At 34.3% G+C, this 69,577-nt stretch overlaps 8 protein-coding genes, 2 long non-coding RNA genes and 1 other non-coding gene across 23 annotated transcripts; 9 read left to right on the forward strand and 2 right to left on the reverse strand.

Annotated features, from left to right (window-relative positions):
* Positions 1–382: 382 nt before the first annotated feature.
* LOC107906295 (UDP-glycosyltransferase 87A1) lies at positions 383–2,832 on the forward strand. The gene is made up of 2 exons (XM_016833254.2): positions 383–1,194; positions 1,847–2,832. The coding sequence occupies exons 1-2, from the start codon at positions 681–683 to the stop codon at positions 2,740–2,742; spliced, it is 1,410 nt and encodes a 469-aa protein (XP_016688743.2). The 5' UTR covers positions 383–680; the 3' UTR covers positions 2,743–2,832.
* A 74-nt stretch (positions 2,833–2,906) lies between these two features.
* On the forward strand, positions 2,907–5,746 carry LOC107906296 (mitoferrin). The gene is made up of 2 exons (XM_016833255.2): positions 2,907–4,518; positions 5,167–5,746. Exons 1-2 carry the CDS (start codon positions 3,739–3,741, stop codon positions 5,380–5,382), a joined length of 996 nt encoding a protein of 331 aa, XP_016688744.1. The 5' UTR covers positions 2,907–3,738; the 3' UTR covers positions 5,383–5,746.
* A 222-nt stretch (positions 5,747–5,968) lies between these two features.
* Positions 5,969–9,813, reverse strand: LOC107906297 (probable protein phosphatase 2C 26). Of its 6 annotated transcripts, none has more exons than XM_016833256.2 (12): positions 9,638–9,812; positions 8,252–8,414; positions 8,109–8,160; positions 7,939–8,018; positions 7,587–7,668; positions 7,349–7,419; positions 7,175–7,254; positions 7,013–7,110; positions 6,749–6,872; positions 6,538–6,653; positions 6,382–6,430; positions 5,969–6,288 (listed from the first exon to the last, which is right to left on the reverse strand). In XM_016833256.2, exons 2-12 carry the CDS (start codon positions 8,389–8,391, stop codon positions 6,215–6,217), a joined length of 966 nt encoding a protein of 321 aa, XP_016688745.2. In that variant the 5' UTR covers positions 8,392–8,414; positions 9,638–9,812; the 3' UTR covers positions 5,969–6,214. The 6 variants fall into 6 exon arrangements, 5 of the variants coding, with proteins under 5 accessions (XP_016688745.2, XP_016688746.2, XP_040949506.1 ...); XM_016833257.2 differs by having other exon boundaries at positions 6,538–6,620; positions 9,638–9,810; XM_016833258.2 differs by having other exon boundaries at positions 6,258–6,288; positions 6,575–6,653; positions 9,638–9,813.
* TRNAG-GCC (transfer RNA glycine (anticodon GCC)) lies at positions 8,535–8,605 on the forward strand. Its single transcript has one exon. It is a non-coding gene; the product is annotated as a tRNA-Gly (tRNA).
* Positions 9,814–9,996: 183 nt separating the features above from the next.
* Positions 9,997–15,610, forward strand: LOC107906293 (cation/H(+) antiporter 24). 2 transcript variants are annotated; one of them, XM_016833252.2, is made up of 4 exons: positions 9,997–10,731; positions 10,807–11,811; positions 11,927–13,040; positions 15,136–15,610. In XM_016833252.2, exons 1-4 carry the CDS (start codon positions 10,435–10,437, stop codon positions 15,294–15,296), a joined length of 2,577 nt encoding a protein of 858 aa, XP_016688741.2. In that variant the 5' UTR covers positions 9,997–10,434; the 3' UTR covers positions 15,297–15,610. The 2 variants fall into 2 exon arrangements, with proteins under 2 accessions (XP_016688741.2, XP_040949505.1); XM_041093571.1 differs by having other exon boundaries at positions 9,999–10,557.
* A 1,176-nt stretch (positions 15,611–16,786) lies between these two features.
* Positions 16,787–25,987, reverse strand: LOC107906299 (N-terminal acetyltransferase B complex auxiliary subunit NAA25). 2 transcript variants are annotated; one of them, XM_016833260.2, is made up of 19 exons: positions 25,647–25,987; positions 25,394–25,550; positions 25,154–25,272; positions 24,951–25,025; positions 23,825–23,918; positions 23,611–23,729; positions 23,351–23,421; positions 23,063–23,204; positions 22,777–22,952; positions 22,171–22,373; positions 21,903–22,033; positions 20,229–20,305; positions 19,928–20,002; positions 19,590–19,782; positions 18,945–19,064; positions 18,717–18,855; positions 18,534–18,574; positions 18,169–18,423; positions 16,787–17,732 (listed from the first exon to the last, which is right to left on the reverse strand). In XM_016833260.2, the coding sequence occupies exons 1-19, from the start codon at positions 25,791–25,793 to the stop codon at positions 17,040–17,042; spliced, it is 3,027 nt and encodes a 1,008-aa protein (XP_016688749.2). In that variant the 5' UTR covers positions 25,794–25,987; the 3' UTR covers positions 16,787–17,039. The 2 variants fall into 2 exon arrangements, with proteins under 2 accessions (XP_016688749.2, XP_040949508.1); XM_041093574.1 differs by lacking the exons at positions 25,394–25,550; positions 25,647–25,987 and having other exon boundaries at positions 24,951–25,021.
* A 63-nt stretch (positions 25,988–26,050) lies between these two features.
* LOC107906300 (uncharacterized) lies at positions 26,051–29,234 on the forward strand. Of its 5 annotated transcripts, none has more exons than XR_005913855.1 (4): positions 26,051–26,562; positions 27,215–27,477; positions 28,023–28,415; positions 28,497–29,234. It is a non-coding gene; the product is annotated as an uncharacterized lncRNA (long non-coding RNA). The 5 variants fall into 5 exon arrangements; XR_005913858.1 differs by having other exon boundaries at positions 28,547–29,234; XR_005913857.1 differs by having other exon boundaries at positions 28,028–28,415.
* Positions 29,235–30,043: 809 nt separating this feature from the next.
* Positions 30,044–31,632, forward strand: LOC107902742 (uncharacterized). The gene is made up of 2 exons (XR_005913859.1): positions 30,044–31,215; positions 31,306–31,632. It is a non-coding gene; the product is annotated as an uncharacterized lncRNA (long non-coding RNA).
* A 12,735-nt stretch (positions 31,633–44,367) lies between these two features.
* On the forward strand, positions 44,368–45,160 carry LOC107903226 (uncharacterized). Its single transcript, XM_016829267.2, has one exon. It carries the CDS (start codon positions 44,467–44,469, stop codon positions 44,911–44,913), a length of 447 nt encoding a protein of 148 aa, XP_016684756.1. The 5' UTR covers positions 44,368–44,466; the 3' UTR covers positions 44,914–45,160.
* A 4,408-nt stretch (positions 45,161–49,568) lies between these two features.
* On the forward strand, positions 49,569–51,093 carry LOC107906301 (short-chain dehydrogenase reductase 2a). Of its 2 annotated transcripts, XM_016833263.2 has the most exons (3): positions 49,569–49,978; positions 50,145–50,584; positions 50,630–51,093. In XM_016833263.2, exons 1-3 carry the CDS (start codon positions 49,890–49,892, stop codon positions 50,953–50,955), a joined length of 855 nt encoding a protein of 284 aa, XP_016688752.2. In that variant the 5' UTR covers positions 49,569–49,889; the 3' UTR covers positions 50,956–51,093. The 2 variants fall into 2 exon arrangements, with proteins under 2 accessions (XP_016688752.2, XP_016688751.2); XM_016833262.2 differs by having other exon boundaries at positions 49,571–49,978; positions 50,145–51,093.
* A 4,823-nt stretch (positions 51,094–55,916) lies between these two features.
* On the forward strand, positions 55,917–58,102 carry LOC107906302 (protein NUCLEAR FUSION DEFECTIVE 4). The gene is made up of 2 exons (XM_016833264.2): positions 55,917–57,301; positions 57,465–58,102. Exons 1-2 carry the CDS (start codon positions 56,067–56,069, stop codon positions 57,907–57,909), a joined length of 1,680 nt encoding a protein of 559 aa, XP_016688753.1. The 5' UTR covers positions 55,917–56,066; the 3' UTR covers positions 57,910–58,102.
* Positions 58,103–69,577: the final 11,475 nt, after the last annotated feature.

Below are 69,577 nucleotides of genomic sequence, written 5' to 3' on the forward strand. Positions count from 1 at the left end.
TTTTCTTTTGGATTTATATTTTCAAGTATCCTATTCTTTTGAATTGATAGCACGAATATGGAGAAGCAATGCCGTATACGACTGTTATCAAGTCTAGTAATTAACAAAGAGATGCATGTTTAATTTTCATATCATGAGATTGGCATGTATTGTTTGTTATTTCAATTTCTTCTCTTTCCGTCACTCTCTCTCGTAGTGGGATCATCACATTATGATAAGCCTTTTTTGGGGATGTGGTTAAAAAAAAAAGTTGAAAATATCAGAGATATTGGATTTGGTATTTGGCAATGATAATAAAAGTAATCAATAATATGAATATTAATTTTCGGTTAATTATAAAAATGAAATTCTATCTTGAAACCAATCTATCATGCGACGCTTAACAAACACTTCATTTTTATAAGTAATTAATTTTTATAAAAAAAGAGTAAAATACTCAATAAACAAAAAAAAATTGTTTTTCCAACATTCACATCTCCTTTCACAGTTACCGAAGCAAAAGTACAGTTGCTACTAGACTCAAGCACAGCCTATTCGACGTGGTGAAAATGAAAGGAGCCAAATTGAATTTGTGGCTAATTTCGTAATTAAACATTGTTTCTACTGACATAAATGAAGCGGAAAGTCCCCGGGGATGGCACCAGCTACAGTTGTCGAGAAGTTTTCAATCTCCTTAATAGATGTCACTCAATCAACCAGAAAAATTGCAGGCAATGGAATCACCGAGAAGCATATGTCACGTTGTGGCCGTACCTTATCCTGGTAGGGGCCATGTCAATCCGATGATGAACCTCTGCAAGCTACTTTGCTCTAAAACCCCCAACATTGTCATATCATTTGTAGTCACCGAAGAGTGGTTGGGTTTCATCTCTTCCGACGACAAGCCCGTCAACGTCCGATTTAGGACGATCCCCAACGTAATCCCATCTGAACTTGATAGAGCTAACAACTTCCCTGCTTTCATAGCAGCTGTGCTCACCAAGATGGAAGCTCCATTTGAGGATCTCCTTGATCGGCTTGAACTCCCAGTCGCCGCCATTATAGCTGACACGTATGTGGCTTGGACGGTACGAGTGGGGCAACGAAGGAATATTCCGGTGGCTTCCCTTTGGACCATGTCCGCATCCGTGTTCTCCATTTTTGACCATTTCAACCTCCTCGTGCAAAACCACCATTTCCCAGCTGATTTATCAGGTTTGTCTTGTCTTTTTTACTTACTATTGTTTACGCCAGTTTTCTGTTCATTAACTTTTAAGTAAAACTCGTTCTTTAACAACTTTTAGCATCTGTAATTGGGAAATATTAACCAATTTAGTTGTTAAAGTGATATGTAAAAGTAAAATTTATATACTATTAAATGTAAAAAGCTTTTTTAAATAAATAATATTTAATCAGTGCTTAAGATAACCCATTTTTTAATTTACGCCAGATTCCAGGCTTTATGTTGGCTCGTGTTCCTAATAGATTTGTCTTGAGATTCGCACAGTGTCCAGCAATTTAAAATTGAATTATGTCTTAAAGAACAAAAAGAAAAAAAAAACTGGTTGAAGTTTGAAGCCTTGGAAAAACTTTAGTCTGTGAGAAGATAAGGGAAAACTAGCACTGCATCGTATCCTTTGAAATCTGAATCACCTGACATTTTCCTTTATCTGATTATGTTCTCATGGGCATCTCCGCAGGATGACATTTTGGATGATGTTTAGATGAGAATGATAATTTAAATTAATATAAAATCATAAGGTAGATAACTAGATTCATGTTTGCCTGAGGTTCTGCGTCTTTCAGTTTAAAGTTTAAACTCTGGATATGGTAATGGGTGTAGTTTGATGTTTCTTGTGCATAGCAGAGCAAGGAAATGACCGTGTGGATTACATCCCTGGACTTACTCCCATATGTTTAGCTGATTTGCCAACAATTTTATATGGGAGTGACCGCCAAGTCTTGCACATTGCTCTGGATTGTGTTTCATCAGTGCCTAAAGCACAGTATCTTCTCTTCACCACTGTCTACGAACTTGAATTCCAAGTCATTGATGTTCTTAAAGCAAACTTACCTTTTCCTGTCTACGCAATCGGCCCCAGCATACCTTACCTTGACCTCAAACAACCTTGTTCAACGACTACTCTTAATGGTCCTGACTACCTCCAATGGCTGGATTTGCAGCCTAGAGGTTCAGTATTGTATGTATCATTGGGAAGTTTTCTATCAGTTTCAGCTGCCCAAATGGATGAAATCGTTGCTGGGGTGCAGGATAGTGGTGTTCGCTACTTGTGGGTGTCCCGCGGGGACTCTTCAAGATTCAAAGACTGCTGTGGCAGTCAGGGAGTCGTGGTTCCTTGGTGTGATCAGCTGAGGGTGCTATGCCATTCTTCTGTTGGAGGGTTTTGGACGCATTGTGGGTTTAATTCCACTCTGGAGGCCGTGTATGCTGGTGTTCCGATGCTGACTTTTCCTATATTTATGGATCAAAATCCGAACAGTAAGCAAATAGTTGAAGATTGGAAGGTTGGATGGAGAGTGAAGAAGAACAAGGTAGGTGAAGGTGAACATTTGGTGAGCAGAGAAGAAATTGCAGAGCTAGTGCGCAGGTTTTTGGATTTTGAGAGCATGGAGCAGATGGAAATGAGACAAAGGGCTTGGAAAATTGGAGAAACATGTCAAACAGCAATTGCAAAAGGCGGATCCACAGATATTAACCTAGATGCTTTCATCAAGGACATCTCCGAAAGACACCATCATTAGCTTGTCTTAGTTGTTTCCTTATTTGTAGTTCCAATTATGTCAACTGCATCCGGATTCAATTTGTTGCCAATAAAACATTGAATTGAGCAAGCATGGAATTGCTCTATTTTTTCTGGCGTGACGAACTGATCTTAATTTTGGGTCCGCAAAAAGTGAAGTGAATGCAGTGAAACCAATGCAATAACTAAATGATGGTTTAACATTCAATGAAAATCTGGATCCATTTGTAATATTTATCGGAGAGATCGGCTTGAGATAAAATTAGTAGGGTAGGCACCTCTATAAGGATATTTTTTTGCGCATCCTCTAAGTGGATTAATCTTCTCTTGAAAGTGCATTGATACATCTTTGAAGATGTCCGTAAACAAAAGCCGACGCCATTCTTTGAAGATGATTATGACCCAACCCACGAAAAGATGTAAAATTGCAAGGCCCGAGAAGAGAAGTAAAATAACAAACGGAACATTGTTAAACAAAACCCATTTATGAGACAATGGGTTCCGACTTCCAATCCAAAGCTTCCGACATTGGTCCATAGCAAGTTGTCCGTCCGGTCGAACTTATTACACGACACTGAAGATCTGATTGATTGCAACGGCTTCCAACTTCCAAATTTACAATCCTCCCCCAAAACAAATCAAAGAGGAAGAACGATTCTTTGTTGAAAAGAAAAAGTAGTCCCTGATTCTTGGAACCCTAATCTTGATGTAATCTATGCAACTTCATCTCTGACTTTTCAAAATCTATTACCAGCAAAGCAAACAAAAGTGGCAGCAGAGAAAAGCACGAATAGGAATAACAATAAACTGACGAAAACCATTCCTTTTCGATTCTCTTCTATCTTCAAATATGCAATTCGGTCTTAATCTTCCTGTTTTCAAGAATATAACTTCGTTTGTATGGCAGTAACTCCACCGCGAATACCTTTACCAAGCCCTCATTGTACGAATTCCTTGTTCCAACAAAAAAACCCATCTCCCCAATTCTTTATTCTTCATGGCAACAGAAGCTACCACGACCAAGTTCCACAATTCAGACTTCCGAGCGGTTCCGCCGCCACCGGATTACCTCCCGGAAATAACGGTGGCTCCCCACGACGGGCTTCACTTTTGGCAGTTCATGATTGCTGGCTCAATCGCCGGCTGCGTTGAGCATATGGCAATGTTCCCTGTTGATACTGTCAAGACCCATATGCAAGCCCTAGGCTCTTGCCCCATCAAATCGGTGGGTGTACGCCACGCGCTCCGTTCCGTCCTCAAATCCGAAGGACTCCCGGGCTTATACCGGGGAATCGGGGCCATGGGACTGGGGGCTGGTCCGGCCCATGCCGTCTACTTCTCTGTTTACGAAGTTTGCAAGAAGTACTTTTCGGGTGGGGATCCGAATAACTCGGCGGCCCATGCGGTTTCCGGTGTTTTCGCGACGGTAGCAAGCGACGCCGTTTTTACGCCTATGGATATGGTGAAGCAGAGGTTACAGTTGGGCAATGGTACTGCTTATAGAGGGGTATTGGATTGTGTTAAGAAAGTTCTCAAAGAGGAAGGTTTTGGGGCGTTTTATGCTTCCTACAGGACGACGGTGCTCATGAATGCACCGTTTACGGCTGTTCATTTTGCAACTTATGAGGCAGCGAAAAGGGGTTTGATTGAGATTTCACCTGAGAGTGCCAGTGATGAGCGGGTGATGGTCCATGCTACGGCTGGTGCTCTTGCTGGAGCATCTGCTGCTGTCGTCACTACACCGCTTGATGTAGTTAAAACTCAGTTGCAGTGCCAGGTAAAAGCATTCATTGCCTCTTTTCTTGTTTGTTGGATGAATTTTGCTATATTAGGAAATTTTGTCAGTGGCATGTCGTGATTGAAAACTTCCATGCACTCATAGTAAATTAAGGGACCCTCATATCCTATTCTTTTCCATGTTGAAACCAACATCTTGAATATACTGTTTTGAGTCAGTAGATACAGCATCCAACCTTTAATTTCAATGCCTTGAGATCAACAACATGTTGAAAATAAATCTGTTTCATCCGTATTTGCTTTCTTGCCTTTATAATCTAGTTTCTGTCTGTTGCAAGTGTTTTTTTGTTATTTTCTCTTGTTACAGCTACTCCATAACACTACCCCAGATAGTTGAAATCGTCCTTTTCTCTTCAACTGAGTGTTTGCCTTTTTTACTAAGCAAGTTTTAATAATCAACGGCAGGGCATACTTCCCTTTATATGATCATAATCCTTTTGTATTCAAGTGATTAATACTCTATTTCTTGGTTCAATGTACTTTGGTTTTTTATTTCACATTGTTGGTTTTGACAATAACTGGTATGACGTATAGTCGTGTCCATAAAGACTTACTTTTGTATAATTGGGTTAATTATGTATCTAGCTTCTCTGATTAATTATTTTTGCTGTTAAAAATTGCATCACAGGGTGTGTGTGGATGTGATAGATTTAAGAGTACTGCTATTAGGGATGTGACTAAAACAATAGTGCAAAAAGATGGGTACAAGGGCCTCATGAGGGGATGGATTCCTCGGATACTCTTCCATGCTCCTGCTGCTGCAATCTGCTGGTCCACCTATGAAGCTGCAAAATCTTTCTTCCAAGAACTCAATGCCTGCACTGAAAGTGGCACTATCACCTGAAGTACCATAAGGAATTGTGCCAATGTATACAGCCGCTGCAAAACCGACACCTCAAGTGATGGTGGAAAGCTTTGCTTCACACAATGGAATGGTAAGCAAGACATGTACTTGCAGGCAACAGCATATCTATGGTCTATTTTAACTGATATCCATAGAGTGTATATGGTGCTATTTAATATTATCAAATAAATATGAAGTCATTTCTTGCCAGGAACCAATATGGTTTTTGTATTTGGTTTCATGAAGAAGGGAAAGTCGCATAAAAAAGTTGGGAGTTTTTACCCCAAAAGATTGAAGTGCTGAAAATGTTATTTCCTTGACGCATTGTTGATATGTGCAACTATTTGACTATCTTTTTCCTTAATTGTTAGTTATTGTTTGGATTGTAGATGGGTAACAAGTTTAGAGTAGTTTCCTGGCTATATCTCATGCAATGACTTTTAGTTGTAGTCATTACGTGCACGGTTCTGTTGTGATTTTTCTTCTCTTAGCTGTGTTTGACGATGTGGTGAGCTTGACGGACAAGGTTTTAGTGTTTTCTGTGGGTCTGTTTTGAAAACCATTAGGGATATTTTAGATTAATGCATCCTTCAATGTAGTTCTTTCTTATATTAAGTGCAATATGTTCAACGTATAAGATTTTTGTACAAAAACAATCATGGGCAGGAAAAGAGGAAGCAGAGTGATTTCCCAATAATATATAACCATAATCCAATAATGGGAGGCAGGAAGGTAAGGTTTGTGGAAGTTAATTGTGTCCTCTAGTCTCTACTCGGAAGTAAACCCCCTGTGGAGTTACCTGACCCGGCCTCCTCCTCCATCTGAACCTCGTTCAAGTTGGCTGTGGACTGGCAGCTGAGCTTACAACCTGACCCACAATCACGGTGATATCATCAAGCTTTCCACCTGCTCCCAAAAAAATAAATAAAGGTCAAAAGACAACTGTGGACGAACGCAAATGGAATCATTATCACAGGAAAAAACAAAAGAAACCCACACCTGTTAGCTTCATCCCCAGAATTTTCTTCCAAAAAGGAACATCTAAACCCTGTGTGTAAGCGAATACCAATAAGACTAGTTAAATAAATTCATTACGGGTTTTAACATCAAAATATTCTGACAAATAGGTGGGGTTTTTTTTTTTTTTTTTTAAACCTTGGATCTGGCCTCTATTGTGTAGGGAGAGTCGAACCTTGAATCCAGGGAGTGATTGCTTGCCAGCTTAGCCAATGCCTTCGCTACCATTACATATTGATCATGCAATTTAGCCACTGCTACTCTTTACTCTCGAGTCCGAGGGGTGATACTATACTATAATATACTAGTCCTTTAACAGACACAAGGGTAAGTAGAAAGAAACACATACCAGCCTCCACAACATCACTATGAGCCGCCAACGTAGAAACGATCTCTCCATCAAAAACATTGTCAAACAACCCATCCGAGCCCATTACTATGGTGTCTCCTTCCACTAATTCCACACTGCTAACCTGTTTTTACAGGCAATATAAATAACAAGCAAGGCGTTCAAGTTCCTAGCAAATTGGAATTGTTTTGACATGGTTAGTCGATTTTGGTTGGTTCTAAACAGCAGTGACTGATAGGATAACTGATAAACATATGGCATTACCACAGCATCAAGATACGTTTGGCCAACTAACTCCGAGCTCAATTGATATGGGCAGTCGAAGTAATGTTCTTGTGGGGTCGTTGAAAATATTATCTGCCCTGTTGTAAACTTGATAACATCAATCAACAAACAAACAAACAAACACAAAATTTGACATTTTACCTTTGCGGATAACTCTTAATCCACAATCACCTACACTGGCAACCTTCATGGTTCCATTCCTCTCTAGCATGGCAACGATACTACAGTATCGATTGAAAAATGAAGGTTAATGACAGTGTAGAAATGGAAAATGTTGGCAGGGAAGACTTCTTCTTCAGAATATTATGGACTTACGCAGTAGCCGAACCTTTAGAGCAAGTGGCGGCATGTGCTTTTCTTATCAGGATCTGGGGATCGTAATTAACCTGGTAAAAGATGAATTCAGATATAGCCCCAAAAAGAAAAAACAAAACAAAAACCACCCTAATAGACGCGTAAAAACAACCTTTGTTAATTTGGAAGATTAACGAACACTCAAATTTTATATTTTAAGCAATCATTCAAAAAAAAAGAAAAGAAAAGAAATTACTACCTCCAAATTCCCTACAAGAGATGAAGCATTAGCCATTAGCTCCTTAGAAAATAATGAAGGATCCACATTTTGTTCAGCCCAACTGGCAAACAATAGGCAAATAAAATTGTCAAAAACGTCAGGGGAGAAAACCTAGTTCCACAGCATGCATAATGATTTTTCTGTTCACACAATGGCACAGTTTACCTACTTGTTTAAGAAACCAAAGGCATGCTTTAATTTTATTTAAACTAGTCCACTTCATTTATAGGCAAATAAAAATATCAAGGACTGTCAAATAGATTAATAGAGAAAGTGTTGAAACTTGTTAATTTAGAAAAACAGATGGCGGATTCATTAGACAGTAGTATACCCAGAAACACCGTCAGCAACAGCAATAACTCCCCCCTTGAAGTTGCTAACAAAGAAAGCATCTTCTCCTCCTCTCTCCACCTAGTAGAATCAGAAAATCAAACTTGTATTAGTATCGGATAAAAATTGAAATCAAACATGTGAGGTACAAAATTTTAAAGCTTGGAATACCTTGTTTGGATGAGGAATGAGGTGAGTTCCAATACAAAAACTCACTTCTGACCTAAAACCAAACCAAAAGTACATCACCACACTGGTGCTCAAGAATAAAAATAAATGAAGAGAAGATGAAAAGGTGATGTTAATGTGCTAACCGAGCAGGGTTGAGTTGTGATGAAGCAAAACAGAGCAAGTTAGTCTTCTTGGGAACACAATGTTTATTCGATAAACAAGGTTGAAAAAGCAGCTGAGAATAAGATTGAAGAATCGAAGCTCTGTAGATAGAATTCGCCATTTCCCGCTTCAATCCTCTCCCTCCTGCAGTCACACTCCCACATTACTAAGCTGCTAAGATCCTTCTTGAATGTGTGGTTCAAGTCTCCCGACCAATGATATGATACATACTATTAAAACAATTTTAGTTTCTAGAAACAATTAGCACCAGTGGTCTAATGGTAGAATAGTACCCTGCCACGGTACAGACCCGGGTTCGATTCCCGGCTGGTGCAATTGTTATTTCAGTTTTACGATATTTTGTCAATGAAACTCTCTTACAGTTTCTGACATGGATTTTGTTTTATCAAATGCTGGCTCTTGTTTTCCTGATCTGATTCTGTAGATTTTATACCATACTGCATTTTCGCTAGCATTTATTTTATCCTCCTTCACCTTTGGGTTTTTCACGTTATTGAGTTTGACATTAGAGTTGATATTGGGCCGGGCCGGGTTGGGTCGGGTCTAAGTAAAAGTTTAGGTCAATTTGTTAAGTTTAGTCTAAAAAATGAGCTTAAAAATTTGTTCAAGTCCGACTCAGATAAAAATGCTAAAATTTCGGCTTGACTCGACCCGCTCATATTAATTTTTTCAAATTAGAAAATGTCTCTAAACTAATAATAAAATTAACAATAAAACTAATGTTATACAATATCCAAAAAATAACAACAAAATAGTAGCAACATAATAGTGAAATTGTAGCAAAATCAAGATAAAACAACAAGAAAATATCATTAAAATAACAAAAAAAATAGCAGATTTTTTTTATCATTTAGTGAATTCGGGCCGAGCTCGAGCTAAAAATGTCTTACCAAAGGCTTGGCCCGTTTTTAAAACGGGCCTTATTTTTTTTGTCCAAACCTATTTTCGAGCCTATCTTTTTATTCAAACTCTTTCACTTTTCGGGTGGACCTTTGGGCTAGGTGGCCCGGCGCAAGACTAGTTGACATGTACTTTTAATATTTTGCATTTCATAATTTTTTAATCCTTTCTTGGTGAATTTCTTTCACTTATGATAACTTTCTTATGTTTTTTCTCGGTTACTTTAACCATTATATCTTGGGGTAAGAATTTATGCAATACATTTGCCAAGTACAGGTAGTTGATATATATTGTTAATATATAATAAGTTTTTGTGAAAGATAAAACTAGGATTAATCAATTGCAACTATATAGTAGCGAAGTAATTAATGAATAATGATGGGAAGATGATTTGTTTATATTAATTTGGCATGCATTAGACAAAAGAGATTCAGGACTTTCCTTACATTTTGCAGCTCATATTCATCTCCAGGAAAAAGTCCAGTGTAGGTAGCTATAGTCTCAGGAAAAAGACCCGACCCATCCCCTGCTGCCGCACACCGCACATCCATTAATATTTATTCCATTGCATTATTAACGCAAGGTAAAGATGGAGGTATGCCATTTTCTTCTTCTTAATTCGGGCATTGCGCTCTCTCTCTCTCTCTCTCTCTCTATATATATATATATATACACGTTGAAGACTGTGGTGGATAATAATTAATCCTGTTAATTGACAAAACAGCATAACAGACGCCTTATTACTAGCTGCTCTGCTTTACGGCCTTTAATTTCTCAATTCCAAGTGAGAGGCAAGGCCCAACTGTCTCAGTTCTCATTGCTTCCTCTTGTCTTGTGGTATCCACAGCATAGCACCTCCACCCCATCCTCCACAAAGTTGCCAAAAATATCACTTCTCTCTCAGAATTTATAATTAGTATAATATATTTGTACTATTTTACGTACATTTTCTTTTGTAACATTAATTATGCCAAAGAAAACAAATTTTGCTTTATTCATAGCAAACAGAAGAAGCTCATGTCATGCATGCAGGAATTAATATATAGGAAAATCCTGTATGTAGTACAAATTCTGTGAAACTAAATAAAACAAAGACACAGAAAAGTTAAGACTTGCTTGTTTGATTTTGTACAGAAGATACAAAATAGAATAGAAAATAGAAGAAGAAGAAAGTAGTAAAAGAACATTTGCATGGTTAGGTACCTGCAGTGCAGAAAAAGGGGAGCATATACCACCGGCAGTCATGGGATTTAAAGGAGGCACAAAGTTCCGCACCTCCCACCGTGGAACTGCAGCATATCAACTGGGATTTAAAGGAGGCACAAAGTTCCGCACCTCCCACCGTGGAACTGCAGCATATCAACTGGTGTGTTTTAGATCACAAATATCTAATCCCGTAGGCCTTGTCTATAGAGAAAACCCAATCATGTTATCTTTCAATGTCATCCTTTTTGCTTTAATCTTGAACATTTTGCTCTCTCGGACCATTCAATTACTTCTCAAGCCTCTCAGACAGCCTAGGTTGGTGTGTCAGTTAATTGTGAGTATCTTTATTTATTTATTTATTTATTTATATCCGAGTGTGATTGGTGATGATTAAAATGGTTTCTTCAAGGGCGGCGTCATGATGGGACCCTCTCTCCTGGCGCGGCACAAGAGCTTTACCAGTCTGGTGTTTCCCTTTACTTCTGATTTCGTTCTGGAAAACCTGGGAAGAATGGGGCTCACGTTATTTCTTTTTGTAATAGGAGTGAAAATGGATTTAGGGTTGCTAAAGCGATCGGGAAAAAAACACTTGTATATTGCCTTGGCCAGCGTCTTCGGACCTCTCTTAATAGTGAGCATTGTAGCAGTTCTAACCAGAGAATCAATGGACGAAGAGCTTGCCAGAGTTTCTTCAATCGGAGAAATTGCCTTGTCATTGTCGGTCACAACATTTCCGGTTCACTATACCATACTCGAAGAATTAAACCTCCTTTGCTCCGAGGTTGGGAATATGGCATTGTCCATAGCTTTAATTAGTGATGCAATTGGGATAAATTTCATGGTGGTTTTTGAGGCAATGAAACAAGGGGACGGTTCGGCTCAAAGTATAATTTGGTATTCAATTTCCTGTGTGGTGATGGCAGCATTCACGCCTGTCATCCGACGAGCAATGGTGTGGATTATCGAACAAACCCAAGAGGGAGAAGCAGTAGATCAGTTCTACGTGATTGCCATCTTGTTGGGATCGTTTGTGGCAGCGTTTGTGACGGACATGTTCGGTTTAGGCATCGCTAACGGCTCATTCTGGCTAGGACTGATGATGCCAGACGGCCGGCCGCTAGGGTCAACCTTGGTGCAGAAAAGCGAGACAATTATAACGGAAGTATTTATGCCTTGTTCATTTGTCTTTATGGGACTCTACACCGACTTTTATGCGATGAACGAAGCTGGGTGGTCTGCTTTGCGCCCGCTATTTGGCTTGGTTATTTCTGGTTACTTGTCGAAATTCTTCTGCACTATGCTGGCTGCCAAGGTGGTAGGTGTGTCATGGAGAGATAGCCTTGCTATCAGCCTTATTTTGAGCTTGAGGGGTTACGTGGAGCTTGTTCTATACGTCCATTGGGTGGACAGAAATGTGCGTTGCTTGCTTGCTGCTTTGCTTTCATTTATTTATTACTAATGTAATTAGTTTCTTTCATTCGATCTTCTCCCTTTAGTTAGTTTACTTTTCTTGTTGTTTACAAGCACAGGTAATAGGTTTACCAGGTTACTCTTTGATGATATTGGGAACGATAGTTGTAGTGGGGATTCTGACACCTTTGATCAGCATTTTGTACGACCCCTCAAAGCCTTACATGCTAAAGCAGAGGAGGACCATTCAACATACCGCTCAGGGTGACCGCCTTAGGATACTAGTGTGCATCAGGGGCAAAACCAATTTGCCATCCCTTGTTAACCTGCTTCAACTCTTTCATCCTACTGTTCAGAACCCTTTCTCCCTTCACGCTTTTTACCTTGTGGAGCTCATCGGCCCTGCCAACCCTGTGTTCGTAGAGCACCAAAACCAGGAGCTTGAAGACCTCTCCGGTAGGTTCCCTGACTTGGAAATCATCCACCATGCTCTAAAGCAGTATCAAGAAGGGAGAGAAGAATGCGTAGAGCTCCATCTTTTCTCTGCCGCTACCGTTAAACCAACCATGTATCAGGATGTGTGCAAGCTTGCTTTGATAAGCAAGGCTGTTTTCATCATTTTGCCTTTGGAGAAGAAACTGGACGGCGAGATGGAGACAACGGAACAGTGGGGTGGTGAGTCTGGCTCGATTGTCACCCAAATCTTGGACAATGCACCTTGCTCCGTTGGACTTCTGGTTGAAAAGGCGGAGCGATGGCAGCTCCCCCAGATTGCTTCCTACAACTTTATTGTGCTATTCCTAGGAGGACCAGATTCTCGAGAGGCTTTGGCCTTTTCAGATAGGCTGAGTGGGAACCCCTGTGTGTCCCTAACAGTAGTAAGGTTTCTTGCTTCAAATGCAGAAGGAGATGATGAAATGCAACGGAAGCTGGACGATGGGGTGGTGACTTCCTTCTGGGTCAAGAACGAAGCAAACGAGAGGGTGAATTACAGAGAGGTGGTGATAAGAAATGGAGCAGATACAGCTTCAGCAATAGTGGGAATGGCGGCGGAGAAATATTATCATATGTGGATCGTGGGAAGGAAACAAGGGATAAATCCCAGTCTGTTGGAGGGGTTGTCAACCTGGTCTGACCACAAAGAAGATATGGGGATTCTTGGGGATTATCTCTCCTTTTCTGAAAGTGTTAACTCCGATTCGGTGTTGGTGGTGCAGAAGCAAGTTTTGACAGGCAAAGGCCCCAACTTTTTTACTCCTCCTGGTTCTATAGTGAGTTTTATGCGGCGGGGGCGCTTGTTTTGGTGACCACACCTACATACATTTATTTCTTTGCCTTTTAGTTGCTTATTGTTAACCTCCCAACACGAGCCTTCCTCCTTGTGGAAACAAGCCTTGAAACTTCACATTCAAGTTTCATCGCCTGTGATTTTTTATTTATGTTGGAATAAAATTTATTTTGATATACTCATGCTTTTTTAGTAGTAGTAGTTGACTCATCGTTCACTCTCCCACAACAAAGTCATAGCATGCATCAGTAATCTAATCTTGTAACACAAGAAAGAAACATGGATCGGAGGAGGTGCAGCGTTTGTTCATTTACTTCCTAAATATCTAGGTAACAAGTCAGGAGACCAACCTAGTGGCTAGATGTTGACGAGTATACGGCCATGCTCATGATTATCACATGAATTCTATTTCAAATAATAGGTAGCTAGTGGGTTTTGTTTTTATTGCAATTTTGTGGTGTTTTGGCTCCGTATTTTAATATTATCTGAAAATCAATTGAAGAGGAAGTATTCTTTTTCTCAGATAATATGTGGTAGAATCACACATCTTACATTTTTCTTCTCTGATGGAAAATTAAGTCTTCATTAGCTTAGTCTCTTGAATTCCCTCACCAAGATTTCTAGCCTGATAAATTGCTTAACCTTTATTGCATCTTTGTTCTTTATTATTATTAGTGTTTTTTTTTTGGCAGCATCATTATGAGATGTCTCTTGAGAAATTGATGCCATCTAGTTTATGTTCTGGATTGGAGTATAGATTTAAACTGTTATTGATTGCGCTTCTAGGCTCTCTTCCCCCCCTTCCCATTCAAAGTTTGCATTATGGAGAAGGCATATGATTCTCTAGTTGTAATGGTAAAGGATGATTGTTTTTTTAAATAATGATATAACGAATCATGGTTCCTTCCTGATAACTTTCTGTTGCTGAACTTGTGTTGTCATGTCCGAACTTGTGTTGTAATTCTTTCAGAATTAGTGTTCCTTTTTTTTGTTATGCCTCTTTTGCTTTACTGATTTGCTCTGCTTTGTGCCTCTGCTGCTTTGCTCTGCTTTGCTTTAGCGATTGCTAGAGTTTGAAGCTGTTGATTTAAGCTGGTATTTCTTGAGACAAATGATTTCAACTATGGCTTCTTTTCTTGTTTCAATCTTCCTTTCTTGCTTTCTTGTTTCAATCTTCCTTTCTCTCATTGTCTTATTTTGCTCTCATTCTATTTGTTGATGAGATCCGAAGTGATCATTTCTTCTTGTATTTGGACTGGGCTTGAAAATGTTTGTTTTGTTCTTGAATTTGTTAGTACGGGATGGATTAGTTCATTCATGTAGTAGATATTTGATACAATGGTTAACACAATTGAATCAATGCACTTCACAAGATATTGATTAAAATTTTAAACCCCATTTTAATGGTAAAATATCATGGTGTCATGGAGTTGCAAATGCTGGTCCTCATCCATTGTTCAAAGTTCATAAGTTAGAAACGTCTAATGTAAATTTCTTGACCAATCAGTTCCATTGGCTAGATGGTTAGACCCATATTATTAGATCTGTTTGTTTTTAGCCTATTGTTTGTAATGTCTGTTAATGAGTTTCTTCTTATAAACTTCTTTTGATTCTTAGGCTCAGATGTGAACGACTAAAACATTTGCTTCTCCCATTTTCTTTTTCGTTTTATATGATTATTTTTAACACTTAACTTAGGTTGGAAACTTCTCTTATCACATTACTTGTTAAGGCTAGAGGCCAAAGTTTACTTCTTGCTAATATCAACAATCTTTTACAATAAGATTTTGATGTGCTGCAACAATCTGTTAATCAATATTTTCATGTTTGGCTTTTGCAAACACTGCAGCTTGTACACTGCAACAATCTGTTTACTTCTATTCTTGGAAACATGTTTTGCTTTACCATTTACTCATGCGTGGTGTATGCAGGAAGTAGGATATTGGATTTTGGGTTTCAGCTTGAATCATACAAGCTTGGTGAAAATGATGATTTCTTGATTGTAACTATTACTTGCTGATAACTTTTCTGGTTTTGCAGGCAAGAAGGTCAGTAAAGCTCCAAAAATCCAGAGGTTGGCAACTCCATTGACACTCCAGAGGAAGCTAACTAGAATTGCAGAGAAGAAGAAAAGAATTACAAAGGCCAAGGCTGAGGCAGCTGAGTACCAGAAATTGCTTGCCAAGAGGTTGAAGGAGTAGAGGGAGCGCGGTTGTGAGAGTTTAGCAAAGAGGAGGTCTAAGCTCTCTGCTGCTTCTAAGCCTTCTGTTGTGGCTTAGACTGCCTTTTAAGTTTTGGTAAACAGGTTTTGCCTAGTATTAGATATTTTGAATAGTGAAGACCCAGAGTTAGCTTAGGCTTTTTTTTGTGAATGCTGAGTTTGGTATCCTATCTATTATGTTATTTTATGTGGTCTACACTTACTGCCTTGTGGATGTGCTCCTTTGGCATGGCAGACCTATTTATTGTGTTTAAATTGTAGCATTATAGTATAAATATATGTTATTATGCGTCGCACGCATGTCGTCCCCAATATTGAGTTTTCCTTCATCAAAACTCTACTCCTGATACCTGAGTGATTCTTTTTGTCCATTATTTGAGTACTTTCACTTCTGACCTCTTTTTGAGTAGGGCGAGAAAAGATAAATGATTTTTTAATCTCCTGATTGCTTCAGAGTACACAGGTTCCAGGTGGCAAAAAGCTCCTAATGTCCAGCCTTGTTAGAGTTGAATGCAACCAAAACTACTTATGTGAGGAGTGATGTGAGGAAAAACTGAATTGGAAGCTGTGAACATATCATTTAACAAGTATCCTAGCTAAGACCAACCCTGCAGTCCTTGCAGCTCCAAATAAAGCATGCAACCTCACACAATAATATTTTGCCATGAAGATCATCCTTTTGTCAAGTAAGAAAGAATTTCAATCAGAATTTTCGGTTGGTTAATATTTTATATTTGGTATATAAATATTATCCCTTTTTAAAACTTTAATTCAAATATATGTAATATTTTAATTTGTTAGGTTTATATTTTCTATGTTATGTTAATATATAATATGAGTTATATATTCAAATACATTTTAAAATAAAATAATACAAATGTTTTAAAAGCATTAATTAAAAATAAAAAATAATTTTTATAATAATACAATTGTGCCAATATCTAATTACAAATATTTAATTTTATATATTCTAATTAAATTTAATAAATAATTAATATTAATTACTCAAAAATATTTAAAATTAATATTATATAGTAAAATATTAACAATAAGTTATAATAAATTATTTTTTATATTTTTACTAAAATATCATAATATTAACTAATTTAAACATTATTTAAATATATATTTGTTACTTTATCATATCATGTCTAAAATGGACATTTTATTTTTCAAAAGTATTTTTTGACAGAAATATCAAACACTCAAATTTTTCAAAAGCACTTTTCCATAGTACTCTTAAAAGCAATGAATGAAGAACTGGCCTTAAATTATACACATCACATTCATGTCTAAGTAGAAAATCAAAGCCAAATAATATCTGTTGTGAATTTTGTCAAATATCACGGGAGATGAGATCATCCAGCTCATTGTTTGCCTGAATTAGACGTAGACACGATACCAGCTATCATGTGCGTGTGCGTTAATACAAAACACTACCTTACACCCTCTAACACCGAATTGCAAAACTGTGGAAAAGGCAACTTATATTTAATATTATACGTCAATCACAAACTAACATTCATAGGACCATCAAAACCTGCTGATGAAAAGAAAATAAAAAATAATAATAATTCAAGAACAACAGACAGGCAAACAGGAATCAAATGTCGAAACCTCAATTCCTTCAACCTCTACTCCTCCAGTAGGATCTCTCCTAACAATCCCAAGGATTTTAAAAAGAAAAAATTTAAAGAAAAAAGTTGGCTTTATCCCTCCCTCTTCACACCTGAGCTATCTGCTGCTTCAATGTTTTCAGTGACTTTATTTTTGATTCACAAATACGCCAAAATTCAGACAGTACCCTACACTGTCCGGTTACTATTTTTCTTCCCACATCAACTGGACTCCAAGACCTTAAAGCCTGGGATATTCGATCCCCAAGCTGTGTCTCATTTGGGGAAGATGCCAAAGTTTCCAAAATATTGAAAACCTTTCCAGCTCCTCCATTTCTCTTAAGAGACGACACCAAAAGGTCTATCTTATTGTCCTCTGGGATCTTAATTTGATCTTGTGACCATTTTGCAACCTCTTCTAATACGCTGCATAAACCCTGTATAGCATCCCTAACTGCATTAGATAACAATGAGATCGACTGATCTGTAGATCCACTCTTCTTCTTCTTCTTTCCCGATGGCAGGAACGTCCGGACACAAGCCTGAATTACAAGGCCATGCCACGCCAATGGTTCTGTAACCAGTTTGACCAATATAGGTAAATCACCCTGTGGAGACTGAATCAGAGGACCTATGGATCTCAACTTCCCCAAAATGTAGTTTTCCAGCAGAGAATTCACAACATGCCAACTACCAGGAGTACGTTCACCTCCTTGCTGTCCAGAATCATGAGAATTCAAGCTCCATGCATTAAAGAATACGGCAAAATTCAACCAGTCAATCACATCTGAACCAAAAACCTGTATAACTCCAAATTAATTTTGCTCAAGGTAATTAACATTATATGATACTTAAGCAGCATAGGCTAGCAAATCTAGGAAAGCTGCAAACAACAACCTTTTGGTAACATCAATAAAGGCAGATAAGCATCTGCTGTACGGGTAAGAGAAAATGTTGACCATAATGTGCCCCAGATTGTGATACTTCAAGCAACATGCAAACTAGAGACAATGTAAATAAAAATTTTAAATTACCTAACATTACCTACTTCCTAAAATGTATAGACTTCAGTGGAAGAATATCTACATCTTTACATCTGTAAGACTGAAGCATTGCTTGACAAGCACAAGAATATTCACTACATGATCTCATCAATAATTAAACATATGAACCTATCAATAATTAGAATGTATGAGCATATATTAACTGAGGATACGCATACGGTCAAACAGATACCTCATAAGGCTTTAGCCCACGGGAAACTCCCACAACTACATCTATCGCATCATTTAAGGAAAATCCCATCATTTTTGCATAGCGTTCAAGCAAAGCCTTCAGTTCTGTTGAGATTTTGGGATCAGCTAGAGAACCGTTTATTTCACTGTTATCCTTGTATAAGACTGATGCACTTTGAATGGACAAATATATCATCCGAGGAAGAAGAGACTTCCTCTCAATGAATCCCCGTACATTTTCTTCCCTTTCCTTTGTCTAAATGTGATCAACAAAAAGGACACTAAAGATTAGATAACCAATCAGAAAGGCAGAAGAAGCAAGGCATAAAGCTAGGAGTTGAGGGAATTGCAGGCAGAGTTCAGTACCAAATTTTCTTTAGGACAGTAGGAAATTCCTTCAAATGGACCTGCAGCAAAAGTTTCAAAATGATTCAAGGAATATAACTGGAGGAATAGTTCCGGGGTTAAAAGGGAAGACCCAAAAAATATCAACAAGATAATGGACAATAAACCAATCAGGTATTACCATGCGGCATTGCATATACAGACCTAAAAGATAGTTTTTCTCTGTAGTTGGTGTCCACCAAGGTCGTGACTGGAAATCTTCATTGAAGGTCAGCGATTTCGACCCAATCTCATTAGAAAGCTCTATGAAGTCAGCCCCGCATTTCAAGCTCTCAAGAATGCTCTAGATGAAGAAATCTTAATGTCATATGCATACTCCAATACAGCAAAACCTCTTACATGTTTACCACTCAAGAATTTCAGATACACTACCTCTTCTTGTTCAATGTTGTCAGCACTCTGCTTTAGTTGCAGAATTGGTGCTTCAACCCTCGCCACCAAATATTGATTGGAATGTTGCAACCGCTCTTTGAACTGAACAAATTCTATTACCTGGAGTAAAAGGATAAATATTCCCTCAGCTATATTTCCTACAAAATGTAGTAAAAGAGAAATTTTTGTCTATACTCATTGTGTAAAAGTTCATTAACTAGTTTGCAGGCATGAAGGTAGCTACAGAAGGACTTGATCAGCAGATTAAAAAGCTGAGCAGAAAGTTAGATTTACACAGAATATGTACAGAACCTGATGTTTTCTTTTAGAGAACGCAAGTAAATTGAATTTTCTACATCCTGCAGGCATAAAGTTTTTCTTTATTTTACCATGTTACTTGGCAACAAACATGTTAAATTTTTTTGTATGTCCTTTTTCCTCTGTTTATCATTTTAAATATAAAATCAATTATTAATATTTAGTATTTGCACAAGAAAAGCACAAGCAAACAATTAGCATCAACTTGAACTATTCTCAGCGAGATTATTGAAAACCGAAACATTTCTATTTCCGTTTTTTGGTGGATAAAAGTCAAGGGGAAAAATGTAGATTTGAAAGCAGTACCAAAGAAGGCAAAATACATACTTTAAAGTAATTTCTATGGCGATAAGCAAGAAATGTAAGATCTGCAGATTCTCTGAAGTGATCATCCATAAACTTGAGATAATCTTTCAGCAGATTGCTTAAGTCTGCCCACAGAGGTGATGCCAACATCTGGGGCAAAATGTGATGTGAAGCAGTTTCCATCAAGATATTCTTCACATCCAATGATTTATACCTAAAAAGGAGAGAAAGGAGTAAATTTAATTACCTAGAGAAGAGGATGAGGTGCTTATAGAGCATCTAGAAACATGTTAATAAATTGAATATGTTGTTAATTACCAAGACAAAGTAATGTTTTCAGAAATAATCACACAATTTACCTTTCATATGCCAAGGGAAGAGCACCAAAGTATGAATACAAGTGCAACAATAAGATTTTGTACTGAAATGTGTATCTGCCAAAAAGAGCAGACTGAGGTTATCTCCAAGAGTAAGAACCTCTGTAGTGAAAAATTCTAGCCAAAAGTTATTTTAATATTATTAACACCCACCACAGAACATCGTCATCTCACTAACCAAGAACCAATCGGTCAAATTAAACAAACAACCAGTGATATACAATTCAAAGTAATTATTCAATAGATTCTGCAATGCCAAGGAAGAATATAAACATTTCCTGACCTTCTGATGGTTAACCCAAACTCCAAAACCATAATCGCCTCAATGAAGTAGCCAAGGTCTCTTGTGCGCCAAAATAACTAAATCCAAAATTAAATGTCTTATGTGAATATCAACCTTAGAGATATAATAACAGGAAACATGCACCCACAAAATAACGTACTTCCTTGTATCAATTCAGATGATAGCAAGAAGATGAAACATAAAAGGGAAGATATACATCTTGCTTTCTGATTAGCTTTGATACTGAGGTAATTCTAAATCTGAGAGAATATACCTCTTCAGCCTTTGAGAAATGATGTAACCATGATAATATTCTGGTACTGGGGGTATAAATTAACATAGCTGAGCAGAACTGAGCTGAGCTTAGTTTTGTCTTGCTCAAGTTCAGTCGGTTAAATTTTAACAAACTCGAGTAATTATCAAGCTTTTGTTGTCGAAACTTGTACCGAAACTCAACTAGGCCAAGTTAACCGAGTTCCAAGCTGAACACGAACTTTGTTTAAGCTTCAAACACGAGTGTTGAAAATGGACCAAAAAGCAACCTTTAAAAGCCAAAAACCTCTTACATGCCAATGGAAAAGAGGCCACACCATAGCTCAAATCCCACATTGGCATAGGTTCTGCAAGGGTAAGCCAGACAAAGCTATTTATACGGAAATTTTCCTCCTAGCCTTTAGTGTCCAAATTTCTTTAACTTGTTTACCGTCAGTTTCTTCAATTCGTTTACCATCAGTTTTTTAAGCACAAAAGAAGTACAGCTAAAACAATAGTTTCTCAAACATTATGAAAGAACCCCGAGTTGTGGCCTATTGGCCGGGCGTTGACCTTCCCCGGGAATAGTTTGGGTTTGAATCACAGTTGTACCAAAAAAAATTATGAAAAATCTTCAGTTGTTAAATCTACTTTCAATGATTTTAAATTTAATTGTGATTAAAATCTTGTTAATAGTCATCTTCAAAGGAATAAACAAACACTAAATGAGCTTGTTAGTGAATAAAGACAACTTAAAACACATCTGTCCACATTCATCTAGTTTAACAAATGAGCCTCACACTCATTTCTTTAACTTACTAAACAAACATACAGAGGAAACCCAGCCTATTCATGAACAGCTCTCTAAAAGGCCCAAACTAAAATTGAGCTCCACCTCAAAGACCCATGAACTTCAAGAACAGACACTTATACCTCTCTCTTTGAAGAATGAAAGCATTACCACGAGATGAGACATTATTCTCCACCCCTTACATCTTACATAATATGTAAGTTTTAAATTCAGAACCCTATTTATTTTAACTTTCACGGTAAACATATCAAAACATATTTCAATTATTTGTTTAACTCCACATTGTAATGTAGATCAAATGAGTTAAAACTGCACACTGGAACAAATCTGATAACAAGCAACCAAATAGTCTTTTCCTGCTCCATTAAAACATGTCCTAACATAACCTACACAATGCACTTCTAATCACTCAGACTTTTCTTTGGTGGAAAATATGGATGCACCACAAGAAGAACCAAAAGAAGAACAATTGACTGCCTACATAAGGAAAAACACAAATAGTACAAACAAAAATGGAATGAATACAAACTGTAATCTAGCAAAACAGTTTGAAAAAGAAAAGCAACAGATTGAATGGTGAGAAAAAGGGGGGGGGGAATCAGTGAGTGCACCTGAACCAACACATTGCAGACAATAGATAACAATTCTTCACCATGCATACTTTCTTGTGGATCCAAATCCTTGGAAAGTGGAAGGTTTTTACAGTACAACTCAGCCATTTGTACAGCAGAGCCTTCAAGTTCTGGGAATGAAGAGCTGAGTTATATAATAGATCTATAATTGAATACAATCCAATAGTAGAACAAACTACAGATAAAGCAATGTAATACACCATTGCAAAATCCTCATAGAAGCTAGTAAATTAGTGATTGAACTCACCAGCCACCGGAAGGTTGAACATGTTTCCAATCAGTTCTTGTGTTTTCAAGAGTGTTATTGACTGCCCCAGGGCTCTAGTTGGCACTACTGAAAGGGAATTAGAGTTTTTCATTAACTTATCCAGAAACTCCATCTTCTTTTCAGGTGGTAACACTTGAAGAAAGGCCTCAACATCAGAAGTGAAGCAAGCAAGGTGACCAAACCTGTATCCAGTAAACAAAGGCTCTGTATAATATTAATAAAAAGTTACCATGTGTATTTACGTTACTAAGAACTGAAGGTGCAAATAACATGGAATTCACAGCATCATTATTGCAGATAATTTTTGCAACATCTAAATTCACCAAATAAACATCAGGAATAGAAAGGCACCAAAAGAGGAGCATTATCAGGTGAGCAAATCTGCAACTCTATCAAAATTGATAAACATTAAAAACCAATTAAAAGAAAACCATCAGCTGGAAAAATGTCACATTAACAGACCACAATAGGATAAAGCCAAAGTTCAGGTAAAGAATTCACCAGGTACGTAAAAGACATAAAAGACCAGCAAGTACACAATAATTAGGGAAGTTCAGTGAGTAATAATTGAAGGCCAAGGCATACCTTGAATAATATTGCAAAAGAGCTTCTACAAGATTATCATCATTGTTCTTTCTAAACAGGCATTTCCTCCTCTCAATTTCAAGATGTGACAAGTATGGATTTCTTAAAGAATCATTACTAGCTTCTGCTTGTAACTTTTGTACAAATGCTGATGCATTTTCCACACAAGAATCGAACTGCAGATTGACCAGATTGAATTTTAAATAAATTACTGTTGTGTAAAATTACATGAGATCTACCAAGGTATAAAATCTAGCAAGTAATATTCAAAAGTTTATTAATATACCACTTCATCTGTCAAGTGTGTAAGCTTGCATTCCACATATTTCGGGGGATTAATTGGCGTATTGATGGTTTCACTGGCCCAACTGCTCTCGTCCTCAAATAAACAGCCTAGATAATGTAGGAAAGCCTCCCAATCATCCCCACTGTCAGTTCACAACAAAAAGAAAGAAAAACCAGACCGTTAAAGATGGTATGTTCAGGATTAAAATTCAACTTGGAACCCAACTGCATGCTAGTAAACTGCCATAGTTACACATGCAAAGTTTTTCTGTAACATCCATAAGCATACCATAGTTCTAAGATTTTCTGATATACATTGGCAGCAGCAGCATAGTCACCTGCCCGAGCAAGAAGCTTCCCCTGTCAACTTAAAGTCAAAGAACATAATTTGATAAGAAAAGAAAAGCAGAAAGACAACTCATGAAAATAATGTTCAATATTACACATCAGAATGAATTTTGCATAGACGACATCCATGTCCAAAAGATATTTCCAATATCAACATTTATATACTCTTAACAAGTGAGGAATATAAGCTTCAGAAAATACCTGTATCCGTAGCTTATCAACTTCAATCATCAGGAGGGATCCTAGTTTCCCCCCAAGAATATCCAAAGCATCACCATATTTAGCTTGTTGCTCCAATATTGAAAAGTAGACTATAAGAGCTGCATAGATGTAGGATAGGATATATGTAAATGAGAACCAATGAGTGAATCTGTGGGTTGCCTACAAAGGCAAAGAGATAGAATCAAAATTGTACCTTCAGGCTCGTGCAAACCATGGGAAGCAACATGCTTCTTGAGTAAACCCTCAGCTAAGAGTAACAACTTCTCTCCACCATTGCCACAAAGGACCTGACAGAAGTTCAGACCCCAAAAAGTAAGCAGGTAAAGTAGACATATTCTACATTATAATTAGCACTGAAGCATCTATATCACTCTTGTAGAGAGCATCCCAGCATAAGGTTCCATGGAACAATCAAGTGTACTATAAATTCCATCTAAAATGAGGATAAACCAAGCAAGTCTTATTGCAGTTTGACACCTATTAGCCATGCACATGTCTGGCTTTATTTTTATGAATGATAAAAGAAAATTAATATCTTACAATCTTCATATTTCTTTGGAATAAATGTTAATCAATAGTCTTCCATTGTTCTACAAACAAGTGGAACAAAAACATAGATCTTTTTTGATGCACCAAAACAACCTTATCAAACTGATTTGGAATTTGAATTGAAACTGAAGAAATAGAATTTCGTAAAGCTTTTGAAAACATATAAATAAAATCAGTAGCACCTTGATGCTCAACACCAACTTAGAACTTTCAGCACATATTTATATTTCCCAAAAGCCCGGACAAAGCTATGTATTTTGTAGCAATTGGCAACTCGAGAGGTAAATTCATTGCCATAAACTGACATCATTCTTAAAACCTCTTTACAGAAAGGCTGCAGCATTTTCAAACCTGAAACCAGATCGGACTGTTGAGCCAGTGCAACCATCAACAGGTTCGATCCGATCTTGGGTATGGTGACAGCAAGTTTTTGGAGTAACCCAACTGCATATAAAATATTCTTTCAAGATGGTTTTTGAATTGAATAGATTATTTTTCACACTGTTCAGTCATGGCCACCTCTAGCAAAAACACAGAAAATCTTCAGTCAAGACCAACCGAGAAGAGATGGCAGTTTGTATTCAATTCTAAACATGGAAAATGTTCATATTCCATGGTAGATTGTTAGTTCCGAAGCGCCTGCTTGTTACAACCTTTTTGTTCTATTTATGAAAATTGCACTTTTTTTTTTTTGCTATAACCAATACCAATTGGTAACATGCTTGACAAATTAGAGGGGAAAAATAAGCAGCTAAGGGAACGAGCATAACCTGCAACTGGATGCTACAAACAGCCCAGAGCAAAAACCTTTCTTCACCAACGAGCTTGTACATTTTGATGGCTGTCTGGCAGAAAATAAAACCGGAATAAGTAACACCAGTAATAGTTCATCGTTCATAACGAGAAATGTCCGTCAAAAATCCCTACAGTTATTTTCTTTTATAGAAAAGAAGGGGGGAGGGGGGGCACGAACCTGTTGCTGCTTTACAAACGAATATTCCCGAACATAACAGTTGAAAAGCCCCATCATCAGCTCTAAATTGTTTGGGAATTTCCCGCAAGCATGCTCGTAACAGCTAGTAGCCAACTCCACTGATAATTATAAGAAATATCATAAGACAAGATACCTATCGACAATTAAAAAACTACGGAGAAAAGGGAAAATAATGAATCAATCAGCTTAGTAAAAAAAAGAAAGAAAAGAGAAACTAACGGTGGTCGAGTCGTTGAAAAACAATTTGCAGAGTACTAAGAGTAAGATCATCCATTAACAAGGACTCATTCTTATATAAAAGCTCTTTCGCATTTAAACAAACAGATAATGCTTCGTCGGGTTTTCCCATCCTTTCCAAAATCAAAGCCTTGAGAGCCTGCAAATAACCAAATCCGAAAAACAAGAATGGTCATATAAGCATAAAAAATATCATACTTGGAAACAAAATGCTTAAGTCGAAAAAAGGACATACAAGAGCGTACGGAGAATGGGGATGTTTGGAAAGGAGAGTGGTGGTGAGTTTGAGAGCATTTTTGAACTGTCGAGAATCTATGGCGTCCCAAATGGGTCGAACCCGACGCTCCGGAATTCCACCAGCTAAACCTAACTTGGAAGCCATTTTCTGCTTAATTTCTGGTTTGGAGTCTCAGGATTGCAACCAAATATTGGATACCTGGCTTTGTACTGTTGCCAGCAAGCAAGCAACCATATAACGAAGGATATTGAAGCGAGAATGTAAGATATGGAAACCTAATCAGCGTGTTTGGATGCAAGTTTAACAGGTTTGGTTTTTACCTTTTACCAGATCTGATCGACTCAAGTCTCTTACACCATGTTTGGTTGGCTGTATTGGCTATCCAATAAACCCCTAATCGGTGGGCCCCATTTAATCCCACTTCAATCCTCTGTTTGGTTCAGGGTATTGGCTAATACCCGTCTATTACATTACACCCCTAATCTCCAAAATTCACCGATTTCTATTACGTTCCTCTCTCTCAGATTAGGTGTTGCTTGAGTTTTAGACCCTGTTTTACCCTCCTGCTTCCCCTTTCCGTCTTCTGTTTCTTCCTTCTGTCTTTCTTTTGCTGAAGATTATAATAGAATCGACGCTTGGCCTTCTCAACCTTCGATTAATTCTTCGATTTCTTCAAAGCTCTGGGCTCTTTTAATGTTCTCAATTTACTTCAAAGCCCGTTTCTTAATTCCCAGGTTTTCATAAATAAAATGGAATCTACCATGAAAATTTCGTCTTCAATAACGTTTCCTATAAATTCAACACCAAAATTACATGAATATAACAAAGTTTTGTATTGGTCCGCTGTATCCAATGGAAGCTACTCCATATCCAAAATCAGCGACATTTCTCAAATGGCTCTGCTTCTCATGGGGTTAGTTCCATTTCTTCCTCTTTTTTCATATTTTGTATGTATATTCCTATTCAACTCTTTAGAAATTTCTTAATCGACAAATTATAGAATGAAAAAGAAGCTCATTTTATTCTAATTTCAGTCAGTTTGTTGTTTGTTGAATTAAATATGATATTTCCTCCTGTAGAAAATGCTACTATATGTTAATTTATGTGAAATTCATATTTCCTTTTTTGGGTTTCTTTTGATTTGCCTGAAATTCAACTTTGATGAATTGTTGAATTTCAAGTTTGTACATTTATATGCATTAAGCTTTAAATGTTAATTGGTGCTCTGTTTCGTATTTAATCTTCAGTCACCTTAGAGAACACTTATTTTGGCAATTTTAGTATAACTAGCAGCTAAACTTTACACTTTGGATCTTGCATTCAATTCACTTCTATTTTTTCAAATTGGATTCAAAAGCAAATAAAGTTTTTAAGCAGTTAAGAATTTCGAGAAACATACAATTTTGGTGATGCATTTAAGGTGTATGTTAGAATCGGTGTTAGATTTTACTTTTGAGGATGTTCACTTTGAAAACTTTTGGAATTTCTGTTTGTGATGCTAATACGCCTTGGAAACAAGTCGGTTATCGTTGAGTTTAACTGAAATGGTAAATTCTGATGTACAGGCTGAGTCAAGGGCACTGGGAGATGCGTAGGGACGAAGAAGTCGTCTAGAATCTCTATTTTGTTATGATAAGCCTATCCCCGAGGAATGAATTGAAGAATCAGTTGGGGTATCTTTGGCTGAAAAAAATAGTTGGAGATAATCCCCAGTGTAGTGCTTGTCAGGCCAAAGGTGTCGTCCTTTGTACCACTTGTGCTGGTTCTGGATTATATGTGGACTCGATATTGGAGAGCCAGGGTATCATTGTCAAAGTCCGCTGCCTAGGTGTGAAAATTTTCTCTTCTTTAATTTGTAAATAGGTGTCATGGATGTTTATGCAGTCATGCTCTACATTTGTTATGTTTCTATTTCATATTGTTATAGAAGGCAAACTATATTCGATTCCAAAAGTCTGGTTCTGCGTAACAGATGGATAAAATTCTAACTAGTATCCTTAAAACGGGTCTGTTCTGTGGAGAAGTCTTGAAGTGATTAAAGTAAGGTTTTACATTGATGCGTCAAACGTCATTATAGGGTATTTTTTGCTGTAAGGCTTGTGCATCCTTTGCTTTAAACATTGTGAAATAGGAATCGACTTTGCTGCATTGTGTGCTTTCATTGCCAAAATGACCTTGATTTTAGTTGATACACGTGGATTGACTTGACTACTCTACCCATAAACATTAAGGCCCTTGTCATTTTGTCTGATCACCATGGACATTCATAGAATTTTAAGGTTTTGTCATTGCTACTATATTTTCTGCCATTGAGGGCCTCGTAAGTTTTCTTAACTTAAAAGATTTGTGTGTTCTAAGTTTTTGTTTATACAGTTCAGGTTGTGGAGGAACCGGCAATGTCATGTGCTCAGAATGTGGTGGCCGTGGTCATCGAGGACCCAAGTAACTTGTGGTTGGCAGCCTTCTATATGTAGCATTTACACATTGTAATTTCATTTTGTTTCTAGCTGTGTAATTCTTTTACATTAAATTGATGTATTTGACTCCTGCAATTTCTAATGGCATTTGCCTTCATTTTAAAATCCCTCTGGTTTGTTGATTGTTTTGGAACTGTATTGAAAATGATCTTTTGCTGAAGCAAACAAACGAGAAAGATATTTTATTTGAAATTTAGTTCATCTTAAATGATGCTACAAATATACAACAGTAATGCGTATAATTTGCAGAGAAGCGGAATTCTCAAAACCAGACAGGCTCGCCAAAATTGTAAGTTTTCTCATATGTTGGTATTTTCAGCAGTGTACTTTCTGTATTCTGAACAATGAATTCCTTTGATTAATTTCTCAGCTGCTCTTTCTATGGCTTCCAATTAACCACTAAACATTATATCTTTGAAGAAGCTCTTGAATGCGAACTGGGATCGTTGCATCGAACTGGAGGCTTTGAGGGTTCTCAGCATAAGCGACATAATAAGCTGAAACACATGCTTGTTGCCAGGCCTGAATCAGTGCTCTTTCTTGTACAGCAGACCATACATCTTGTTCTGAACTTGATGAAACACCATTGCCAGAAACCACATCAACAGGATTACTTTAATAATTCTTCCTTAATTCAAATCAAGGCTGATTTCCTTCTCAACCTTGTTTGCATGCCATTATGTGTGGTTTCGAGAGTTCAATTCTATAAGATGCGCTGATTTTGTTGCAGAGTATTTCATCACCACTACTAGCTATAGGATACCTTGTTTGCATGTTCCTCAAATGTTTCACCAACATTTTTTTAATTCCTTTTCTACTTTCTTTTTTCTCCAAAAGTTTTCCCTGAGAAAGAAAAACACATAAGATGCATGTACTTCATTAACTCAATCCAACTGTTTTCTTCTCATGTATGCTTCATATTGAGTCTTGTGTTTTGTGCTGATGTGAGGGAGCATATATACAAATGACATTGGATGTATGACATAGGACTAAATAGATTTTGAGCTTTGACAAGCTGCTTATAAGCATTGTTTCTTATAGAAGAAACACATTATTGGAGAAAGCTTTTGAATCTCCCAACTATTGGATTTGGGTTTCTTTTTGACAATTTGTTTATTGTGCTTTTGTTTAGATGATGAGAAAGGAAAGTCAAGAATTATATTTACTCGTTAAGTTAAATGAAGATATTTGTAATTTAAAAAAAATAAAAATTCAATATAAATTTAAAATAAGAGTTTAACTAAAAAATAAGAGTTAGTGGCAAAAATTAATAAAATTTAAATTTTAGTGGTAAAATTCAATAACATAAAAATTAAGTTACAAATTTACTCATTTTTTAAAAAATAACGGCAAATATAAATAAAAATAAAGTACAGTGACAAATTTCAATATTTATCTATAGTATGATGATAAATTATATATTTTTATTAACTTATATTTAATAATAATTATGTTAAATTATATTTTATAGTATTATATATTATGATTTTAGAAAATTCATATAAGAATATTTAATATTAAGAATTTTATTAAATCATATATTTTAATTAAAATATATTTAATATTAATTATTTCAAATTATATTTTATAGTATCATATATTATGATTTGAGTAAATTCATATAAGAATATTGATTATTAAGAATTTTATTATAAATTATATATTTTAATTAAAATATATTTAATAATAATTATGTTAAAATATGATTAAATTATTTATTACTGATAATAATAATCTTATTAAAATTTAAATAACAATAACAATAATCATTTACCAAAACAATTTTATGCTAAGGGTATTCTAGTTATTTTAGTTTTTTCCATTATGCTATTACACCTCTATTCCATTCAACCAAACACAAGATTACTATTACGCCTCTATTCCATTACATTCAACCAAACAGTGGATTAGCTATTACACCTCTAATCCAATACACCTCTAATCCCAATACACCTTTAATCCAATACACCTCTAATCCAATACAGCGAACCAAACGCACCCTTAGTCTTTGCCTTTTTGGAGTTTGGACTCCGCATTTTACGTTTCTTTTAGCCGTCTAGGCTCAGAGTTAAACCCAGTAGCCCCACTCATACCTAACCCAACCCGACCCAAAACAGTTTTACCTTTTTTGGGCCACATGTACCCTTTCTCTCTATCTTCTCCCCGCGCCGAGAAGGAGCCTCCCACCACCGCAATAATAACTTCCACCCCAGCTATCAGAGGGCCACCTCATCAATCTCCGGTAAGCCGCACCACCCGTTGTCCCTGTCGACTCGGATCCTTTACTCTTCCGTCCACTCAATTGTAACCCTAACGCATCTGATAACAACTACATCGATTGCGTTGATGTCATCTTCACTCCCTTCAATGGGAACTCTGTCAACGACATCAATGGCCTTGATACGCCTTCTCAGAATCCAGAATCTTCATTGACATTCTGGACATCTCCATCGTCCGGCTCAGATTACATCAAAATCACGGTTTCCCACCCCACAAGTGAGCAAGAGACCGCGCATACACTCGTGCCTGGAGGTAAAACTTATTACACTTATTTAATTACGGCGAGAACGGATATATCCAGAATTCGGTTCCTCTGAATTTAGTGTCAGAAGAAGGTTTAGGGATGTAGTTTCGTTATCCGATTGGTTAGTGTGGATATTTTATTCCTTCAAGGCCGGATAATAATGTGGTGGAATCTCGGGTGATGCAGAAGCAACAATTCGTGGAGCAAAGAAGGGTTGCATTGGGAAAATATTTTAGGTTTCTGGCGGAGCATCCGGTGATTAGATTAAGCAATTGTTGGTGGAAGGGAAGCTTCCAATTCCAACGATCACTGATGTGGCTTCACGTTTGCTTGATGGTGCTGTCAAATTATTGAAGCAGTTAATTGGAGAAAGTATCTCACTGGTGACGCCACACTAGGTGGTGCAGGCTGCAAAAGGCGGGAGGGATTTGATGAGTTTGTTTAAGGAATTGAGACAGTGTGTTGAAAATGATTGAGGTGGTTCCGAAACGCATGAAGTGGAGCAGGACAAGCTGTTTATGGAGAAGAAAGAGTGGATTCATGATCTTGAGCTGCAACTCAACAGGTAATCTTATTGGTGCTCAGGAGTTTTGACATGTACATCTGAATCTTGTATGATAAGTTTTTGATGATTGTGATGTTAATTTTCCTATAGGCCGAGGCACAGGAAGACAATGGGAGAATTAGGATCTGCACGGGAGGAGGCTACATTCAATTCTCAACAAGTACGAGCTGCTGACTTGAAGCCAAAACCAGCCGATTTTATAGAGAATTAAATGCACAGACCGTTGAGCAATTGGTAATGTCACCTCATTTTACTCTTTAAACTTAAGGCATGGGATATTCATTTGTTGGCAGTTTATTTTAAACGAAAATATCTCTGATTAACTTGTTTTGGGGTACTGCTGCAGTGCCTATCCATTTGTGAACTTGTTTGATTGAAATGCCAAATATCCTATCCCTGAAAACTTATTTGGTAAAACTTTCTGTGTGAAACCTTCATCACTTGCTGGACTTAACTAATCAGCCCTGTTTTGTCTTCGCATTAAAAACCAATGTAGATGTATTTGTTTTCAGTTTCATGGCCATACTTACTTTTGGTTAACATACGCCATAAGTCACTGTACTCTTAGAAAATTAGGAATTTAGTCCCTATACTTTTATTTCTATTTCTATGAATTTTCAATTTTCAAAATAAAAAAATTAAGGTTAAGATTATTTTGTTGGTTAAATTTTGAGGATGGTCCTTGTACTTATTGATTTGTGCGGATTTAGTCCCTTTACTTTTATGTGCTCAAAATTGGTCCCTCTACTTTTCAATTTGCTCATTTTTAGTCCATCCATTTACTTCCTCCAATAACTCTGTTAAAAAATTAGGTACAGTCTCAAATTTAGCCCCTCAACCTTTACAACTTTTGTCAATTTGACCCCTACTTTAATTATTTTTGTTTTAATTTTTAAAATTTTAAAAATTTATAGAAAATTAAAAGAAAACGCTGAAACTTAATATTAATCATCACTAGATTAGAGATCATTATTTAATTAATTATGAGTTTATTCTTATGCAATTGAAAAACTAATTTTCTTAATAATAAATTTTGAAAAAAAATTTCTCTTTCAACTTTTCCTACTTTCTTTTTTCATATTCCCTCAACTCTCATGGCTTTCCCTAGTAATTGAAACTATCAAACAAAACATTCACTCTCTTTTTCTTTTTCTTTTTTTAAATCGAGACCCCGGAAGAAGAAAGGAAAGAAAGTCTTCATGTCTCTTTTTTGCATGGTTTTCGTTGATTTTCCAGATACCTACAACCTTCTTTGGTGCGAGGGTCTTGAAACCTGACAAAGCACCACTTTCATTGAAGATTGTTCTCCAATTTTTGTGAAAAATGGTTTTTTTTATTATTGTTTCTGATTTTTGAAAAAAAATTCAAGAAATTTGCTACAAATATTTTTTTATGCTCAATGAAATATCGACATACAAACCAAAAGGGGGGGGGGGAATGTGTATTAATTGTTTGTCTCGCTCCTCTTTATAAACCAGTTTCAAAATCTGTTTTCAAATCAAAATTCTCATCCAAATCTAAATCATACTTCGATTTTGACTTCTGAATTTTTTTTTCATTTTTTGTTTATTTTTTCTTATTTTTTGTGATTTATCTTGCTATTTTATTTTAAAATATGTAAAATAATCACCTAAGTGATATCCTATTAATTTTAAAATAAACCCTAATTTAATATTAATCTAACATTAATTTCTAATGTTAATCTAATATTTATCCTAATATTGTTGTCGACACTAAGAAAAAAAAAACAAGATAAAAAAACAAAAATCTATCTTGTCGCCTAATCAAACTTTAAAAAATAAACCTAAAAATATATATTTCAAATTTCAATTAGGTATTAATTTGTTTTCATGTTAAAAACACGCTAAGTAAGAATGTGGATTCAGATATTTCACTAAAATAATTTAATAGTGTTATTGTAAGTGACTCAAGTTGTTAATAATTACTGTTCAATGATGTTATTTTATTAAATTAAATGTTTATGATCTATATGAAAGTTGAGATTAAGTTCAATGATTTATAATGTAAATTATCTAATGTGCCACCTTGTTTCCAACCTAATTAGAGGATTTGAATATAAAATGTCACATTTAAATGTTGAAACAACCTTTCGGTAGCATTTTTGCTTATTTTACATAAAAACGCATTGCAAAATTTATATTTCACAATATATCGATATTCAAATCATCTGCTAAATCAATTCCCAACACTTTGATATTCTGAAACATACTACAAACTAAACATATTACATTAGAACCATTTAATTAACTAATAATATTATAATTATAGCAGCCAAAAGTTATTTTATTTTATGTCACAAATATATATCTATAGTCAAATGAATTTACTAAAAACCAAGTACATGCCAACTTGAAACAAAACAAAATATACGAATTTTGTTGAGTCTAGGATTTGTCACTTGGATACTAACAACTCTAAGTACAAAATCTCAAAATACACCTAGCCTGCATATAAAAACAAGATCATTCAATGAGTATTAATTTCAGATGATATTTCTTTAACTTATTCAATATAGCATGAAATTTAAATAATTGGACATTTGGACTCGGTTGATTTGTTTTTTCCTTAGACCAATTTAAGTATATTTTATATCAAAGTTTACCCAATACATTAATATACACATGTATCCCAAACAAACCAAATGTGATGTTTTAACTAACCAATCTATTTTAACGAACTTATTAACCCTTTATGCTAACGGTGTATGCAACCTTATTCGATTTTGTCTCATTTTGTCATATTGCTTTACATTACCAATTTGAATCAAACCATTCTTCCTATTCAATATTGATCTCAACAACAACTCTTCAGTTGAATGCGATTTTATATAAGACATGGCATGATTCATCTCATGTTCAAGCCAAATGCTCAATTTTACTAAATTATACTATTTCAAATTTTTATACAAGTTAACTCTCTATCACTTTAACCTATTTTGTTAGATGGATACCAAGTGAGTTTTTTTTTTTATAATTTCAAAATGTCACACCAACGAATTTAATAAAAAAATTAACAATGTTAACGGTTTGACCTAAATTTTGATATCTGAAAAGTGAATAGATTAAATTACTAGAAATAAAATTACAAGGACTAAATTACAAAGTTTCTATGAGTATAGGGACTTATGACATATTTTAATCATTACATTTCAATAAAAGATGGTTTCGTATCTCTGTATGATCACTTAATTTATGACGGGGCTATCTTCCTTCCCATCTTGCAAGAAGTCGTATTGGAGTGTTAACTCTTTATTCTTTTCTCAACAAAATGTAATGTAAACTGTTTTAATTTTCAACTCAGAATTTCACAGCTTATTTACCAACCGTTAGTATTTAGCCCCTGCATTAGTGAGATCGAAAGACATTATCTTGAAACATAACAACTCATCTTCAGTTATGGAAGTCATCTGCTCTTTATCCCCCTCTACCAAAGATATATGGTTATAGCCTAAAAAGGCGTCCATGAAGCTCATATATTGGTGCCTTACGGAGGCGTCTAGCAATCAATCTATAGATGGGAGCAGGAAGTTATCTTCTGGGCATGCTTTATTCAGGTTGGTATTGGCCACATATTGCCGGACTTGGGTACCAGGACTACATCATAGACCCAATCCGGATATGTGACCTCCCGAATGAAACCTGCAGCTAGGAGCTTTTTCACCTCTTTTTGAGTAGTTACGACCATCTCATCAAAAAAAAAAATCTCTTCTTCTGCTTCACTAATCTAGTACTATGATCCACGTCTAAAGAGTGTTGAATGACTCATGGATGAATTCTTGGCATATTTGTCGTCATCCAAGCAAAAATTTCCCTACATTCTATCAACTGGGACTTTAAGCTTTCCTTTTCCTCAATGGGAAGGATCGAGACTATTTGGGTGACCTTTTCAGGCTCCTCCTGGTACAACTGGACCAAATTCGATACTTCTGTTGGTTGGGCTTTGGGGAGTTAGGTCTCTAGTATGGTTTCAAGACTAGAGGGGGAGACAAAGGGTTTGATTTTTCCCAGAAAGCTGTTTTCTAACATGGACGGAAAATATATTAACCGAGACCACCAGAAGATCTTCACCTTCCGCGTCCAAGACATCTTTTTCATCTCGCTCTGAAAACCGAAAGTTCCACGGAGAAGGCTTAGGTTTTTTTACTATGGCTGAAAATGACAGAACACTTCCTATGTGAGCCTTCCACTTAAATTTGACGAAACCCACTCCGCACGCTTGCCTCCTACAAGAACATCAATAATTCCCCTAAACGGTTGCTTCCCCCTGTTGTTGCCTGCGATCTTAACTTGATGGCCATGCTTCTTTGTCTTGGGCCCTATTTGATTGGTGGTGCGCCTTCCAATTTGTTGTTTCAATAACATTTTTCAGATGTGCGCATTGTTCAGTTCGGTGGCCCCGAATGTCATGATACTTGCAGTGATTATTGGAGTTGTTGCGGAGCTCACTGGGAGAGAGGTATGGGGCACTTCCAAGATTCCTTGGTTTTCTACTTGATCGAACACTTGGGTTGGGGAGCAATTAAGTTCATGGTAGGTTCTGAAATGGTTGTATGGGGCTCTGGGTCGTTGGTCTTGGCCTCCCCTATAATTGCGGATGGGTCCTTGTCGATCCTGGCATAAACATTGTTCACTTGCCAGTTACTTCTCTGGTTTGACAGATCATAATGTCCATGTCCACGTCCATCTACCCCTGAATTGGTCCTTGGCTGCTGATAGCCTTGAAATCTTCTAGGAGGCAATCTTTGCGGATGGTTGCTTTGGCAGGATGCTGGTGCAGTGGAATTAGCACGAACCTTTCCCACCTCATCTCTTTTTGAAAACTTGTGCACCATTTCGCAGAGGTGGGACAACTTGGTTGGAGTATTCTTGATGATGCTGTATTTGAGATGTTGGTGTGAGGTCCTGGTGATGAAGGCTTGGATTGTCTACTCATCAGTGACTCCCTTTGTGACCATGGTGACAGCACTAAATCTTTTAAAATAATCGTGCGTACTTTGAACTGATAGCTCTCTCTTACAGCTTGAACTATCTATTTCAAATGTAGTTATTATTATTTGTTGTTAATTTTGGTTCTAAATTTGAGAAAGGTTGGATGTGACACGATTGCCAAACTTGGTTTAGATTTCAATTACAAGTTGTTAAATATCCTGCAAACTTGCATAATTATGATAATCAAGCATGTCCGAGTAAGAGGCATCAGCTAAAGTAGGCTGTAGGTAGAGCAACAACAAGGTCACAAATGTATTTAATAAATTGAAATGATTCCTGGCCCAGATACGAGGTGGCCCTTTAGCACAACATGGAGTTGGGGGAAGCACTCCTAAATTTTAAGGGTTTTAATTTTAAAGCCCAGAAAGTGGAAAGTAACTGAAAAAAGGAGTGAGTCGGGAGATTATGATTAGGTAATTACAATACAACTCCCTCAAAACCCAAAGAACCAACACAGTTGACAATCAAAATCAACTACTCAGATTTGGTGGGTTTCAATGTTTTGTTTTAGTTTTTAAACATGCTTTTGAGTTTGTAAGTACGTGCAACATGCAGAAGCATTACATATATGTAGAATATCTCAACCACTTGTGATTCTGATCTCTCCACTGAAGATTTCACAAAAGATAAGCAGAATCTTAACAAGCTCAGCATCTATTGTTGTTATTCGGAATCGGAGCTGGGGTTAATTGAACTTGGACACCCAAACTGTGGGATTTGCGCTTGCCATCCTATGATATCTTATGTTTTACCTACCATCACTTGACTTTCTTAATATCTATCTCTCATTCTGTCTTTTTAAAAAAACTCACCTCCTTCAATCCTATTCATGGTAAGAAAGAAACTCTTTTGTACAGCATTTAATTTCTATTCACGTAAAACAATAATTATTGGAAATTGAAACCATGCATGAAATATTTTTATATATTCTTTAGAAGATGAAGCTGTAGATATAGATTATTAAACCCAATTTTAAATTTTGATTAAGTAAACGACATATTATTGCCAGCTAGCAGCACAAAATCATGGTTGGAGATGATGAAGCTTTGGATATATCTGAACCTAGCCACAGACAACAGCACAAATTAATTAAACTATGGCTTCCATGGAAAGGGAAAAAAAAAAGTACGTCCTATGTGATCATTAATCAAATGATCTATGATTATATCCCTCGAACTTACAATAAATTATTGGGGTTTGTGTGAAGACAAACTTGACTCACGTTCTTCAATAATGATATATTTTAGTTTTTAGTTTTTGTCCTCTTCCATTCAGGGATTAATGTTTTGACAGTACGCGTACTTAGCTTTTAAGTTAATTTGAGTTAACCATTAATTAATGCTGTGAGTTAGATACGTTGATTCATAAATCATAGTTAATTAAGCTATGAATTGATGGCCGGTGCGGTGCCCCAAACCATGCACCGCTGATGAAGCTTCCTTCGGTTCTATTGCATGTACTCAATATTTAATGTCAAAATGAATCATTCCCATTAATTCCTAATAATTTTGGGGGTGACAATGAAATAGTTAATATTCTTGCAGATTAGTTGGTAGTTTAAAATATTTCTAAACAGAAAGAAAATTCCTAATTACCAAAAAACTTCTAATAACATATAATAATGCTAAATTAAGCTTTGTTGAGAATGATATTGCTAAATAGCTTAGCAATGTTAGCCCTTCCACCCATGCGCTTCTCTTATCTATAAGTACAACCGTGGTCCTTAAGTACAAGTAGCAATAACAAATTTTAAAACAATTTTGTACAACTTTCATATTCGATCCTTTTATGGCATGGCGTTAGTATGCATGTGCCGTACCTTGAGTTATAGATTAATACCATATAGTTTTTACCGATATATGATTCCAACTTTAATTTTCTTTTTCTTGTGTGCATAAATGTAGTTTTGAAATTTCATTTCCTTCCTAATAATCATTTTAATTACTCGCTTCAACTTTAATTCATTCTCTAAAGCCAAATACATTAATTATTTTATGAAAAATAGACTATTGATTCTGTGTTTTTTTCCCAAACCAATGCCTATTTTCTCTATAGATCGCAATGAAATAGCTCATATTGTTATAGGAGTTTGAACCGAAATTTCTCATTAATATTTATTAATATTATTTTAATCAAAGTATTCCCCAAGGTTTAATATTGTTTGATTATTTAAAACATAATCAACACTCCCACAATCTACTTATGTAGGTTTTATCTCGATTCTTTTTAAATTGATCCGATTTTATTTGATTCTTCATTTATTATACTATACGTTGTATTAATTAAATTATACATATATTTATCTATAACTATAAAGTATTTATAATAATGAAATTTTCTTTAAAATTTTATAATATAGCATATAACCTTTTTGTAAAAAGTTAAATTTGAAGGGGTTTGTTTTTTGAAGTTAGCTTTTAATCATTTTTTTTTAATTATAAGAAGAGATGAGCTAAGTCCTAACAGTAACGTTGATACGAGCCAAGGAGGTGACACTCAAAGGGTTGTCTTTCCTAGTGGTCCAATCACTCGAAGCAAGGCACGACAATTAAAATCAAAGATAAATGCTTTTGTCCAAGACTTTGTTGCGACAAATTTAATTCATCATGTTCGTGACATTGATAAATACGGGAATGCAATTCACTGGACCAATCTTGGAATAGTAAAAGCCCATAAATTGGTGGATTAATTTTTTATGTATCTTATTATTATTATTATTTACTTAATTCTCATTGGTTGGGACACATCATTTATGAGTTAAGTAATTTTATTGGTTAGATTATTATTTATTTATTTTCTTAGATAATTTTAAAGAGTTTTATTAGGATTCAATTACTCTTTAAAGAGTTTTTATTAGGATTCAATTACTCTTGAAAGAGTTTTATTAGGATTCAATTACTCTTGTAATTTGCCTATAAATAGGCTTGTTTTCTACACATTAAGAGAGGGATAAAAAGAAGAGTATTTGTTTTCTTTCAAATTTGTGTGAGGCAAATTTTTTTAGAGTAGAGTGATTCTTCTCTTGCTATTTAGTTTGGAGTTTGTTACTTTCGAGGGTATTTCGGAGTTGCAAATATTCAAATTTCTTTCCCGTTTATCGGTGTTTCTAGAGGTTCTTCTTCTAGGGGTTTCGTAGGGAGCCGCTCAATCATTGGCGTTTTTGGTTACAAGTTAACCAAGGGTTCCATAGGGCAAATCTATCCTTTTTATTTATTTATTTATTTATTATTTAACTAATTTTATTCTCGTTTTATTTCTAATTTGTGTTTCTCTTGTGTCTAGATCCGGGATTCCGCATCAGTTGGTATCAGTTTCAGGTCATTCGGTGTTATTTTCGAAGCTAAAATCAAATCCGAAACGAGTCAAAATACCAAAAACACTTTTCATTGGTTTCGTCGATTTTTTTTTTTTTTTAAAAAAGTTTGTGTTTATTCTCCTCTTATTCTTTAAATAAAAGCAAAAAAAACAGCAACAACAGCAAAAAAACCAAAAAAAGCGCAAAAAAAAGCAAAAAGCAAAAAAGCGCAAAAAAAAGTTGCCTACCTTTGATACGTAGGTTTCTTCTTTTCCTATTATTGTTATTATTTTTATTTTATTTTTTTCCCAAAATTGAATTTTTTTTCCCTTCTTTCTTGACTCAAATATAATTAAAGCTTCAATTTTTGAAAATCTTAACACACCAAACGTTTCCGATTTTTTGTTTTCCTTTAAATTGGGTAGAGTTTTCTTAAGTTTTCTTCTTATTAAAGCTTTTCTTTGACTAAAACCAAAAAAAGCGCAAAAAAAAGCAAAAAGCAAAAAAGCGCAAAAAAAAGTTGCCTACCTTTGATACGTAGGTTTCTTCTTTTCCTATTATTGTTATTATTTTTATTTTATTTTTTCCCAAAATTGAATTTTTTTCCCTTCTTTCTTGACTCAAATATAATTAAAGCTTCAATTTTTGAAAATCTTAACACACCAAACGTTTCCGATTTTTTGTTTTCCTTTAAATTGGGTAGAGTTTTCTTAAGTTTTCTTCTTATTAAAGCTTTTCTTTGACTCTAGAGTTAGGGATCGTTGCAGGTCTACGTTTTTTTTGTTTCTCTTACGTTTTCTAACACTTTGTTTCTTCTTGTGTTAGCAGATATTAAAGGCACGCACAATTCCTTCATCCGTGTAGCCTCCATTACAAATTGCTTCGTCAAGTTTATTGGCCTCTTAAAGCAATTAGGATCTTCATTGTTTCTTTGAAGTTTGCACCTCCATTATTTGATCTTGATTAGTAACCCTCTCCAAACATATTTACAAGTTTTGAATCATTCAGAGAGTTATTCTTTTGAGAGCTAACGAGTGAGATTATTATTATTTTTTCTTGTTCCTGTTTGTGTGATTTTTCACAGATACCATGCCGATCACTAGATCCCAAACTAGTAAAAATGAAGAGGATGAGCAAAAAAGAGATAACGATCCTTTGGTCGAGTTGTTACAAAAAAGAGATGAAAAAGTTGCAAACTCAAGTCGAACATCGCATGGCCCAGATGATACAAGAGCAAAGGGAGTATCTTGATACAAAACTTACAACTCAAGAGAGATACATTGCCGATAATTACAAGAAGTTGAACGAAGCCTTTATAAGCCGATCAAATTCGCGCGATCGAACTTTTAAACGAAGGGAGGACCATGTTTTTGATGATGACTTTGAGTCCGAGTATGTACCTAGAGAAAGGGTGGAACTAAACAATGACACCCCCAAACCAAAATTTCCTTCTTTCTCAGGGAAGAATGATCCTGATACTTACGTTGATTGGGAGGAAAAGATGGAAGCAATCTTTGCTTGTTACAATTACTCTGATGAGAAAAAGGTAACATACGCTGTCGCTGAGTTCATTAATTATGCACTAACATGGTGGAATCAATTATGTAAAAGCAGGATTCTTTATAGAGAACAACCTTTTACTACTTGGGTTGAGATGAAGCGCATCTTACGAAAACGGTTTGTTCCACCATACTATTATCGAGAACTCCATCAAAGACTCCAACATCTTGTTCAAGGAGATAGATCTGTGGATGATTTCTACAAAGAGATGGAGACTATTCAGATTAGAGCCAATCTTGTTGAAGAGGCTGAGGTAACTATGGCTAGATTCCTTGCCGGCCTAAAGCCTGAGATTGCAAATCGAGTTGAGTTACAACACTACATGGATGTTGAAGAGATGTTTCAAATCACACTCACCATTGAAAAGCAATTAAGAAAGAAAGGGACACCAAGAGGTGCTAGTTCAGTTTCTAATCCTGCTTGGAGAGAAAATTGGCAAAAACAAGATGATAGATTGTGGAATGGGAGAGATGCACGGTTCAAGCCAAATGAGCCTAGAACTTACTCCAAAGATAGAGGTATGCCTAGTTCATTTAAAGGTTCTACCTTTACTAATCAAGCTCCATCTTCTTCTTCTACTTCTCCTAGTGCCATTAAGCAGCCAAAAGATATTACCTGCTTCAAATGCCAAGGAAGGGGTCACTATGCTCGAGAATGCCCTAATAAAAAGTCATTGGTGATTCGAGAAGATGGCGAGGTTGATTTTGAGTCTGATAACGAAGATGAGATGCCTCCTTTGGAAGATGCTGATGATGTGCATGCTCATGATGAGTATGAAGAATACTTGGAGTATGGTGAGAAAGCACTTGTTGCTCGAAGGGCTTTAAATGTCCAGTTTAAAGAGGAAGGGCGTGAACAAAGAGATAACATTTTCCACACGAGATGTTTGATTGGTGGACAACCTAGTTCATTGATCATCGATAGTGGAAGTTGCACCAATGTGGTGAGTTCTTCGCTTGTTGAGAAACTTGGCCTACCTTGTGTGAAGCATCCAAGGCCATACCGCTTGCAATGGCTGAATGATAGTGAGGAGGTAAAAGTATCTAAACAATTCTTAGTTTCATTTTCCATTGGTAGATACTCTGATAAAGTTTTGTGTGATGTTGTTCCAATGCAAGCTGGGCACATATTACTTGGACGGCCATGGCAGTTTGATCGACGGGTAAATCATGATGGTTTCCTTAACCAATATACTTTTGTATTCATTGGAAAGAAGTTTACTTTGGCTCCACTTCCTCCTCAAGAAGTCTACAATGATCAACTCAAACTTGCTAGTGAGATGGGTAAGGGAAGTGAGGTAAAATCATTGAAAAAGGCTAAGAGTAAAGAGGCCCTTAGTGTTAAAAGCCAACTTAAAGGCCCAACATTGGTGAGTGATTGCACACACAAGTCACGAGATGAGAAAGTGAGTTTATTCGCTAGGTTTCGAGATATCAAATTTGCTCCTTGTACAAAACAAACATTTGTAATTATTAGGTTTAGGGAAAACTTCGTTTTGACTAACCCTAATACACATTTGCCTAGTTGTTTTGTTAATTTTTTGCAGGATTTTGAGGATGTATTTCCTTCTAAGAGAAAGAATAAACTTGAAGCACGAGGAGATGGACCATTCCAAGTTCAGATTCGAGGACGAATCTTCTTGAAGAGGGGGAGAATGATACGAGCCAAGGAGGTGACACTCAAAGGGTTGTCTTTCCTAGTGGTCCAATCACTCGAAGCAAGACACGACAATTAAAATCAAAGATAAATGCTTTTGTCCAAGACTTTGTTGCGACAAATTTAATTCATCATGTTCGTGACATTGATAAATACGGGAATGCAATTCACTGGACCAATCTTGGAATAGTAATCTTGGAATAGTAAAAGCCCATAAATTGGTGGATTAATTTTTTATGTATCTTATTATTATTATTATTTACTTAATTCTCATTGGTTGGGACACATCATTTATGAGTTAAGTAATTTTATTGGTTAGGTTATTATTTATTTATTTTCTTAGATAATTTTAAAGAGTTTTATTAGGATTCAATTATTCTTTAAAGAGTTTTTATTAGGATTCAATTACCCTTGAAAGAGTTTTATTAGGATTCAATTACTCTTGTAATTTGCCTATAAATAGGCTTGTTTTCTACACATTGAGAGAGGAATAAAAAGAAGAGTACTTGTTTTCTTTCAAATTTGTGTGAGGCAAATTTTTTTAGAGTAGAGTGATTCTTCTCTTGCTATTTAGTTTGGAGTTTGTTACTTTCGAGGGTATTTCGGAGTTGCAAATATTCAAATTTCTTTCCCGTTCATCGGTGTTTCTAGAGGTTCTTCTTCTAGGGGTTTCGTAGGGAGCCGCTCAATCATTGGCGTTTTTGGTTACAAGTTAACCAAGGGTTCCATAGGGCAAATCTATCCTTTTTATTTATTTATTTATTTATTATTTAACTAATTTTATTCTCGTTTTATTTCTAATTTGTGTTTCTCTTGTGTCTAGATCCGGGATTCCGCATCAAACGTGACACTTAAAGCGATGAACACCCTAATCATCAGGCTAACACATGAGATTTTTAACCAGTTTTTTAATTTATAAAGATTTAGGCAATCAAATAAAATCAATTTAGGCACGTTTATAGAGATTAGGAAATATTCATAATTAATGTATTCCTCTATTCATTGTTTTTACTATGGGGTTGGCGTCTCATATATAAACAATAAAACATTAATGTAGTATATAGATGCTATTATTTGTTTATAAACTAAAAACAGTAGTTTCAATGACATAAGAGTTAGATCTGTTTGAGTAAAAAATCCACATATATAATATTAAAATATCCGCTAATCAAATTAAAGTACCGCATGCACATATTTCTTTAGCTTATTTCAGCGACCATCAACTCATTTGTCTTTTAAAATAAATAAAACTTTTACTTTTAATGGAAAATTAAGCCCAACTGATCATTTTAGTAACTTGGATTTGAGAAAAGCCGTCTAAGCTAAGCAACATATCTGAAAGTGGTGGATCTCTTTGCCCTAATTTCTTAATTAGTGATTTACATTTACATGTGCAAGGCCACGAGTTTAATGGGCGCGCAGCCCTAGTATGGTCAATTTAGCCTCAAACATTATCTTAATTATTAATTATTAAAACCTAGTCATATCTACTTTGGAGTCTCTGTAAGAGTAAGGGTAGGAGGACAGTTTTGTAATTTTCAATACACAATATACATATTTCAAACTTTAGTCTATAAATATAAATGATGGTAGGGTGGTTGCTGTATAACATTATCCTCTGTTTGTCACAATCCATTCCAAGAGAGAAGAAAAAAAAAAGGAAGGGAGGCGTTGGAAAGCTGAAGAGAAATTTAAGTAGAAAATAGGGGGTTGCCGAAATCAAGAACAAGAATGGGGAATAGTATAAGGTGTTGTTTGGGTTGTGTACTTCCATGCGGAGCCCTAGACTTGATCCGTATCGTGCATTTGAATGGGTACGTTGAGGAAATAACACATCCCGTCACCGCAGGCGATATCCTCAAGGCCAACCCTAATCATGTGCTAAGCAAACCATGCTCCCATGGTCAAGCTGTTGTACGCGAAATTGTGATCCTTTCTCCAGAATCTAAGCTTAGAAGAGGCTGCATTTACTTTCTGATCCCACAGAAGAAAAAGAGCGCCATCCACCATAACAATGTCGGAAACTGCAACATTAATGATGTTTCCGATTGTCATCCTTCTAACCTACCAAATGTTGATATTTCAAAAAAGAAACATTCCTCGCGTAAGGATCGCCGCCACCTGCACAGTCACATTGGAGTATGGCGGCCTCATCTGGCCATCATCTCCGAAGACTAACAATTTCTTCTTCTTCTTCTTCTTCTTCTTCTTTTTTTTTATGTTTATGAATCTGCAAACACTTATGGTAGTAGATTCGAAATTCCACCATTGTAAATTTGGTTTATGATGAAAATTAACTTCTCTATCGTCACCGGGTACAGAAATATTTGTACTAATGAACGCTAATCTGTATTTACGCCCTCAAACCTCAAGCCAATATCTGTGTAAGCTTTCATTTTTTGTTTCATTCCATTTTTGTCTGTTTATTTTCTCATATCAAGATTTTTTGTTGCTTCATTTGCTTGTTCAAGCTTTATTAATATAAATATGATATATATGTAAAGCATAGTAAAATATCATATTATATACAGATTAATATATTTTAATATTGGAGTAGTCTGTAAGTACTTCCCTTTATGGCGACAAGCTTAAAATTAGTCATACCTTAGTTTGACTATGAGCTTAATTAATTTCTTTTCTTGGCTACAATGAGCTTAATTAATTAATTAGTCAGCCAACTGGAAGAATATCAAATTGCTTGATTAATGGTAGTTATCATATATTAAGAATTTATGATCATTATTTTATCATTGCAAACTCATTGATTAATTGAATGAAGAACCATAATTGCACGTTGTACATTTTTTTAATTAATGCTCAATAATATTATAAAAATAGGCTGCAATTGGCAGATCATTAAGAAATGCTGATAATTAATCAATCAGCATATAACACGGCTTGTTAACGAATTGTTCTCTCTTCAAAAAGAGTTTCATTTATAGCATCTATTTTTAACAATTTCATTGCATTTTTTTAAAAAATTTTTTTGAAGAAATCCATATGATAGCCTAATGGTCAAAGGTGTTCATCATCTCAAGTGTAGTTTGGGTTCGAGTTGCGTTTGTTGTTCGGGTTTTGCCTTGTTGTTATAATTCACCAAAAGTGAATTTGAAGTTTTTTTTTAACATTAATTTCATTATAGGTTTTTATCATATTTAGTTTTTTTTTTAACACTTAGAACTATTCATAACATTTTTCCAACCTTTAAATAGGAATATAATACATTTTAGCGCATTTGAACCCACATCCTCTTGTACTGGCAACAATGCCGATGCCAGTCGAGCTAAAATTTTACAACTACATCACCAATTACCATTAGAATTAATTATTACCAATAAGTGTTGGTTATAATGATAAGTCACATTACACTGTTAAAAAAAATACATATTCAAACTTTAAAGATGACACTATTGAAAAGAACAATCATAAATCATGATTATAAACCGTAAAAATGGACGTGAATGATATAAAAAGAAATATTACAATCACTGAATAGAAGAATTAACTCAAAAAATTATTACATTCACTTAATTGGATAGTTAACTTACTCACAAATAGATAATTTACATCATACATGTGATACCTGAGATTAAAATTTAATATATTTTTAGTACAACATATTTCATAAAATTAAATTGATGTAAATATTTTTAATTTTATATTATTATAAAAAAATTAGACATTAAATATGGAATATATAAATGGAGATATAGTTTACGTCCTAGTCTTAGTACATAGTTATGGTTATGTGTGAAATGTAATAATTAGTACACTGAAATTGTTAAACATTATTATTACCATAACAATTTAGCTTTTACATTTCAAAAGCAGTGTGGCTTATAATTTTAGAATCATTTTTTATATATGAGAAACCAAATTTTATAGGGCTTTAATTATGAATATAAAACTAAGTTATTGGAGGGTTAGGATAAGCTTGTTAAAGGAGTGAATTAGCTTTGGTTGATGTATGTGCAAATCATTATCATCCAAGCATTCATGCCTGATGTCGCAACTCATTTTGGTTGCTTTCCGATTTTGTTTATTTAGACTTTTTAGGTTTGTGCTTGTCATTATACTCGCGCATTTTGAGATACACTAAACCATATTCCATTAAAAAAAAAAACATAAAGCCAAGCAAGGATGAAAAAGGGTTCATCTAAGGTAGAAACCTAACAAGAAGATACTTTAATATTAAAGACAAAACGGAGAAAACACGATAAAAAAAAGTCACTGAAGCTTTCATTTCTGAATTGAGATTCAAACAATTTCTAGAACTTAGTTGAATCTACGTTTATATGTAATGGAGCCCAATTCCTTTCGTCAAACTGAAAAACGGAGGATTAAAATTTGAATTTGGCCCAGTTGAGCCTGACACTAACTGAAGCCTTACGTGTTTGGGCTTATATTTAGGGGGGTGGGGGGAACTTTAAACACACGACTTTACTCTTACCTATTAACAAAAAATTCATAACACATGGACACAAACAAACCGAAAAAGAAAAAAGAGTTAAATCACTAACCTGATCTACCAGCCATTTGGTCATTATAAGAAAATCAACTATTTGGCCCACAAATAATTATTTAAATTATATGAATTACAATAATTTGAGTTCTATATTTCAAATTTGAGCTAAATATCTATTAAGTTTACATAAAATATTTAATTTGAAATTTAAGAATTTAATCAATTTTTGAATCAAGTCGAATTTTACTCACCGGCCATAATTTATTTATTATTCGTGAGACATTATTTTCTTTTTGTTTCTTAGCTCACCATTACTTTTTACGCACCAAATTGTTATTAAGAAAGAGCATATCTTTTTTTTTTTTTGGATATTTTTAATGTTTGATTTATTATTCATGTTTAGAATTCGTGATTACTCTTCTCAATAATGTCATTTTCAATGTTCAAATTTCATTGTTTTCTTAAAAATACAATGTAACATATATCTTTTCATTCAAGCGTAATTATATAAATATATAGTTTGTAATTATAAGTTTGTTTGCATTATATTAATTGTTAGTTATATAAGCGTATTAATTGTAATTAAAACGATAAGTATACCTTTAAAAAAAATCTAAGTCCACTTTTTGCAACATGTTTCCTATAATCATTTTATTTATTATTACCTGATTGTTTAAACCCACTTGGATGCCTTTAATTTCCACTAATATTAAGATGTATAGCTGATTATAAAAAGAAGATTGGATCTTCCTTTATTGACAGCGAGGCATACTAATATAGGTGTCTTTGTTTTCCATTATAAAAATATTTAAATTTCATTTTTGGTTTTTTAATTACGCATAAATTTAAAATTTAATACATATATTTTAATTTCGTCCGATATTTTTATTATATTGTGTTTATTATTACATGATTACTAAGTGATAGCTTTTACATTTCCAAATGTTATGCCGAATGATAATAATTAAAGTTAAATTTTATTTTCAAAAATAGAAATAAATAAAATTTAAATTTGTATTTTATAATTAATACAAACAAAAAAACTAATATAGTTAGCAACCTTTAAACAAGTGAGGAACATAATGGTACCCTGAATGGAAACCAGAAGGGCAAGACTGCCGACACAACAATTAGGCGTAATAAAAGAAATGAAAAGAAATCAAAGGCATAATAATGAGTATAGATGCATTTACACTTTACATTTTTCGTGCGTTTCATTTTACTACTACTTTGGACCAGCGGATGGCTGATTCACCAATCACTAATTTTCAACAATTGTATTTCATGATAGTGCAAGGGCCCGATTATTATAAATTACACTACCATATCATCATTACATTAATGTACCTTATTTAGTCTGCATTGCCAAAGTCTAATGCTTTTTTCTTAGATTATAGTTTTAAAATAAGAAAATATTTGAAATCAAATTTATTTCATATTTACTTGGAAAGGAATAAATTAAACATGAGAATAAGACAAAAGGCTATAGTACAGTATATAGTCCTACTTAGTGAGAGATTATGGGTGGTGTGCATGTAATTGGACAAAGTTGGAATTAACTGAGTACTCTCATCTTTTTTTGACAAGTTTGGATTTACGTGAATCATGATATATATACACTATATATATAAGATTATATAAGACACTGATGTTCATAATTCCTAGGTAAATCTTAGGTTGCAATTACCAATACCTAGTGTGAGCCGCAACTTTGATTAATGAAAAGTAGCGTGGATTTTGTTGCTTGGTATTATCCCCTTGCCATTGGAATTGCATGCATGCGCATGTATAACGTACGGATACTTGGATTCAATAAACTATGAAGATGAAACATCAGCAAAACTGCATTGCAAATGCCAGCAAGAAAATGAGTCACCTACAAAGCGCAGTAAAGTTGCAGAACAGTTAATAATTTCTTCTCCTACTCGGTTTGAAGGAACTGACGACTATCTCAATATTAAAAGCAATTGATTGCACCTGCTCCTGTATCTGCATGTTCAAAGGGGCAGCCTCCAAATCATGTTCTTAATGCCTCTTCTTCATCAGTTAATTACCATTAACCTCTAATTAATTTCTATTGATGATAACTGGAGTAGTTTGTACTGCTTTATCCAATAAAGTAAACAAAAAAAAATTGGAAAGAAAGAATGAAAGTGTCCTTTCTCTACACGGATATCCTTCTTAGTTAGGAGTAGGATAAACGAAACTTAAACGCTTATCGCCGTTCATGCCGTATACTCTATGATTTTCCATGCGTCAAATCCATGACCATAAAACCTGTCTTTCTTCTTTAGGATTACCAATACAATGTCCGAGTCATGTATATGAATAGATTTACTACTATTTAATCCCTTCATTCCCAACTACCTACCTTCAAAAATATCCATCTAATTCAATATCCATTCCCTTCGCTCAAACCATCTAAATAAAGGAGGGTTATTGTTGTCAAATTACTATCCTTTTTCTTTGTCTTTCTTTCCTTAATTTTTTACAAAGAAAAATTGGGTACTATAGAGGGCTGGAATTAGAATTTGCAAGGCACTTCAGGAGGCCTTACTGATAAAGTAAGCTACATACTAGCTTTATTTCTGTATATATATCATATAGAGTATCCCTTCTTTTCATCTTTGCCTCTCTCTTCATATCATCCCTTCCATCCCTCTTTTGTTTGCTCTATGTTGTATCAACAATGCCTGCTCAAGTTACACCTCAGAAAATGATTCAGGGAGTTGATCTTGTAGATAAAAATACCACCACTCAGTTACTCTCACTAAGGAGGTATCACCTTCGATGCTTCATTTTCTCAACCATATACTATTTATCGACTTTTGTCTGTTTTAGACATTGAATGTACTGGAGAAACATATGTTGAAATATTTTGGACAAGCAGGAGTCATTCATTTCTAGAATTCAGTAGCTTACCCAAAGTTTGTTGCATTTTCAGGCTTGAGGAAAAAGTAGCGATCATAACAGGCGGCGCCAGAGGGATTGGCGAAGCCACGGTTAGAGTTTTCGTGAAGCACGGAGCCAAAGCTGTGATTGCTGATATTGCGGATGCAGCTGGCATTGCCTTAGCAAACTCATTGGCACCTTCAGCAGTTTATGTACATTGTGATGTAAGCTCAGAAGAGGACGTAGAAATGTTGATAAATAGAACAATTTCATTTTATGGGAAACTGGACATTCTGGTCAACAACGCTGGAGTTCTTGGGAACCAATCCAAGAGGAAAAGCATCATTGATTTTGATGCTGGTGAGTTTGACCGAGTAATGCAAGTGAATGTGAGAGGAGTGGCACTTGGAATGAAGCACGCAGCAAAAGTGATGATGCCAAGAAGAAGTGGTTGCATAATTTCCATGGCAAGTGTAGCAGGTTGCATGGGAGGGCTTGGACCTCATGCTTACACGGCCTCAAAACATGCCATTATAGGGCTTACGAAGAACACTGCTTGCGAGTTAGGGCAGTATGGCATCAGGGTGAACTGCATATCGCCCTTTGGGGTGGCCACATCCATGCTCATCAATGCATGGAGAAGTAGTGATCAAGTGGATCATGAAGAGTGCACGGATTTGGAAGCGGAGGAGATGGAGGAATTTGTGAGAGGATTAGCCAATCTAAAGGGTGTGACTCTCAAAGCCAAAGACGTGGCTGAGGCTGCTCTTTATATGGCTAGTGAAGAATCCAGGTACATAAGTGGTCATAACCTTGTGGTCGATGGTGGCTTCACCAGCTTCAAAAATTGTGTAGCCTTGTAGAATTGGTAGTCTATTTTCATTTCTTTACTAATTAATTTGTGTGTTGAGGAGCAGAGCATTGTAACAACATATATTAGTAATGATTTGTTTCAGTGTCACGATGAATTTAATCTATCCATGTTTACTATTACTGCCTAAGGTCTGAATATGCTTGGATCTTTCTCTTATATTATGGACCCGTAGGATATCTAGACTATATAGCTTTTTGCTTCAAGTAGATTATATTATGGGGCTTTAGATTTACGTAGTGGGTAGTTTTTTTGTATTGCAGGCCAGAGGTAAGTAGGTTCACTCACCCATCTTGCTTTTCAATCTTTTCTCTTTTGGGCAATTTTTTTATACTTTCTGGTGTTACGTTTGGATGAGGCTATCATTTTATACTTTCGGCCCACTCCTCCTAGGTCGCGCCAGTGTATTTCTAAAATTTTACTATATTATTTTTATTTGTGAACAGGATGTCTGTTAAACCAAATAAACACAAATAATTCAATTTACTCCGTTAATTATCAGTTTTGAATTTTGAAACCAAATAATGTATAAAACCCACCTTCAAATACATAATATTCATATATAAATAGGGTTTAGCGCTGCTCGACAACTATGGCGGAGCTATGGGTATACTAGCTAGGTTTCAAATTACATGAAGTCTTAACATGAAGAATGTGATCCTTAAGATAGATAGTAAAGAAGCTATTCAATAAATCTAAGTAACTAGAAAGAAACAGGACTACAATCTACTTCAACAAGATTAGATGATACGATTAACACTTGTTCAAATAGGGCAATTGAGTAGCGGATGGTCTAGCTAAGATGGAATTTTCAACACTTTTGAATAAAAATATATTCAAACAACCATCGGATGAAATCTTTCAAGTACTACATGAAGACCTTCCTAGTGTAGTATAATCTTCTATAGATTTACATTGATTTAATCTCTCTTTTGTAAAAAAAAATCTCATTCCAATTAAATTTACTTAATTAATTAACCAAATATTAAATAACCATCCAATCAATCAATTTAAATTCTAAATATAAAACAACCTAATTAATTTAATCTAAAAAAAACTAAAACCTAAAATCATCACTCTCAGCGGTGACACCCTTTTTTATTTTACATTTTCCATCGAAGATTAGGATTAGGCAGGGCACAAAATACAACTGTAGAATTTCACGACAAAGAAAATAAAACAAGTCAGATACTCAGATCCATATCCTGGTAAAAGAATTGGTGTTCAAATAACTATAGTATGGCATTGATGAAAATGGTGTATATATGATTTTAATCAACCACAATAATATGTATATTATTTCCTATGGCTGCTTCTTTAGTGATGCCAACTTGTATAATCTGCTTTAAGGGTAAACAAACAAATTCATAAGCAATGATAATGGCGTAGTTCAAGCTGAAGCGCTTAAGGCTCCAAGGGGAACGAGTGAGATTGAAACTATTAATGTAAGGGTACTGATAAATTATTTTTATATAAACCATTTCCAACTCTCATAATTATCCAGTTGACAGACGCTGTAAGGTGACTCCTTTCATCTCCTCATTCAATGCTGCACCATGATAATGGAAGCAAGACTTGGTCAGCAGTTATCCCACCTTGACATTGAGTAGCAGCATGCGAGCCCAATCCCAAAACTTGCCCTGCTTTATAGAATTTCATTTCATATACATGCCTCCCTTTTATGAACAATGACATAATAAAGTTGTTCATTTCAAAACGCCCAACTAACTGGATATTTATGATTAATAATTAAGAGGGTGGTTAAGATTTTGTTGCAAAACCATGCTTGTCTGACAAATTGACTCATGGGACCAATTCAAACAGATGTCCAACTCTAGAGTCCTTGCTTTCATGAAATATGATTACAAACCTTTTCATACTTACAATTTTCAATAGGTGACAAAGTTGTTACCAAGCTTTATTTTCTTGTGGCTAAGCCAACAAAATTGCTGCAAACGGCTGCAGTGCAATTATGAAATTAAGCAAACACTTGGACCAATATTAGCCTCACAAGAAAGGACGAAGTTGTCAACTTTCATTAAGCTGCCTGCAGATGAAAATGCCATTCTAAACTTCCAACCTCATCAATGCAGGTACAGATGAAGCATTTCTGAATAAAACCATGGCGCTGCTTTAGGTGTTATAGAATCTACAAAAGGTAGCAGAAGAAATTAGGAATTTCAGAGGGTGGCACATTAATTAGTCGAAGAGTATAATTGGTTCTAATAAAAGAAATTGAAAATTAATCGTAAAAGCTCATCAATTTATTCAGAGGTGGATTACAGCAAGTCTCGTTGTGCCCTTGTTACCAAGTAAATTAAACATTACTTTTTCAAATGTGTTTTTGGGGTCAAAAGCATTTTTGAAGTTAGAAATCTAAAGGCAAAAACAGATTTTTTTGAACTTTTGCTATTGCTTTTGGGCCAAATGACAGTTTTAATATTTATACTATATTTTATATAATATTTATATTTTTTATGTAATTATTTTCTTATTAAAATTTATTTTAAATATATAATATCATATATTTAAATTTTTATTGGTTATATTTTATTATTTAAAATATAATTTATATATTTAAATTAAATTTTATGAATAATTAATATTAATTGTTTAAAAAATATTTAAAATTTATTTTTATATATTAAAATATTAATAATAAATTATAATAAATTACTTTTTATATTCCTACTAAGATATCATAATATTAACTAATTTAAATATTATTTAAATATATATTTATTACTTTATAACATTATGTCTAAAATAGATATTTTATTTCTCAAAAGTATTATTTTGACAGTAATACTAAACACTTAAATCTTAAATCAAATTTTTCAAAAATATATTCCAAAATCACTTTCCAAAATCAGTTTACTCCTCAAAAATAACGCTAAACTAACCTAACAGCGAGCAAATATGGGGAGAACAAAGATAATAAGTGGGCGCAAGCATGATTTAAGTGCTGATTTCATTACTCATTACCTTGAGGCTAAGGTTTGACCAGATCAGCTTGCTTTCTCTCTTACGAGTCACATCTTTCAGCCCCTCAATGTTATATTATTCCAAGAAAAGATCTAGATGATGCTGAAATGATCGCAACTATTGTTTGCTGGTATCAAAGGGCTCCAATGGTGTCTTTTCCTATATGAACATGAAGAAAAAGTTCAAACCTCCCATTACACTACATTTTTACTCACTAAACTGTTTAATTAAAAGAAGTTATAATTTAATTACTAATATTTCTGGAATTATATATTATCACTCAATTGTTAAATGACACTTTTTAATTGATAAACTAATAATTTTAATTCTCAATTTTTAAATTTTTTTTGTCAATTTGACCCTGGATATATATAAAATGATAAATGAATTGAAATTCTTTATTAAAATTTAGAAAATTCTAAAAATTAAAAATTATATAAAAATAGATAAAATTTTCAAAAATAAATAATGTGAGAGAAAATGAAAGAAATTGTTTTTAAACCCTCCAATTTTTCTCTCTATATTATCTATATAGAAATATGATACTCATTCTTTAAAAAAAATTAAAAAATTAAAAAAAAAATTAAGCAATTTTATTCGTTCTTCGTGTTTTTACCTCTTTGTCTCTTGGCATAGCTTGTTTGTTAAAAAAAAAAGAAAAGAAAAGAAAATTAGAATATAATTAGTTTTTATAATTTGAGTTTTGAAAAATATTCTAAATGAATTAAAAATTTGAATTGAGCCTGGAAAATGAAATTTTGTGGTATATTTTGTATTCTTTTAATTAAAAAAAGACATCAAAGTCGATTTTACAAGTCTATCTAATATAAATTCTAAATATTCTTCAAGGGCATGAAACTTGACTTGAAAATATTACTAATTTAGTTTTGAGAAACATTAAGGAAACGTGTAATGATTTCACTTTTTTTTTTCAATTTATATTAGTTCTTCAACATTAGCATATTCGAGAATTTATTTTTTTTTAGAATTTTTATGTAGAATTTTATATTTTTTAAATAGTTTTGAATTTTTTTAAATATTTTTTTATATAAAATCAATGTGAAATATATAAGTTAGAGAAGTAAAAGTGTTATTATAATATCTAAAAGAGCACCATTTAACAAATTGTAATTTTTTTAAGTAGATAACTAAAACAAAAATATATCCATAAATTAGTGAATAATTGCTTAGTTTACCTTCATAACTATTTACTCCTGGGTTTCAAACTAGAAACAGGTTCAGCAGAAAAAGTGGGATCAGCCGAACCAATAATGTTCATTTTTTACTACTAAATTGTGCTGTGGCCCCAACAAAAACGTTTAATTTGGCTCACATCTCATCTCCCATGCATACTGCCCCATTTTCTTAGGTAAAGTAATCCCAGCTCAACATGTTTTATTTGATCAAAGTTTTATCGTAAGCCTACCAAAATATCTATCTATTTATTTTATAATTAATTTCACGTATTTTCATTAGAATCTTTTAAACATTTATAACGTTTAACTATTTTGTATATTTTAATTTTTATAAGATTTTATAGTATGTATATTATTTAATATTACAAAAACTATTATAATGTAAAATTATTTTTACTTTTTTCTTTTAATGTTGGGCTGGGATATTAAAATTTTAAATGAAATCGAATTGGAGAAAATAAAAATAAAAACGGGATTAGAATCGAAACCAAAAAAATTGTCCCACCATCACTACCCTTAATTTATACGGACTGTGACGTACAAAAGAGGAGGATCAACAACATGAATAAGAATATTGCATCAAGCTCTGCCATGTATGAAATCAGAAAAGGCTTATGATCTAAATATAAATATTTAGGCTTAGCCCATATATATGTGTATGTAAACATAAGCGGGTATGATGTTTCCTTCCAACACACACCAACAATAAGGTAATAATGATGAAATTGAATAAAGAACTATAAGATGTGTGGTAGCGATGCTAAAGCATCTTAATCTTTGTTGAAAAAGCCACCTCTTCTGTCATTCTCCATTGCCAAACACACTTATTCCATCTCTCTCCCAATTCCTTTAAATTCGCCATTAGTACCCAACTCATATTTCAGTTTTACATCTCCTTTTGCATTTGGCCTTGGCTTTGGTCATGCCTCGAATTTTTCTCCAATGGCTTAGTCTAGTTGCGATCATTTGGCTTCAATCCATAAATGGAACGAACTCAAATTTCCCAGCTTATTCATCCCAACTCAAGCATCTCCTTTCCATTTCACAAATTCAGCTTAACAACCTTGCCTTTGCCTCTGATGCCGGTAAGCTGTTTGGGTGGCTTTCAGGCAGCGCTGCCAACTACTTGCCCATGTGGTTGGTCCTTATCCTCGGTTCATCTCTCGGGTTGATCGGTTATGGAGTGCAATATCTCTTCCTCATAGGTCGTGTCTCCAACTTGTCATATGGTGCCATTTTCTTCCTCGCTATGCTTGCAGGAAATAGCATTTGTTGGATCAACACAGTTTGCTACCTCGTTATTATTAGAAACTTTCCCCTCGACAGTCAACTCGCCGTAGGATTAACAGGTAGCTACCAGGGATTGAGTGCAAAAATCTATACAGATATTGTGGATGTCGTCTACCCTTGTTCAAACGTGGAGAGAGCCAGAGCCTATCTTTTCCTTAGCTCTGTCTTACCCCTCACTGTTAGTGTCATAGTCGCACCGGTAGTTAGAGTTATTAATACTGTGAAGACAAAGAGGGAGGAAGTTGCATTCATATTGATTCTTATCATAACAACAGTCACAGGAGCTTTTGCTATCATGGGCAGTATGGGATCAGCATCAAGCTTGTTATCACCATTTACTGGTGCAGTTGGAATGGTAGCGTTGCTATTAGCCCCACTTCCAATCCCCCTAGGTTTGGGACTAAGACATCAAATCGGGAAACTTGCAGGGGGAAAAATTCATATCGAAGAGACTAATAGTGTTTCTATGGATAAAACGGAGAGTGGGGTGACATTAGATATCAGTGACATAATAAGTGAGAGCCCAAGTGAAAGTTTCGAGTTAAGTTTTAGTTCTACTAGTGAAAAAATGAATGGAGATCAGCAAAGCGAAAGCAGTACTAGCGGAGATGATAAGATAAGTGAAACAAACGAGATAAATAGTGTGATGGAGGAGATCGGTGTGAAAGTGATGCTAAGGAGATTGAACTTTTGGTTGTATTTCTTTGTTTATCTTTTCGCTGTTACATTGGGCTTGGTATTCTTCAACAACTTGGGACAAATAGCTGAATCTCGAGGGCGTTCAGCTTCTTCTCTTGTTTCATTATCTTCATCCTTTGGTTTCTTTGGCCGTCTCATACCATCAACCGTGGATTACTTTGTCTCAAGGTAAGAATAAATATTTAACTTTTTTTTGGAAGAAGTGCTATCTATCTACTATCTTCAGTTATTGATCATATTACATAAAAGGCAATATGGGGTCAGTTTTTTATAGGTTGATCAATGCATGGAAGTAGCGTATTTAATTATATTATAAATGGTGAAATTTCAGGAGAAAATACATGATATCGAGACCAGCATTTGTGGTAGCATTAATGGTCCCAACAGGAGCAGCCTTCTTCCTATTACTAGTCAAGGACAACACCGCCCTATGGCTTTATATCAGCACCGCCACTATAGGAGTGTGTACGGGAGCAATTGCTTCTATATCTGTATCTTTAACGACGGAACTGTTCGGGACGAAAAATTTTGGTGTCAACCATAACGTTTTGGTGATCAACATTCCCATCGGATCCTTCCTCTTCGGTTACCTGGCAGCCATTGTTTATCGCAAGAAAGTAAATGCAAAGGGGAAATGCTTTGGCATGGAATGCTACAGAAACACCTTTATTTTGTGGGGTACCCTTTGTTTTATTGGGACCTTCCTCGCCTTAATCCTTTATACTCGTACCCGAAAGTTTTACAACTCACAAAGATCACAGGGTAATAGAAGTTAATTATAATTTATTATTTGATATACATACATGAAAAGCGATCTAGCCTTGTAATCTCTTTTAGTGCTAATATTGATCAAGGAACAACAGCCGACTTGATTGCTTTGATTAAAAAGAGTTTTGCACGCCACTTGTTCTTTAACTTATGTGATGTTTTGTTTCACATCAATATACATTGAAATGACGTTTTTTTGTTTATTTGTTATATACTATGCTGGTATCTATAGTCTTGTTTTGGGACGGTAATGGTTGCTTAAGACAAGTAAGCTGGATATAAATATTGTGTTGGAAAACAGCAGGTTGGGCCGTTTGTCAAGATGTCTTGTGCCTAGTTCCCCATTTATTAGGATGCTAATGGCCATTGGATCGCGACCAGCGAAAACCAAAAAGGACCATCAAAAACAAGAATAGAGAACTTAAAAATTCAAATCCTAAAAAGGTCCGATGTCCTAACTCAATTTTGTTCGGTTATGTTCTTTTCCCTTCTATATTTATATTATATAAATTAAAATAGGTCATAATACTAGTTTTAAAATTGAAATTTAGTCCCTCACTTTTATTTCAATTTTAAAATTCTTAAATATTAAATTGTCATCCAAACACGGCTGTAGCATTGAGTAATAAAAGGCTCAAAACCTGATGCACTAATGGTGGTTTTGGAACCAAGGATAATTGCTAACACCATTAGCGTTGACCGGTGATTGCTTTACCTAATTCAAGGGGACAGTATTCGTCCATAGAAGCAATGCGAGGAAAAAGAAGTGGGAAGTTGACGGAAAGGTCGGCATTTTGAAACAATGCGATATAATGATGGGTATACCAAAGGAATATTAACAAACAGAAAGAAAACTGTAAGTTCCTTTCAAAATGATATGAGTAGTCAAGTTTTCCTGTTTTTAGTACATGACATCCACACTTGACGGAAGATGGTATTTCTTTTTATAATTAGAAGAAAAGAATTAAGACTAGTTGAAATCGAAATCAAGAGGTAAGTCACAACCCAAATATCACTGCACCATATTTTTCCATTTTACGCGTACAAAAAAGAGATGAGTCTCATGTTTCTGTCATTTCTGAGCATATATATTATTAGTCTCTAACTCCCCCTCCGACATAATGAATTATTAGGAAAATCAAAGGATTTTAAAATTTATTTTGTTATATTAAAATATTTGAAAATGTCAAAACAAATAGAATGGATGTAAGCTTCTTTTTTTTATAATTATTATTCAATATACATGTATTTAAGGATAAAATCAATGTATTTATAATTATTATTCAATATACATGTATTCAAGGATAAAATCAATGTTGGAACCTTAGTCTTAGTGCATTTGGCTAAATAGTTTAGTTATACTTTTAGCTCATCTCAAACTAAAATTATTCATTTGGGCATTCTAGATTAATATATCATGCTAAGACGTATTAGTATTTGTGGGAATTAATTCTAGTGATGAAACGAGTAATTTTGTCTCTGTATAGACAACAACAAAAATAAATAAATTGACTCACCCTTGCCCCAAATAAAAGGGGATTTTGGCATTGGCACGGTAGGGTTGCTGCTTTGATTTTGGGTTTGTCAAACACACAACCGTTGCAAAATAAACATTGACAGACTTAGTTAGCTTGTGGTAAGGATATTATTAGGTAGAAATCCAGAAATGGAGGTCCAACTTTATTTGGAAGCCACAGCCAAAACAAACAACAAAATTAAGAAAGGGAAGGGAGCCATATGCTATAGTATTCGTATTTATATAAATTTTATTTCACTTGATTCTTAAGTCTTAACTATAGTATATTATAGAGTTGGCAAAACATAGTCGAGTTCGAAAGTTTCTCCGTGTCAATCCGAGTATGAGAAAGTCCGAACCCGAGGTCGGTCTAGCCCAATTCCAAGATAAATCCAACACAAATCCCGAATTTATAATTGAACAACCATAATAGACATTAATAATAAATATATAAATAAACGATAAATTTTTATTTTTTAAAAATGTGTTCATAAACATTACATATTTACATTAAAATTTTAGTAATAGGAAAAGTAATTAATAATAACTTTTTATGTTAAATTATAAAGTAAATAAATTTTTAAAAACATTAATTTAATATAAAATATTTTCAATACTATAATTATATATGTATAATAAATATATAAAATTAATAATTATTAAAATCTATAAAATTAAACTTTAATAATAAGAAAATAATATATTATATAACTATTACCAAAACCAATTACCTAACCTGATGATGTCGATGAAACCAACTAAAAATCTAACTAAGGTAAGTGCACCTATCAATTAATAATATAGTTAAGATGAGTAAAGATATCATTTCCATGAAGAATAAAAGTATTAGTAATTACCGTCTTTCTATTATTTAACCGATAAATTCGAGTGATTGATTAAAAATTAAAATTAACTAAATTAATTAACAAATGAACGCGACAAAGAACAAATCAAGAAAATAATCGATTAATAATCAAGAAGCAAAACAATATCCAAAAAAGAATTCACTTAGACTTCATCTGTCACTATCAATCTAAATTACGCAATTTATTTATTTATTATCTTGATCCATATAAATCCCTAAATTATGCTAATATCTCTATTTAACAATAAGAGCAACTGACCCTAGGTTGATTAATTTAAATTTCTTTCTAATTAAAACCCCTATTATCGCATTAACTCGATCTATGAATTTCCCTATTAGATTTGACTCTCATCCGGTAGATTTATTTGTCCTATTTCTAGGGTTGCATGTAACTCCACTCAACTACGCTAGATCTATTATTAAACAATGTTTATTTCTCCTCTGATTTAAGCACATCTAACATGGATTATAGTCTAGAAATATTAAATCAAGAATTAAGCACACATAATTGAGAGGAAGGTCTAAGTATTTATTGCGTAAAATAGAAATCAAATGACAAAATTCATCATAGGGTTCATCTCACTAGCTAGGTATTTAGAAAATTAGTTCATGCTTACAAATAAAAATATTTAAAATACAATATAACCACAAAAAATAAATAAACTCATAATAAACTCCAAAGAAATTAAAAGAGAATCTTCAATCTTGATAGAAATCTGCTTTAGAATTGGCTTCAATGGTGTTTTTCGAGTTATTTTCTTTAGTATTCTATGATGACTCACTCCTATTTTCTTATTTTTGACATATATACGTATTAAAATACCTGAAAAACTTAAAAATCATGTTTTTTCACAAGTTTAGAGTGCAAACCGCGAAATTGACACGGCCTGTCACATAATCATGTGGCTTACATGGCCGTGTGTGTAATGACCCAAAATTCATGGGCATCGGAAAAGTATAATATCGGGCCTCCGTCCTAGTAAATTGAGTCCGAAAATAATTATTAGAAATATTTACGAGACTAGTTGTATGTTTAATTAAGTTTTAGATAGGTGAATTTAGTTTAATTATAAGTAATTAGTAAAAAGGATTAAATTGAATAAAGAGTGAAAGCATAATTATAGATTAAAAGAAATCATAAGGGACCAAATAGGTAATTAAGCCTATTTTATTACATGAGGCGGCAAATGTGCATAAAAATCTTAGATTTTTATGACAATTAATTATAAAATATTAAATATATTATTAAATAAATTAAAATAAAGACATGATAAAGTAATACATGTGTAATTAAAGTATGTATATATTTGTAGTTTATAGATTTAATTTGCTTATTAATTAGTATAAGATATTTATTATTTATTATTAGTTATTAGTTATTATTAAATTAAAAGATATTTAATAATTAAATAATTAGTATAAGATTTTTGGGTAATAATAAATTATGATTTTGCCAAGTGTGTGGTAAAAATAAAATACAAGTGTATTACATTTATTTATTTACTTGAAAATTAAGTAAAAGATAATTGTTAATTAAATAATAATATTATGAGATTTTTATTGATAAATTAGTTAGATTGAGACAAGTGTATGGTAATGAATTAATGCAAGAGTACTAATAAAATACATACATTTGTAATACTTATAATTAATTAATATAACATAAAGTAAATGAAATAAAAAGAAATAAAAACAAAGCAAAAGAAAGGAAAGAAACAGAATAGAAGAGACGAAACAGGGGAGAAACAGGGGAGAAAGAAGAAAAAGAAGAAAAAAGGGAAAATAGGGTTTTTGAAGCTTGAAATTTAAATTGGTAAGTCAAATTAGCCCTTTTCTCTTAATTCTAATGTTTTAAAAGCTTTAAAACAAAGTTTTGATGGAATTAAGTTGATATTTTGTAAGTTCATAGGTTTTCAAGTATAGTTTATGTTGAACAAAAGAGATGAATTAGGGATTAACTTGAAGGAATTTTAAGTTAGAATTGAAAAAGGGATTAAATTGTAAAAGAAACTATAAGTTTTATGTTTTAGGGACTAAATTGAGGGAAATTCGAAATTAGCAAAATATGCTGAAATTTGATAGTTAAATTTTAGTTTGGATGAAATTTGAATAGAAATAGAGTGTGAATTGAATTAGGAAAGTAAGTGAATTTAGTTAGGATTAAATTGAGAATTAGGAAGAAATTGAATAGAAATTCAATTATTTATTATAATTATAATTAGTGCTGTAATTAATATTACAAATTATTATTATTTTCATAGCTAACAAAGAATCCGGGGCATCGGCGTCAAAAGGAAAGGAGAAAGTTATCGATGACTAAAACGGGAGAATAACGGTTTGTATTACTATAATTCAAATTATTTATTTTTAAATGTTAAATTTTAATTTATGTGTCTAGTAAATGAAATGTGAGGTAAGTATTAATATTAGTATTAGTATTATTATTAGTATTATTATTATTATGAGTGGGAATTAAATTGAATAGTTGATATGAAATAATATTTGAATTGTTTGTTGATTGAAAGCGGGAAATGAATTTGAATCGAATTGTGAATGGTATTAAATTGTATGGAAATGTATTGAGTTGTGAAAATGTGTGAAGTTGTGAAATAATTATTGATTGAAAGGTGGAAAAATGATTGAATTGAAAATGTGAAAAATTGTAATTGAATTGAGAATATATGTGATTTAAATACCCTATTAACTAGTCGGGCTGAGTCGGATATAGTTGGCATGCCATAGGATTGGAAGAGTTCAGGGATACTTCGACCTCGAGTCGATGAGACACTGGGTGTCACTATATTTCTTCGGATAGATTCGATGAGGTACTGGGTACCAACTTTCTTCGGCTTTGCCGATGAGACACTGGGTGTCAACTATTGCTTCGAACTATCCGATGAGGCACTGGGTGCCATTCTGGTGTGTTTGGTTGGATCCGTGTATCCGCCAAAGTCCGAGTTTTGTTAATAGGGTAAATGATGAAATGATAAACCGAACGAGTTGGTCAAACGAGCTATTGAAATGATATGAAAAAGTTGAATTGTGAATTGAAATGTGAAATGAGATTGAGAAATGAACCTAAGGTTCGTGAATTATCCAAACTCAAATTGTGGATATACGATATTGGTTGATGAATTGCTATTGTTGAAATATTTAATTTAAATTGTATATACGATTTATGCATTACATGTACATTATTGTTATAATTTGAATTATGGTAATACCACTGAGTATGAATTACTCAGCGTACGGTTGTTTCCGTGCGCAGGTCAATAGAAGTCAAAGGTCCCGGTTCAGCATCCAGATTAATCCCGGCTTCGGCAAAACTTGGTGATGTATTTTTCCTTTGGTAAAGGTGGCATGTACATAGATTGTGTATAAAGGTTATTATGTTTTAATATATAATGGTTAAAAATGTTAGTATTAAAAGTTTATGGATTTTATGAAAGAAGTCTATCTATTTTATCTAATTAGTACATTGTTAAATTTTAAATTGATATTGTGTAGATTGAGTTTGATTAGAAGTATTTAGAATAGAAAATGTGAATGTGAAATGAATTGGTTGAATTGGTGATATTTGGGAACTATATGGTTTTAATTTGAAGGGGGTTTTATGTAAAAATAAGCAGAAATGCTGCCGAAATTTTTATAAAAAAAATGAAGTCATTTGGTAAACAAACTAATAAATTTTATGAATTATTTTAATATATTGGTTATTTATTTAAGAATTGTTGTAAATCGTTCGATACGTCCGGTAATGCCTCGTAATTCTGTTCCGGCGACGGTTCGGGGTTATATATTGGTTATTTATTTAAGAATTGTTGTAAATCGTTCGATACGTCCGGTAATGCCTCGTAATTCTGTTCCGGCGACGGTTCGGGGTTAAGGGGTGTTACATTTTGTGGTATCAGAGCTATCAGGTTTAGCCGATTCTCGGCCTAAATCGAGCTCGGAATTGAGTCTAGATGTACATGCCACTGTCAAGTTAAACTGAGTCGGGATTTTTGGATGCTGACCTATTTGTTTGTTTTGTTTTATAGATTAAAGATGTCTGAAGAAAGAATAAATGATACTGATGAAAGAATGTATAGTGAAGATAGAGAATTAGATGAAACAGAATCTGTTGCACCGAGTGTGAATCCGTTAGGCAACCAACCTTCTAATGTAGAACGAGAAAATGTCAAAGATAGAGATGAATCCCAATTACTGAGAATTATAGCTGATGCATTACAAAGAGTAGCAGGAACTACTCCTGTTACGACTTCAATACCTACTGTTAGACGGGCTCCGATAAAGGAACTGAGGAAATATGGTGCCACAGAATTTATGGGTCTAAAAGGAGTTGATCCATCCACAGCTGAAAATTGGATGGAGTCGACTAAAAGAATTTTGCAGCAATTGGATTGTACCCCCCGAGAGTGTTTAATCTGTGCCGTATCGTTGTTACAAGGGGAGGCTTATCTATGGTGGGAATCAGTGGTTCGACATTTACCAGAGAGTCAGATAACGTGGGATCTATTTCAGAAAGAGTTTCAAAAGAAATATATCGGAGAGATGTATATTGAAGACAAGAAACAAGAGTTTTTGTTGCTACAACAGGGTGATATGTCAGTAATAGATTATGAGAGGGAATTCTCGAGACTCAGCAGATATGCCTCCGAGTTTATTCCGACAGAAGCCGATAGTTGTAAAAGATTTTTACGGGGTTTACGAGACGAGATCAAAGTGCAGCTAGTATCTCATCGGATCACTGAGTTAGTAGATTTGATTGAACGAGCTAAAATGGTGGAACAAGTTCTAGGCCTCGACAAAAAGACTGAAGTTGTTAGACCAACCGGGAAGCGTACAGGAACTACCAGTTCGAATCCTCAGCCGAAAAGACTAAAGGAATTCCAAAGTGGTTGGAGATCCAGTTTCAGGTCAGACAGAGGTGGTAGAATTAGGGGAAAACAGACGATGATATCTACTGGCAGTGTGAGAGGTCCTTCCCGAGAAATAGATATTCCAGACTGCCAACACTGCGGAAAGAAACACAGAGGGGAATGTTGGAAATTAACTAGAGGTTGTTTTCGATGTGGTTCTACAGACCATTTCATCAGAGACTGTCCGAAAGTTGATAGTACTGTACCCGTGACATCACAGAGATCGGTATCTACAGCTAGAGGCAGAGGGTTAGGAAGAGGTGGTTCGATTTCAAGGGGAGGAAGTATTAGGAGAAGCAGTGATATTGCTACTCAGCAGTCTGAGGCTAAAGTACCTGCCAGAGCTTATGTGGTCAGAACACGGGAAGAAGGTGACGCCCACGATGTAGTAACAGGTATATTCTTACTATATTCTGAGCCTGTTTATGCTTTAATTGATCCCGGATCTTCACATTCTTATATAAATTCAAAATTAGTTGAATTGAGAAAATTTAATTCTGAAATATCTAGAGTGACTGTAGAAGTGTCGAGTCCGTTGGGGCAAACAGTATTAGTGAATCAGGTCTGTCCGAGATGCCCGTTAATTATACAAAATAAAACTTTTCCTATTGACCTGTTGATTATGCCATTTGGAGATTTTGATATAATACTGGGGATGGATTGGTTGGCTGAGCACGGAGTGGTATTGGATTGTTATAAAAAGAAGTTTAGTATTCAGACAGAAGACGGGGACAGAATTGAGGTAAATGGTATCCGTACTAATGGGCCGGCACGTATTATTTCGGCAATAAAGGCTAATAAATTGCTTCAGCGGGGTTGTACAGCGTATTTAGCCTATGTTATTAATTCTGATTTGGTTGGTAGTCAGTGCAGTAAGATTAGAACCGTATGTGAGTTTCCAGATGTATTTCCTGAAGAGCTACCGGATTTACCACCTGACAGAGAGGTTGAATTTGCTATAGAAGTGTATTCGGGTACAGCACCAATCTCTATACCACCGTATCGAATGTCGCCCACTGAGTTGAAAGAGTTGAAAGTGCAGTTACAGGACTTGTTAGATCGTGGATTTATTAGACCGAGCATTTCACCTTGGGGAGCTCCAGTATTGTTTGTTAAAAAGAAAGATGGATCGATGCGGCTTTGTATTGATTACCGGCAGTTAAACAAAGTGACGATCAAGAACCGGTATCCGTTACCCTGTATAGATGATTTATTTGATCAGCTAAAAGGAGCTTCAGTATTTTCAAAGATTGACTTAAGATCTGGGTATTATCAGCTGAAGGTAAAAGAAAGTGATGTTCCGAAGACTGCATTTCGTACTCGATATGGTCATTACAGTGTGGCCAAGCCGTGAGGAATGGTGCAGCCCGTGTGGATCCTATAACTCGCTTTGATTTTTCAGTTTTCGCTCGTTTTTCACTCATTTTGCTCCCAAATGCTCTTCTAAGTATAAAAAAATGAATTTAAAGGATTATGATCATAAGATTCACAATTAACATCCAATAATCACCCAAAAATGCATTAAAAATGGGATTAAAATGTGTTACTTTTAGCACCTATCACCTAATCATAAACCGATATACTAAATTCAAATATTACTAATACATAAAATAGTAATATAATATATATGTAACCATTACTACAAATATTAATACATGTATAATTATTATTATAATATGGATTATAATAAAAGATATAGTATTACATGATATTGTAATGTTTAATCATTGATGCATATATATGTATATAATCTATTAATATATTATATGATACGATATAGTATTATATGGTATACTAGAAGTTCTAACTTTCAAATATACAAAAAGTTTAAGGACTTAGAGCATATTTCAATTATTATAATAATAAATAATAATATGTAACGTAGAATGTGCTACTATTATTTATAATTGTTATTATATTATAGATTATAATAAAATATATGGTATTACATGATATTATAATATTTGATCATTGATGCATATATATTATTAATATTTTATATACCATATAATATGATATAACATTACATAATATAGTAGGAGGACTATGTTTCAAATGTACGAAAAGTATAGGGACTTAGGGTCTCTTTGGCTGGGTAGTGCGTGTACCTGCGTTTAGTATAAAAATAGTAGTGACGGTGAGATTAAATATCGTAGCGTGAGACAAAAAAAAAGCTAAACGCATCACATTGAAAATAAACCCTATCCAAAGGGGCCCTTAAAGCATATTTCAACCAGTATAATAATTAATATATAATGTACCACTATTATATATAACTATTATTATATTATAGATTATAATAAAAATAGTATTACATGATATTATAATATTTTAATCATTAATGCATATATATGTAAACTATTGATACATTATATACTCTATGATATACATTATATAATGTAGTAGGATGGCTAACTTTCTAATGTAGGAAAAATATAGGGACTTAGAGCATATTTCAACCAGTATAATAATAATTAATATATATTATAATAATTAATATATTATGTACTACTCTACTATTATAGTATGTGATATAGTATTATATAATGAAATAATATGCTGAGCAAAAAAAATGATGAAATAATATATTTTATAAGGACTATTTTACTTATAAAGGCCCATTTCCAACTTTATTTACGAAAATGGGCCAATTTTTTCATTATTTACCGAAAAGGGCCGAAAATGACAAAACGCGTCCACGTAGGAGCGTTTTTGTAACAGCTTATTTTTAGTGAAATCAGAACAGTGGTTTCAGGACCATAAATTTGAGTTCGAAAAAAATTATTTTAATATTATTTCATGGTCTGAATTATGATAGGAAAATCTTATGAAATTTTCATTAAGAAAATTTTACCGATTTGATGCTTAATTAGATGAAAAGGACCAAATTGCATGAAATGCAAAAGTTGAGTTCTAGTAGCTATATATATCAAATAGCTATGAAATTCTAAGTTTTGGGTCCTTATATGGAAAATAGACCATTAAGAGAAGTTAGTAGATAAGGATGATGATTCATCTATGGAAATTTAATTAAAGAAAATGATGAAATTGGAAAGAAAAAGATGAAAAGATGATAAATAATTAAATAACTAAAAATATCATCATTTATCATCATCTTTCCCAATTGTTTTTTATGGAAACCCGAGCTAAGAGGAAAGAGCTCAAGCAAGCTTTCTTGGCTTAATTAGGTATGAATTCTTGTCCCGTTTTTAGTACTTTTTATGTTTCTGAGACCGTAATAGCTTAATTAAGCTATTTTGGGGATTAATTTGCAAAGTTATCAAAGTTCTAGGATTTTTCTATGGATGAATATAGTTGAATTGTGAAGTTTTATGGTAAAAAATGAAAAGTTGTTGATAGATAAACATCTTTTGTTAAGGGAATTTTGATGAAAACATTATTTAGGGACTAAATTGATAGGTTGTAAAATTCATGAAAATTTTTTATTTTTGAGAAATTTATGGACTGTTATTGTTATATGTAAAAATTGGCTAGGCTTGGAATAAGGACTAAATTGAATGAATTTTATTTTTCCGAGCCTAGAGACGAAATCGTCATTAATTAAAAGTAATTTTGCCTAAGACTTGAAATGGATTGAATTTGAAACACCCCTTACCCGAGATCGTTTCCGGAGTCGAGCATGAGGCGTTACTTGACTTAACTTAAAAGTTCAGAGCATAAAAATTTACTTTCAAAATTAATTTTACTATTCACAATAAAGCTGTCCACCTGCGCAGCAGTTACTAAATTAATTATAACTCGAGTTACGAAACTCAAAATTTAGATCCGTAAATTTTCTCTGAAACTAGACTCATATATCTTCTCACCATAAAATTTTCAGAATTTTTGGTTTATCCAATTAGTACAATTTATTCTTTAAAGTTTCCCCTATTACACTGTTTGACAGCTCTGACCCCTCTTCACTAAAAATTAATTATCTCAATATACAGATTCCGGATAACATTCTTGTTTATTTCTATTGAAAATAGACTCATTAAGGATTCTAAACATATAAATTATAACTTTTTACAATTTTTAATGATTTTTCAAAGTAAGAACAGGGGATTTCAAAAGCTATTCTGACCCTATCTCACTAAAGTTTAAATATCTAAAAATATACAACTCTTTTACTTACTATATTTCTTTCATGTGAAAATAGACTCATTCAGATTTAATTTCATATCTCACTCAGCTTCAAATTCAATTTATACTATTTTTTATGATTTTTCAAAGTTACATCAATGCTGCTGTCCAAAAATGGTTCTATTACATTATTTTTTAAAGAAAAATTCAATATAACCCCTTTATAATTATTTAACCTTCCTTGCAAATTTCAAATCACAACCAATTTCGGTATTGCAACTAATTCATTT

This window comes from Gossypium hirsutum, chromosome D05 (assembly GCF_007990345.1).
Source record: "Gossypium hirsutum isolate 1008001.06 chromosome D05, Gossypium_hirsutum_v2.1, whole genome shotgun sequence".
Taxonomy (NCBI): Eukaryota; Viridiplantae; Streptophyta; class Magnoliopsida; order Malvales; family Malvaceae; genus Gossypium; species Gossypium hirsutum.

Excerpts from the sequence above, each read along its gene's own strand:
- LOC107906302 (XM_016833264.2), top strand. The coding sequence starts at position 56,067 with ATGCCTCGAATTTTTCTCCAATGGCTTAGTCTAGTTGCGATCATTTGG. Across the intron at positions 57,302-57,464 it reads GTGGATTACTTTGTCTCAAG|GAGAAAATACATGATATCGA; the intron begins GTAAGAATAAAT and ends GTGAAATTTCAG.
- LOC107906299 (XM_016833260.2), bottom strand. The coding sequence starts at position 25,793 with ATGGCTTCCAAGTTAGGTTTAGCTGGTGGAATTCCGGAGCGTCGGGTT. Across the intron at positions 22,034-22,170 it reads GTTCAACCTTCCGGTGGCTG|AACTTGAAGGCTCTGCTGTA; the intron begins GTGAGTTCAATC and ends CTTCATTCCCAG. Across the intron at positions 19,783-19,927 it reads CTTCCCTTGGCATATGAAAG|GTATAAATCATTGGATGTGA; the intron begins GTAAATTGTGTG and ends TCTCCTTTTTAG.
- LOC107906301 (XM_016833262.2), top strand. The coding sequence starts at position 49,890 with ATGCCTGCTCAAGTTACACCTCAGAAAATGATTCAGGGAGTTGATCTT. Across the intron at positions 49,979-50,144 it reads CAGTTACTCTCACTAAGGAG|GCTTGAGGAAAAAGTAGCGA; the intron begins GTATCACCTTCG and ends TTGCATTTTCAG.
- LOC107906296 (XM_016833255.2), top strand. The coding sequence starts at position 3,739 with ATGGCAACAGAAGCTACCACGACCAAGTTCCACAATTCAGACTTCCGA. Across the intron at positions 4,519-5,166 it reads AAACTCAGTTGCAGTGCCAG|GGTGTGTGTGGATGTGATAG; the intron begins GTAAAAGCATTC and ends ATTGCATCACAG.
- LOC107906293 (XM_016833252.2), top strand. The coding sequence starts at position 10,435 with ATGGGATTTAAAGGAGGCACAAAGTTCCGCACCTCCCACCGTGGAACT. Across the intron at positions 10,732-10,806 it reads GGTTGGTGTGTCAGTTAATT|GGCGGCGTCATGATGGGACC; the intron begins GTGAGTATCTTT and ends GGTTTCTTCAAG. Across the intron at positions 13,041-15,135 it reads GCAGAAGCAAGTTTTGACAG|GCAAGAAGGTCAGTAAAGCT; the intron begins GCAAAGGCCCCA and ends CTGGTTTTGCAG.
- LOC107903226 (XM_016829267.2), top strand. The coding sequence starts at position 44,467 with ATGGGGAATAGTATAAGGTGTTGTTTGGGTTGTGTACTTCCATGCGGA.
- LOC107906297 (XM_016833256.2), bottom strand. The coding sequence starts at position 8,391 with ATGGCGAATTCTATCTACAGAGCTTCGATTCTTCAATCTTATTCTCAG. Across the intron at positions 7,111-7,174 it reads ATTAAGAGTTATCCGCAAAG|GGCAGATAATATTTTCAACG; the intron begins GTAAAATGTCAA and ends AGTTTACAACAG. Across the intron at positions 6,431-6,537 it reads CAATAGAGGCCAGATCCAAG|GGTTTAGATGTTCCTTTTTG; the intron begins GTTTAAAAAAAA and ends GCTTACACACAG.
- LOC107906295 (XM_016833254.2), top strand. The coding sequence starts at position 681 with ATGTCACTCAATCAACCAGAAAAATTGCAGGCAATGGAATCACCGAGA. Across the intron at positions 1,195-1,846 it reads TTTCCCAGCTGATTTATCAG|AGCAAGGAAATGACCGTGTG; the intron begins GTTTGTCTTGTC and ends TGTGCATAGCAG.